We start from the raw sequence: 72089 nt of genomic DNA on the forward strand, positions 1-72089 counted from the left end.
CTCCAGCACTCTGATTTTTTTTAATTTAAAATTGAGCCTTTTCCCTCATGATTAATCCCATTCAAGGTGTGGTTACCTACAGTGCTCGGGCATTGATTTCCCAGTACAGCATGTTGTAATACAACTCAGCATTGCTACACTCTGGTTAATTCCTCATGCCAACCCTCTGTGCATCAAGGAGTCATTAACCAGCACTAGATAATCTGTCACGAAACGAGAGTTTGCTCTGTGACATGCTTGAAAGTCTGGTCAAGTAAACTGTTATTTCATTCAATCATGGTCTGGTGGTAACGTTTCATTTCAGCTCCACGTTATTTCCCCCTCCCCCAGCTCATCCCCAGAGCCAATTCCGCTGTTGTGTTTTTGTTTTCTGCTCTGCAGAGTGGAGTTGTATTTACCAAAAGGCAAACCCTGCAATGCATCCTTCGGAACAGATAGCACACAGTCAGCCCCTCTTCAGGAACACACACACATTGCACGTCGCAAGCATACCAGCCTCAGTACTGCAAGGTGATCGGCAGCTGTGACAGGCTGCCCCTACAATGTGGACTGGATTCCATCCAGCGGAATGGATTCGCTCCCAGGAGCACTGCCTAATTGTCAGAGCAACTTGCTGCTGGACAACAACAACAGCCAATGCTGAAGATCACAGCGGGTCGGGCAGCATCCATGGAGAGAGAGCAAGTTAACGTTTCGAGTCTGGATGACCCTTCAGCAGAGCAACGTCTCCATCAGCTCTGGTACAGAGTCACCTAGACTTGAAACGTTAGATTGGTCTCTTTCCGTGGATACTGCCTGACCCACTGTGATCTCCAGCATTGGGTGTTTTCAGCGCCTACTCCTTCTCAGTTATTGGGAAGGGACAGAAGGAGGTACAGACGGATGCAGGTTCAACTCCTGTATGGGCCCTGCTCATTCATGGAGGCTAAGTCCCATGCTTTATAGAGTGATGTCCCTTTAAATTGATCCATGCTAGTTGAAGATGAGAGAGTTCTTACAGCATGGCGAAAATCCCTTCGGCCCGTCCTGTCCAAACCAGTCAACAAACATCCATCTATTCTAATCCGATTTCCCAGCGCTTGGCCCTTAACCTTGAATATTGTGGCTTTTCAAGTACTCATCTAAAAACTTCTTAAATGTTGTGAAGTTCTCAACTCTGCCACCTTTTCAGGCAATGAGTTCCAGATACACACAAGCCTCTTGGTGAAAATAATTCCTCAAATCGCCTCCAAACCTCTTGTTTTTCTCATTAAACCCAGGCCTCTGATCAGTAACCCCTGTACTAAGGGGAAAGGTTTCTCCCTATCTACTCTAACTGTCCACTTCAGAGCTTTGTACACCTCAATCAGATCCCTCCGCCAGTCCCCACCACTTCCTCTGCTCTAAGGGAATCAAAAACATTCTGTCTTCATAGCTGAATTGCTCCAGCCCCAGCAACGTCCTGTGGAATCTCCTCTGCACCTTCTCCAGTACAATCATATCCTTCCTATAATGTGTCCTTGAGGAGGTAGTGATGAGCTGCTTTCTGAAATTGCCATAGCTCATGTTCACTAGGGTGACCCACAATGCCATTAGGGAGGGAATTCCAGAATTCTAACCCAGCAACAGAGAAGAATTGGCGTTATATTTCCAAGTCAGGATGGTAAGTGACTTGGGGGGGAACTTGCAGGTGGTGGTGTTCCCATGTATCTGCTGCCCTTGTCATTCTAGATGAATGTGATCTCAACTTGGGTATGAATGTCAAAAGAGCCTTGGTGAGTTACTGCAGTGTGTCCTGTAGATAGTACACATTGCAGTGGTAGAAGGAATGAATCTTGAAAGTGGTAGATTTGGTGCCAATCAAATGGGTTGCTTTGTCTTGGATGGTGTTAAATTCCCTTGAGTGTTGTTGGAACTGCACTCATCCAAGTAAACAGGGAGCATTCCATCACACTCCTGATTTGTGCCTTATAGATGATGGACAGACTTTGGAGAAACAGAAGATGCAGAATTTCCAACCCCTGACTTGCTTTTGCAGACACAGTAATTATATGCTTGTCCTAATTTTCCATTAGAGAGAAATATCTAGGGTCCTTTGTGAACTATAACTGATGACCTTACCGCCAACAGACAGGATAGTCTGTGTCAGCAGGATACATTCCACCATGTGACTCCAATGGCACTTAGGATCTCTGTAATTACCTCAAGTATACAGAATTTAGAAAGAACAGGGCTAGTGTGAAAAAGCAGAGTTTTTTGAATTCTTCCATGGCATGTGGTTGTCACCAGAATATCCCTTATAGCTCTTGAACAGAATTGCTTGCCCTCCCAGTTCAGAGGGCAGTTAAATGTTAACATCGCGAATACAGCCCAGTCCATCACGCAAACCAGCCTATTATCCATTGACTCCATCTTCACTTCCCACTGTCTCGGGAAAGTAACCAACAAAATTAAAGACCCCTCCCACCCCGGTTATACTCTCTTCTACCCTCTTTTGTTGGGTAGAAGATATAAACGTTTCTATACACTTACAAAAAGATTCAAGAACAGCGTCTTGCCCCCTGTTATTAGATTTCCGAATGGGCCTCTCAAATTTCCAATTTAATGTTGATCTCACCCTCTGTGTACTTTCTCTGCAGCTGTAACATTGTATTCCTCACTCTGCTCCAATACCCAAAAGTATTTTCTCTGGGCATGGTCTGCCCGTACTGAACGCAAAACAAAACTTTTCACTGTACCTAAGCACATGTGAAAATAATTAATTAAATCAAACCACATTGCAGTCCACAGCAGGCAAGGATAGCAGATTCCCTTTCTTGCAGGACATTTGTGAACCGGATGGGTTTATATGACAATCAATGATAGCTTCGTGGTCACTATTATTGAGATTGGATTTCAATTCCCAAATAGTTCATTTTAGCCTCAGCCATGGTGAGATTTGAACCTACATCACCAGGATGTTAGCCTGGGCAGATGGCTTGTTAGGAGAAAGTGAGGACTGCAGAAGCTGGAGATCAGAGTCGAGAGTGTAGAGCTGGAAAATCACAACAAGTCAGGCAGCATCCGAGGAGCAGGAAAATCGACGTTTTGCGTTATTAGCCCAATGAGCTAACCACCACACTACAGTTAGCCAACACTATTAGAGCTAATTGTCTTTCTTTAATGGAGCCAAATGCCACTGTTCCTTTGTAGTAGACTGTGATCAACAGATTGTGGGCAGTGGGAAAAATAGCAACACCTCAGCATGGTTACTCCAACAGCGCCTGTGACTTCTGCTGGTTTAGACACGCTTGGGAGAATTCAGAACAACTAGGTTTACAGAGAAAAGGCACAAAATAACACAGTTGCTTTTTGGAGAAGGTCAGATGAACTCTTCCATGATTCTCCAAGAGGAGGAGAATACCACTGAGCTCAAAAATAAATTCTGGATTGCATGATGCTGAGGAAACCAGAAACATAAAACATAATTGATCTGAAGAGAAAATAAAATTGCAAACCATCAGGGAATATCTAAGTAGATCGTTTCAATATCCGATTACAATATTCTTTTACATTCGAAGCAGTCCTGCTGGAGATCAACCAGTGTATCACAACATTTCACATTATCCACCAGAGAAAGCAACAAAAACGGACAAAGAGTTCCAGCCGCGCAGAGTTCAGTCCTGTTCACCACATAGATAGAGGCTATGACGCCTCAGGAAGAGATGCTGATTTCCAGACCCAATCCTTCATCCAGTGAATGATCAAAGGGACATACAGAGGAAGAGGGAGTTGCAAGGTACGGGGAGAAAGGATGGACGTCAAATGGGAGAGAGTGAGAAAGGAATGAAGGCTGGAGGAAAATAAGACAGGAAGAATGGAAGAGAGAGAAGTGAAGAAAGAGAGAGCGCCACAGTAAGGGAAGGAGACAGAGAGGAGGAGCAAACTGAAAGGAAAGAATGAGAAAGAGAAAGAAAGAAAAGACATAGTAAATCAAAAGTGACTGTAGCTATGACAAGGGAAAAGGCTTACAAATACAGCGAGAGTATTGTGTGCAGTTCTGGAATCCACATTGTAGGAGGGATGGTCAAAGACTATGGATCTGTATTCTAAGGAGCTTAGACGGATGAAGGAAGATCTGATTGAAACTTACAGAAAACTGAGAGGCGTGGATAGAGTGGATGTGGAGAAGATGTTTCCACCAGTAGGAGAGACTCGGACCCAAGGGCACAGCCTCAGAGTGAAGGGACGACTCTTTAGAATGGAGATGGTAAATCTGTGGAACTCATTACCACAGAAGGCTGTGGAGGCCAAGTATTTGGGTGTTTTAAAGACAGGGATAGATAGGTTCTTGATTGATAAAAGGATCAAGAGTTGCAGGGAAAAGGCAGGGGGATGGGGTTGAGAAACAGATCCACCATGATCAAATGGTGGCGCATACTCAATGGGCCAAATGGATTAATTCTGCTCTTTAATCTTCCAGTCTTATGGGATGTAATTGAACTGTAGGAGGTGCAGAGGACATCTACTAGGACTTTTCCTGGGCTGGAGAGTTTCAGTTATGAAGAGAGGTTGGACAGAGTGGGCTATGTTCGTTCGAGGAGAAAATGAGGTCTGCAGATGCTGGAGATCAGAGATGGAAATGTGTTGCTGGAGAAGCGCAGCAGGTCAGGCAGCATCTAGGGAACAGGAGAATCGACGTTTCGGGCATTAGCCCTTCTTCAGCCCTTCTTCGTTAGACCAGAGTGGAGGAGACTGAGAGGTTCACCATGAGATCTGTAAAATCATGAGGGGAATTGATAGTGTTGACAGGAAGTAAACTTTCCCTAAATCAATGACAGCGGTCATAAATTTAAGGCAAGGGGCAGGTGGTTTGGAGGGGATGTGAGAAAAAACTATTTTCACTCAGAGGGTTGTTGGAAATTGGAGCTCACTGTCCCTAAGAGTGATAGAGGTGGAAACATTCATAACACTTAAAAAGTATTTTGAGGTTCACTTGCTATGTGTCAAGTGCAGGAAAACGGGATTAGAATGACAATTTTTAACAGGCACTGAATTGATGGGCTGAAAGGCCTTTTGTTGTGCTGTAGACTCCTATAACTTGATTCTTTCATTCTATTCTTTAATATCCACAACTCTAAAAGAGACTCATGAATAGTTAGGAACAAGATTTTAATCCAACCACCCAGGGAGAGAATAGATTATTATATTCAACCTTGTTACCCAATGTCAGCATTAATCATCCAGATCAGTGTTACTGTTCCCACAGTTCTGCCCCATGTGTAATAATCCTGACCTCAAAAGACCGATTTTATCAGAGTCATGCCTGCAATTATCATGTCCACTCATTGTCTATCTTTTCTGAGTCGCATTGCAGTAGATTAGTGATAGTTTTGAACCATCCACCTCTTGTCTCCAGGAATGTGGTCAGACTGTGATCATTCATCTCACATCAAGTTAACTGAGTCACGCCTTCATTCCATCAGTCCTACTTGGGTTTGAGGCCCCAGAGGTAGGAGGTCAATTTACAAGGAAGATACGTTTATTTAAACCATATCCTTGCCCTGGCCTCTTGAAGATGCTGAGATACTATTTTTTAAAAATTCACTCATAGGACACAAACATCATTGGCTGGGCCAGCATTTGTTGCTCATCCCCAATTGCCCTTGAGAATGTGCTGGTGAGTGGCTCCTTAAACCACTGCAGTCCATGTGCTGCAGGTTGATCCAGAATGTCCTTAGACAGGGAATACCAGGATTTCTATTCAACTATGCCAAAGGAACAGTGATACATTTCTAAGTGACGAAGATGAGTGGCTTGGAGGGGAACCTGCAGGTGGTCGTATCCCCATGTATCTACAACCCGTGTCCTTCCTAGATGGAAGTAGTCATGGGTTTGGAAGGTGCTTTCCAAGGATCTTTGGGAAATTTCTTATAGATAGTACACACTGTTGTTACTGAGTAGTTAGCACTACAGCCTCACAGCTACAGGGGCCTTTGATCAATTCCTGCCTTGGACAACTGACTGTGTGGAGTTTGTACATTCTCCTTGTGTCTGTGTGGGTTTCCTTCCACAATCCAAGGATGTACAGGTTGGGGTGGATTGCCCCCCATAGTGCTCAGGGATGTGTAGGTTAGGTGTATCATTTATGGGTAAATGTAAAGTAATAGGGTATGGGTCTGGGTGAGTTTCTCTTTGAAGGGTTAGTGTGGACTTGGGCAGAATGGCCTCTTTCCACACTGCAGGGATTCTATTCTATAATAAGCATCAGTGGGTTGATTCTGTATTCAGACTCTATCTGGCAACATCCTTGTACATCTTTTCTGAACCCTTTCAGGTTTCACTACATCTTTCTGATAGGAGGGCGATCAGAGTTGCATGCACTATTCTCGGCATTGAATCCCCATTTATTATCTGAAAACATAAACTGCTGGAAATCACAGTGGGTCAGGCAGCATCTGTGGAGAGAGAGTCTAGACTCGAAATGTTAGCTTGCTGTCTCTCCATGGATGCTCCCTGATTCATTGCGATCTTCCGCATTTTTTGTTTTTAGTACAGATTCCAGCATCTGCAGGAATTTCCTTCCATTTTTTACCTCTCCGGCTGCTCCACCAACTTGCCAATTCATTCCTTCATGTGAAGCATCCCTTTTTCTTTGCGCAGTTAATGTTCTGGGGGAGAGGAAACCTTTAATTGTAACTTTCTCTGCCACCTAAATGAACTCACTGTGGAATGTTAATTGGCGTCATTAACCAGCTGTCATTACTCTGACCTGTCGCTTCCATTGCACCGTTTAACCTAAACTCATCAGGAACCAGTTCCTGCATCCGCTGAAATATTTCATCCACTTGAATCATGTGGCCCAACTCCCTGCTTCATCAGCTTAGGCTGATCCCCGTTTCAAAAGCTCCGTCTGTAAAGTGAGCCAAAAAGTCACTCTGCTTTATCACTTTGTCTATATTTGGAGTGTGAAAAACCGAATCACTTTCTATCAATACACTAATCTTGAAACTGTTATTTTTATGAACTGCTTGTAGCTGGGCAAGTATTAACAGTGTGCAATGGTTGAGGAACAGACTTGATTTCGAAGCTGGTCTCAAAAGCCAGCTAGCTGGCCCCAAAGGCGATCTCCTATTTGTTTCCAAGCCCACTTGCCGTCAACATCCACTTTTCCTTTCTCTCCTCTCATCCAGGGTTTCACGGGCACTGTCCGTGCCCCAACAGCCCTGCTTCATCTGCCAAATGCCACAGAACCTGCCTCCGTTGTGGTCTGTGTGGTGTTTGCACATTCTCCCCGTGTCTGCGTGAGTTTCCTCCAGGTGCTCCGGTTTCCTCCCACAGTCCAAAGATGTGCAGGTCAGGTGAATTGGCCATGCTAAATTGCCCATAGTGTTTGATGCATTAGTCAGAGGGAAGTGGGTGTGGGTGGGTTACTCTTCGGAGGGTCAGTGTGGACCTATTGGGCTGAAGGGCCTGTTTCCACATTTTAGAGAATCTAACCTAACCTGAAGGTCATTCTCCTGTGTGATGAACTAGACTCCAATCACAATACCGGCAGACGCATCTAAATAAAAGAGGAACCCTGTGGATGCTGACAGGCTTCATGGGACTTGAGTGTCGCTGGCTGGGCCAGTATTTATTGCTCGTCCCGAGTAGCCCTTGTGAAGGTGGGGGGGTGAGCTGCCTTCTTGAATCGCTGCAGTCCATGTGCTGTAGGTAGACCCACAATGCCCATAGTGGGGGATTTCCAGGATTTTGTCCGAGTGACACTGATAGTTTTCCCAGTCAGGATGGTGGGTGGCTTGGAGACAAAGTTGGTGGTGTTCCCATGTATCTTCTGCCCTTGCCCTTTTAAATGGAAGTGGACCCCAGTTTAGAAGGTGCTGTCTGATGATCTTTGGTGAATGTCTGCAGAGCATCTTGTAGGTGGTACACACTGCTGCTACTGAGCATCTGTGGTGAAGGAATTGGATTCTTGTGGATATGTGCCAATCCAGTGGGCTGCTTTATCCTGGATGTTGTTGAGTATTTTTAGGTCTGCACCCACCCAGGCATTCGTAGGATGGCCAGGTCAGCATTTTTGCCTATCCCTGATTGACTTGGGAATGATATTGTCATTTCTCCAAATCCTGGCATAACGTACCCAACAGCACTGTGAGTGACTCTGCATTGTAAGGACTTGTGCACAACAAGAAGGCAGTCCACCATCTCCTTTGCAAGGGGGGGGTTAAGAATGGACAATAAACATTGGTATTGCCACCAACTCTGGCATTTCAGAGATGAATGAAAACATGGCATGGTGGCTCAGTGGTTAGCACTGTTGCCTCACAGCACCAGGGACCTGAGTTCGATTCCAGCCTCGGGCAACTGTCTGTGTGGAGTTTGCACATTCTCCCTGTGTCTGTGTGGTTTCCTCCCACAGTCCAAAGATGTGCAGGTTAGGTGAATTGCTTGCAATACAAAGCTCTTCACTCTGACTTGGTACATGTGACAATAAGTTCAATTCAATTGGCCACGCTAAATTCCCATAGTGTTCTGGGATGTGCAGGTTAAGTGCATTAGTCAGGGGTAAACGTAGGGTAACAGCGTAGGGAAATGGTGTTTGGGTGGGATAGTCTCCAGAGGGTGGATGTGGACTTGTTGGGCCGAAGGGCCTGTTTCCAGACTGTAGGGATTTTATGATAATAAGGGATTCTATGACTATTCCTGGCCTGGTCATGATTTTTTAAAAGTTAAACAATCGCACAACATTCCAAAGTGCTCTAAAACCAATAAAGTACTTTTCCTGGAGTAGGTTTTGCTGCATTGGAAGTAGTGGAATCTTAAAATCATACAGCACAGAAAAGGCCATTCGGCCCATTGAGTCTGTACAGCCAAAATTACATTACTACCTCCACTAGCCCCACCTTCCCACCCTAAATAGTGCAGTGGCTCAGTGATTAGCACTGCTGCCTTACAGCGGCAGTGACCCAGGTTTGATTCCCTTCTTGGGTGACTGTCTGTGTGGTCATAGAGTCATAGAAATGTACAGCACGGAAACAGACCCTTCGGTCCAACTTGTCCATGCTGACCAGATATTCCAACCCAATCTAGTCCCACCTGCCAGCACTGGCACATATCCCTCCAAGCTGAAAATGTGTTGTGTTCATATGTTCTCCCCGTGTCTGTGTGGGTTTCCTCTGGGTGCTCTGGTTTCCTCCCACAATCCAAAGATGTGCAGCGCCAGGTAAATTGGCCATGCTAAGTTGCCTGTAGTGTTAGGGGCATTAATCAGAGGTAAATATATGGTCTGGGTGTTTTACTCTTCGGAGGGTTGGTGTGGACTTGTTGGGCCGAAGGGCCTGTTTCCGTACTGTAGGGACTCTAATCCAGACCCATAGCTTTGAATGCTATGACACTTCAAGTGTGATAGCCAATTTACACACAGCAAGCTCCCACAAAATAGCATTGAAATGAATGACCAGATAAAATGAGTGGGGGGTGGCAGTATATGTTAACCAAGATACCAGGGGAGATCTTTTTTTCTTCTATGAAATAATATCACAGGAGTTTTTACATCCGCCTGAGAGAATGGGTAAGCACTTGGTTTAATGTCTCATCCAAAAGATACCACTTTGGCAGTTCAGCACTCCCTCAGTACTGGAGCTGAATGTCAGTCTCAATTACACACGAAGTGTCTGGAACGGGATTTGAACATATAACCAATTTGTTACCGAAGGCCAACGGGAACTCAATTCCCATTGTGAATAACGAGGGATCCGGGTCCAGGTTTTCACTTTTAAACAGAGAGCTGGCTGCGGGTGACAGGGCGTTGAAAAGAATGGGTGTCATCTGCTGTTAGAACAATGAAGCTCAAGTCATTTATATTTACAAATGCAGCCAGACTGAAGGGGTATAAGCAGATGTTTGAAATCCATCTGCCTCCCTCCTAATAAGAGTTGGTCATTGTGTACTTAGTCATCTCTCAACTTCTTTATACTCAGAGAGCTTATTATGGAGTCCAGGAGGCCACCTACAAACAGCAAAAAATATTTAGATGGCATGTTTATCAGAATAAAATATCCAAGGGCATGTCACAGAAGCACATAATAGACAAGATTTAACAGCAAGCTCCATAAGGAAATACTGGGAAAGGTGGCATGAAGCTTATTCATAGAGGATGGTTTTAGTAGACATATTAAAGGTGGAGGGATGTGGGAAGCTATTCTAGAGCTGAAGGAACAGCCACCAAGAGATGGGGAGAGCAATGGAAATTTGGCATCCACCAGAGGCCAGGATGGGTGGAGCGCAGAAGACATGGAGCATTGTAGGGTTGGAGGAGGGCAAAGAGGGACTTACCACAAGATGCAGATGTTAAATCGAGGTTTATATCCGACTTGCAAGTCATCCTACATTGCTGATGTTAAAGTGTCTTGACCTTCCGATTCAGGATTAATCGCTGAAAGAGAAAAAAGACTTGCATTTTGATAGTAACACACAAGATACTGCACACCTCAAAGTCGCTATTATAATGTGGGAAACACAGCATTCAATTTACACACAGCAAGTTCCCACAAACAGTAACGACAGATAACCTATGTTTTTTAATCGTATCAGTTGAATAAATATTGGCTGGCTCAGTCACCAGGGATAATTCCTGCTACTGTTCTTCAGGCCTTTCTTTACTTCTACCAGTTGGGGTCTCCGGTTAATGTTCCATCCGGAAGATGGTACCTTTGGCAGTGCCACGTGCCCTCAGTACTCAGTAAGGGAAATCAGGGCAGGATTTATACACTTTTAATGGTAGGGTCCTGAGGACTGTTGCTGAACAAAGAGTCCTTGGAGTGCAGGTTCATAATTCCTTGAAAGTGGAGTGACAGGTAGACAGGATAGTGAAGTAGGCGTTGGTACGCGTGCCTTCATTGGTCAGTGCGTTGAGTGTAGGAGTTGGGAGGTCATGTTGTGGCTGTACAGGACGTTGGTTAGGCCACTTTTGGAATACAAGCCATTCTGGTATAACGTGCGTTTCGTCAACACAGATTGGCTATAAAGCAATTGATGAATTGTGGACACTGTTTGGATATTGCAAACTTTGTACTGAATGGGTTTAGCAAATTTCTGTAGTGATCTTCTACAGCATGACCTTCTATAGCGTGAGACTGAAGAGGAACATAACTGTCACATTATAGCAGAACACGCTGTATTGCATTCAATTCTAGTCTCCCTGCTATAGGAAGGATGTTGTTAAATTTGAAAGGGTTCAGAAATGACTTACAAGGATGTTGCCAGGGTTGGAGGGTTGGAGCTATAGGAAGAGGCTGAATAGACTGGGGCTGTTTGCCCTGGAATGTTGGAGACCGATCTTAAAGAAGTTTACAAGATCATGAGGAGCATGGATAGGGTAAAAGCCAAGGGCTTTTTCCTTGGATAGGGTGTTCAAAACTAGAGGGCATAGATTTAAGGTGAGAGGGGAAAGAGTTAAAAGGGATCTAAGGGGCAACTTTTTTACACAGAGGGTGGTGAGTGTATGAAATGAGCTGTCAGAGGAAGTGGTGGAGACTGGTACAATTACAACACATGAATAGGAAGGTTTTAGAGGGATAATGGTTAAATGCTGGCAAAAAGGACTAGATTAATTTAGGGTATCTGGTTGGCATGGACAAGTTGGACTGAAGGGACTGTTTCCGTGCTGTACAGTTCTATGACTCTGTGAGTGAAACAGCAAAGATGGTAACCACCATTTGCAAAGCTCCTGAGTCCACAAGACACAATCAGGACAGTCTGAACTGAGAGGCCAGAAAGAGCTTCAAAGGGACGTTTCCCAAGGATGAGGAGCGGCTGCACTGTGCCCAGGAATGTTCCTTAGATATTCTCGTTACCTGAGATGAATTCAGACAAGTCCATATGAATGTGCTCCCATCAATCAGCCATCATCTGCTGCCTCAAATATTCCTCTATAACGATCCCTGAACGGCCCATTGATATAATTGTCCGTTCTGCAGATCCTCCTATCGATTGCCATCAATGAGATGTTAATTACCTCAGTCAGAACAGACTCTCCATTGTCACATTGTAACTGACTGTTTAACTAAGGGAATCCCAGGACAGTTCAATTACATTCGGAGGACACTACACAGTTCTGATTTTTCTCACAGAAGATTGCACGCCCAAAAAAAATATTCCCAGCACAGGATAGTTGTCTCTTTCAGCTGGGTGTCAATGAGAAGAACTGCACAGCACTGATGAGGGTAGCATTAATGCAGTAATTGAGGAATTATAGAGAATCTGGCAGAGTAAATGAAGCATTGAAACATAGAAAATAGGTGCAGCAGAAGGCCATTCAGCCCTTCGAGCCTGCACCACCATTCAATATGATCATGGCTGATCAGGCAATCACAGTAGTAGACAGTCATAGAGTCATCGAGATGTACAGCACAGAAACAGACCCTTAGGTCCAACCCATCCATGCCGACCAGATATCCCAACTCAATCTAGTCCCACCTGCCAGCACCCGGCCCATATCCCTCCAAACCCTTCCTATTCATATACTCAACTTTTCAAAGTTGCAATTATACTAGTCTCCACCACTTCCTCTGGCAAGTGCTGGTAAAGCACAGCAGGTAAGGCAGCAACCGAGGAGCAGGAAAATCGACGAGTCGGGCAAAAGCCCTTCATCAGGAATGAGGTTTGTGGGCCGAGGGGCTTATACCCGAAACGTCAACTCTCCTGCTCCTCGGATGCTGCCTGACCGGCTGTGCTTTTCCAGCACCACACTCTCGACTTTGAACTCCAGCATCTACAGTCCTCACTATCTCCTAGGCAATCTCAGTATCCCATTCCCTCCCCATACCCCTTGATCCCTTTAGCTACAAGGGCCATTTCCAATCTATCTAATGAACTGGCCCCAACAGCTTCCTGTGGGAGAAAATTCCACAGGTTCCCAATTCCCTCAGTGACAAAATTCTCCCTCATCTCAGTCCTGAATGGCTTCCCCCTTATTCTTAGACTATGACCCCTAGTTCTGGACTTACCCAACATCAGGAACATTCTTCCCACATCTAGCCTGTCCTGTCCCATCAGGATTTTATATGTTTCTGTGAGATTCTCCCCTCATTCTTCCAAATTCAAGTGAGTACAAGCTCAGTCGATCCAGTCTTTCTTCATAGGTCAGTCCATCCAATCTGCATGCCCAGAGCATCCAGTGGAAAACTATACAGACACAGGGAGAACATGCAAACTCGATTCAGACAGTCCCCAAGGCTGGAATCGAACACAGGTACCTGGAGCTGTGAGGTACCGATGCTAACCACTGAGCCACCTTGCAGCCCCCTACTGCTGCACTCAAATCTTCTCACTATGAAGGCTAGCAGATAACTTTATTTTTTTCTCAATTTATAATTTTTAAATTTTCTGCCATTCTCCAACTTTTGCACAACAACAGGTCATTAACTTCCCATCAAAACCCTCTCAAAAACGACCATTGCATCTCACCAGTAGTTGGCAACTTATAAAACAACACTCTGATATCTCTACATATAATGTGATAATCGCTTAACAGGAAAAAAATTGAGTAAGTTCTTTTTCATTTGGAAAGGACAGGATTGCATGTCAAGCCAGGCTTTCCAGTTTTGTGGGGCTAAAATCCCGGAGAACAGAAATTAAAATGTCTACTTGGGAGTTTGACATTTAAAGCTAAAAGCTGCCTCCTTCAACAGTGCAGCACTCCCTCAGTACTGCAGTGAGGCATCAGCCTAGATTATTATGGTCAAGTCAGCTCAGAATTACTGAATTACACAACATTTGAAAAATTACTTTGATAAAATGTTTCAGATTAAGGGGTGAAACATAGAGCTATCTAAAATCATAAAATAAAGGGACAGGTTCGATCGAAACCAATTGCTCCTAGTTATCGGATGAGGAGAATTGGAGAGGGCATAGACACAAGATTAGACAGAACAGCTTGTCTTCGGAGAGTGGAAAAAATCATTTTCACATAGAGAGAGAGAGAGGGTTACGGGCTTGCAGAATACACTTTCAGAGTTAATGATTGAAACACAAACTATGTCAACATCCAAGATTTGATTGGAGGGAGGGCGAGTGGGAAGGGAAGGTTGAAGGCTTCTGAAAATAGGGTGAGTAAACGTGATTAGAGTGATTTGCAGAAAGGGAGCATGGGTGCTGACAGAAACTGGATGGGCAGAATGGCCGACCTCAGTGTTAAAACTCCATGTGTTTTTTTATATGCCTCTGAGCAATGTATGAGCTTTTAAGGATCCATCTAAAAATAACCAAACTAATACTTGGTCTGCAATGAAATGGAAGGTAATTGTGGTAAGTTTAATCATCTTTTGCCTAATGGAACACAGTGGTGCCTCAGGCATTGTCATGGTACCAGTGTCTATGCAGTAATTTTATTACAATGCAAAGCCACAACAGGATTAGCTCCTCATAAGATACCGCAGATGCTGGAAATCTGAACCAGCACAGAGAATGCTGGAGAAACTCAACAAGTCTGGCAGCAGCAGTGGAGAGAGAAGCAGAGTTTTGAGTCCAGTGTGACTCTCCTCCAGAACACAAGCCATCACTTCTTCACACAATGGTTCTTGTTTTGTAAGAAAACTGCTTGTCATAAACAGCCACCAGACACATGGGACTCAACACAGAACAGTACGGCGCAGGGACGGGCCAGTCGGCTCACGATGTTGTGCCAAACATGACACCAAATTAAACACATTGTGTTCGCCTACTCCATATCTCTCCAGTCCTTGCATCAAGGAATCTGTTATGAAATGGGATTGGATGTGGTGGGGTTGCAGACCTGATTAGATTCCTCTGTACTGGAATCAGTGACCATGACATCTTACCATCCTACCGGAATGGGTGGGAGACTCGGTTCAGAATAGGTGGGGCTGTTGGTTCAGAGTTCCAGCGGAAAAATGGCACTTTTGACCAAACGGCACTCCCTTGTTACTGAGTCACAGAGCAGCTTGATTTATAAGTTGAAGCATCGGTGTGGACCTCAAGCCCATTGACCCCGAAGTAAGTGGGATTACCACAGTGAAACTGACTTGTTTTGGAAAGCAGGATTGAAAGAAACAGGAAGAAAAATCTCTAAGCATTTGCAGGCAGCATGGTGTTTTAAATAGTACACTCACTGCAGTAAAGTGCAAAGTACAACAGCCAATTTAGACACAGCAAGCTCCCACAACATAATAATGAACAGATCATCTGTATTTGCACTATTACTCTATCGATAAATATTGGCCAAGGCATGAGGGAGAGCTGCCTGGCCCTACCTAGGATTAGTACTGTCTGATCTTCTCTGAAAGCACTGATAGTCACCTCTAACAGTCTAACACTGAGAATATGGTCAGCGTAGATTCTACCCTCAACTCTCTGTGGAACTTGAAGCCACGATCTTCCGGTAAGACACAATAGCAATCCACACTGAGCATTTACTGTTACCAATCAAGCTCTTGGGAAACATTTCCCCTGTTTATCTTTGGAAGTCAGGCAGTGAAGCCTGGTTCCTTCATCAATCTTTTGGTCACCCAGTCTCATATCACAGTGCTACTGACCTGGGACAGTGCAGTGAGCAGAGAACTCAATGGAACTTGATGCATGAAAGGACAGTTCAGCATAGTTTCCAATTACTTCAAGTTTATGAACAAGTGTAGGTCATTCGGCCCATTGACCCTGCTATGCCATTCAATTTGTGATTGATAATCATTAATTAACACCATTTAACCCCCTCTCACAAACACCACCTCCCTTCCTCCTCATTCATATCCAGAAATTTGTTGATTTCTGTTTTGGAACCTTTTTCTCTCTATTCGTTCATGGGATGTGAGGGTTGCTGGTAGGGCCAGTATTTGTTGTCCATCCTTAATTTTGCCAAGTCCATTTCAGAAACAACCACATTGCTGTGGGTCTGGAGTCACATGTAGGTCAGATCAAGTAAGGACAGTAGATTTCTTTCCCTAAAAGGCATTAGTGAACAATGTGGGTGTATGAACAAACAACTTTAGTTCCAAGCCTTATTTTGTTTTTAAGAAAATGCAAATTTCACCACCTGCTATGTTGGGATTTGAACTCAAACCCCCACAGATCAATAACCTGGGAATAAGGATTACTTGTCCAGTCACATTAGGATTGTGCCTATTTATAGCTAAGGATTAAGCTTCCTCAGAAATCTAGGATGGAACATTCCAATAATTTAGTACTCCTTAAGTGAAACATTTGAACATTATCTCAGTCATAGAGATGTACAGCACGGAATCAGACCCTTCGATCCAACTCATCCATGCAGACCAGATATCCTAAATGAATCTAATCCCATTTGCCAATATGTGGCTCATATCCCTCCAAACCTTTCCTATTCACATACCCATCCAGATGACTTTTGAATGTTATAAATGTACCAGCCTCCACCACTTTCTCTGGCAGTTCATTCCATACACCACCACCCTCTACATGAAAACGTTGCCCCTTAGATCCCTTTTAAATCTTTCTCTTCTGACCTTAAACCTATGCTGTCTGGTTTTGGACTCCCCTACCCTGGGAAAATGACCTTGGCTGTTCACCCTTTCCATGCCCCTCATGATTATGTAAACCTCTGTAAGGTCATTCCTCAATCACCAACACTCCAGGGAAAATAGCCTCAGCCTATTCAGCTTCTCCCTATAGGTCAAACTCCCTAACCCTGGCAACTTCCTTACAAACTTTTCCTGCACCCTTTCAAGTTTAACAACATCTTTCCTATAACAGGGAGACCTAAAATTGAATGCAATATTCCAAAAGTGGTCAAACCAATGTCCTGTACAGTCGCAAGCTGACCTTCCAACTCCTATTCTCTGAGAGCTTGTGTTTTCAAATAAACCTGTTGGACTGTAACCTGGTGATTTTTGACCCTGATCAATAAAGGCAAGCGTACCAAATGCCTTCATCACCGCCCTGTCCACCTGCAACTCCCCCGTCAAGGAAATGTGAACCTGCATTCCAAGGTCTCATTGTTTGGCAACACCCCCCCCTAGATGGCCTTCCCATTATTCTGAGCCCTGGTGTTAGACTCTCCACCCTGGGAAAACAGCCTCCTTGCAGCCAACCTGTTGAGTTCTGTGAGAATTTTGTAAGTTTCTGTAAGATCTCCTCTCATTTTTCGACACTCTCATGAACACAGGCTGAGTTCCTTGAATCTTCAATGCTTGCAGAGGATGAAAGATGAGAGGTCAGTCAGGAGAGAATTGGAATAGTTGAAACTGGACATAGCAGGGTCATAAGCAGAAGTTCGCTGCTCACAGGATTTCGGGACTGTCGAGTCTCATTTATTTTCACTGAAGTCACTCCTTTGAAGGGGTGAGGAATGTAATCTATTTCTGTGACTTGCTGGCAAGTAACATGCTCTATTCATTCCGATATATTTACATCCTTCAGCACTGTGAAACAATAACTCCAGATCCATTCACTGCAATGGATTCATGGTCCAGTATAAAAGGTAAACTCTGGCTCTATTCTGTGTTTGCAGTCTACGTCATGAATCAAAAACAAATAATCTTCAGTTCTATTCAGACGATGGAGTTTGCAATCTACGTCATTGTAGAACAAAGTGTCTGCGGCACTATTTATACCAAAACGGGCTTCCTATCTTAGTTGTTGTATTTTTGTACATAATGAACGTTCTCGATAACAAGCTCTTTTTACTGCTTGTCACTTTTCTCTTGCTGTCCTCCTCCTCTGCTGACTCTCTGCTGGGATGCAGTTCCACTAGCAGTGGGAGCCATCTGGCATTGCCATTATACTTGTCTGCAGTGCACATACACACACGCACAAATGCACCTACGCACTCTGTGTCAGCTGCAGTCCAGTGGCAATAATCTTGTTTCTGAGTCAGGAAACTTGTCGATACTGGTCCAACTCCAAATGTCTTCACCACAAAAGATTTGTCTCCTCTGTTATACTTCCAGATAGGCACCCCAAATATCAAACCCCTCAGTGTAGAGGGATGAACTGACTCCCCTTGTTTATCACTGTCCCCCCAACCCGTTGATCACAACAAGGTTAATTTACAAAGGATCCCTAGTTGTGGACCCCACCTTCTCCCAAACCCAATTAATTTATGCAATTATTATATAGAGTCATAGAGTCATTCAGCACAGAAACAGACCCTTTGCTCCAAAACATCCCTGCCAACGAGACATCCCAATCTGACCTTGTTCTATTTAGAGGCATACAGTCACATTCTAAAAGAAGATATCTGAACAACTGAACCAGGTTTCCTTGAATTAACAAAACAAATGAGTAGATTAGCTATTAAATGTGAGAAGAACATACAGCACACATCCACACAGATTTGGAATTAGAAGTACAAAACAAAGATATACACATCAGCTTCTCTGGGTGCTGTGTGAAGCGTTGATAGTAGAACATCGATAGTTGGAACAAAGTTAAAAATCACACAACACCAGGTTAGAATCCAACAGGTAGACTACAGCCTGGTGCTGTGTGATTTTTAACTTTGTCCACCCCAGTCCAACGCTGGCACATCCACATCATGGTTGGAACAGTCATTTTCAGCTTCCTTAGCTTTGGCAGGTTAGTTGTGATCTTTAGCATTGTTTCCTTTTGTCAGTAATTTACAGGCAGTGCTCATTGTGAACAAGTCCTTTGACTGGTTTGTTAGTTAGCTGGCTTCTAGCATTCAGAATGAGAGAGCTACTTTACCTGCAACACAGGGGGGACTAGTGGGTGGTTCTTTGGCTGTGATCTAGCACACTAGCATTCGAATCCAGACTAGTTAACATAGCCTCAGTAGACTGGTACACCTTCATCTACTAACGCACATAGACCAGGGTTGAAGTTGATTCTTTCTCTGACATTTTTTTAACCCCTTTTGATGTACTCTTGAAATAAATAAAACCACAAAATAATTCTGCAAGAGGTAGTTTCTGCTGAGAAATGAGGAGATAGTTCACCCCATCATTATATCTTCCTGTTACCTCTCTGTCTCTCTGTTTGAAGTATCCCTGATACTCTTCAAGTGAACCATTACATATTCTCTCACAGGGCTTTGCCAGTCAGCACTGAATTTACCCTTTAGGCTATTTTTGTATATAGCAACCCTATTGTTTTTTAAAAATTACAATTAAAAGTTAAAAATATCCATGATATTTGGGTTCTGATCCATCATCCACTCAGTTGGGTGAGAAAGATACCATGCATTTTTCAAAGTGGAGCAAGATAATGTGATAAAAGAACAAGACCTGAAATTTTAATTCTGTTTCTCACTCCACAGTGATCTCTGACCCTGTTTTTATTTCATAATCCCAGCACACCCAGTATTTTGCACTTCCGTTGTGAACAACATTTATTTTCTAGCCCAAAATAGATTATCCAGTCATTGTTGTGGTGTTATTATTAATGGGATCTTGCTGTGTCCAAATTGGCAGGTGTTTTATACTGCAACGGGACAGTGGCTTCATTTCTGATGGAATGTATTGGCTGCATCACACTTTGGAGTGCCTCCCAGTTGGGCATGGCACTATATAAACGATGAACATCTCAATGGAAAGAAGGCATCTCCAACAGTGAAGTACTCCTCCAGCACCATACCACTGGAGTATCAGCCAGGATTTCTCTAGGAAGTCCTTTATTGTAACTATTCTCTGGGTTAAGAAGTTTCGCCTGAGTTCCTTATCAATGACTATTTTATATTCATGGTACCAGTCTTTGGCTCTCCCACATGTGGAAATATTTTCTCAATTTTCAAGAAACAGGAAACAGCCAATTCAATTTCACCATTGTGTTAGGTCAGTACAAATTTTAGTGACCTGTATTTACTTTTACAGGGCCCTGTTACACTCTACGTAAAGTGTCTGCTTACCTGACTTTGTATAAGATGCATCCTAACTTGATTTAGTCCTCTGGCCCTGCTTGAAATGAGAAAAGGCAAGATAATGAGTCAGGTTCTCTCACTGAAAAAATGCTATCAAACGTCTCAAAGTCTATTAGCAAAATTGAACTTCCACAAAATTGCTGGCAGCCTTCAAACAATTTTAGCACTAATGTTCCTGATTTACTGGAAGCGATAGATTCAATGATCGTAAAGGCTTGTCAGTGGCCATTGTCATAGGCCTCGATTGTCATTGATCCACCATTACTTCCCTTCTTCAGTAGATGCGTAATATTAGCTACCCTTCAATGTGTAGGAACTGTACAGAATCTTGGAAGATGGCACCCATGTATCCATTGTTTCTAGGGCCATGTCCCTTAAACACTCTGGGATATGGATTATCAGGGTTTGCGGATTTATTGGCCTTCAATCCCATTAATAACCCCAACACCATTACCCTAGGCATACTGATTCCCTTCAGTTCCTCCCTCTCACTAAACCCTGCTGTACCCCTACATTTGTGGCATGTTTTTTATGTCCTTCTTTGTGAATCAAAGCATGTATTTAGCTGGTCAGCCATCACTGTGTTCCCCATTACAAATTCCCCTGTTTCTGACTGTAAGGGCTGGCTTCACCAATGATTTTCCCTTCACATGCCTGCAGAAGAGTTTGCAGTCAATTTTAATGTTCTGCGTAAGCTTACACTTGGACTCTACTTTTCCTTTCTTATAAATCCTTTTATCTTCCTTTGCTGAATTCCATCTGCTCCCACTACTCAGGTCTGTGCTCTTTTCTCTGGCCAATTTGGTCTCTTTCTTGTGTCTAACGCCATCTCTAAATTCCCTTGTATGAGATAGTTTGGCCACCTTTCCGATTTTATTTTTGTACTGGACAGGAACAGACAATTGTTGCAGTTCACCCATATACCATTTAAATGTTTGCTATTGCCTTTCCACTATCATGCCTTTAAGTAATATTTCCCAATCTATCATAGCCAACTAATGCCTCTTACCATTGCATGGATGTGTAGGTTAGGTGGATTGTCCATGCTAAATTACCCATTGTGTGCATGGATGTGTAGATTAGGTGAATTAGCCATGGGAAATGCAGGGTTACAAGGATAGAATTGGGGGGTGGCCGTGCTAAATTACCCATAGTATGCAGGGATGTGTAGGTTAGGTGGATTGGCCGTGCTAAATTACCTGTAGTGTGCAGGGCTATGTAAATTAGGTGGATTAGCTCGTGGTTAGGGAAATACAAGGTTACAGGGATAGAATCGGAAGATGGCCATGCTAAATTACCTATAATATGCAGGGATGTGTAGGTTAGGCGGATTAGCCATGGGAAATGTGGGGTTCCAGGGATAGAATAGGGGGCTGTGTCTAGGTGAAATGTTCTTCAGAAGTAGATGTGGACTTGCTGGGCCGATTAGTCTACTTCCACATTGTGGACATTCAATTCTATTAAAGTCAGCCGTAATTATAGATTTTCCTTTATTTCAGTCTCTAATGTTTTGGTAAACGATCTTCTCAACATCACCCCTACAGTTTGGGGACCGACGAACTACTCAGACTAATGTTTATTGCCCCTTGATATTTCTCGGCTATACCCTGATGTGTTCCATATCATTGGGTCTGATATCTTCCCTCACTATGGGTGTTTGATTTTCCTCTTTAACCCAGCAATACAACGCCACCACCTTTTCCTTTTTGTCTGCCCTTCCTAATTGAATACCCCTAAACATTCAGTTCTCATCCCTGGTCACCTTGCAGCCATGTCTCTCTAATCCTGACTGGGTGATACCTGCTTTCAACTGTTTTCACAACTAATTCATCCACTTTATTGCAAATGCTTGTCACATTAAGGCACAAAAACCTTAAGGCTTGTCTTTTTAACATTACTTATCGATTCCCATTCTTTTTCACTGTGTTCCGGTTTGATCTTGGCCCTTGATTTCTTTGCCTATCACTTTCCTTATTCCCCTTTCTGTCTTTTCTTCTTGTCCTTGCTTCCTCTTCCTGACTCCTTGCATACATTCCCACCCCCCCCCCCTGCCATTCTAAAAGCCTTCCCAACTATTTGAGCAATTATTTACCCCTAGGACATTAGTCCCTGACCTGTCTAGATATAACTCATCCAGTTTGTACTGGACCTATCTCTCCTAGAACTCGTCCCAATATCCCAGGAATCTGAAACCTTTTCCCTTGCACTATCTCTTCAGCCACGTATTCATCTGATATATCCTGCTACTTCTACTCTGACTGGCACTTAACACTGATAGTAATCCAGAGATCACTACCTTTGAGGTCCTACTTTTCAACTTACTTCCTAACTCCATATACCCTACTTTTAGGACCTCATCCCTATTGTCATCTGTACTATCTGTATCAACATGTGTCACAACCATTGGCTGTTCACCCTCGCTCTCCAGAATATCGCTTGGAGACATCCTTGACCCGAACACCAAGGAGGCAACATACCATATGTGAACACAGAAACTCCTACTTGTGCCCCTTCCAATTGAATCCCCAATAACATTTTGCACTCCTACACCTTTTCTTCCTTCTCAATGCAAGAACGCCAATCGTAATGCAACAAATTTGACCGTTGCTGCTTTCCCCAGAGAAGCCATTCTCCCGAAAACAGTATCTTCAGTGATCAATCTGTTTTGCAAGGGAATTGCCGCAGGAGACTCCTGCACTGCCTGCCTGATCCTCTAACTCTGCCCGGTGGTTAGCCATTCCCTTCCTACCTGTGGTGTTTTAGCCTGCACTCCCTACATCTGCTATCCACCATATTCCCTGCCTTGCGGATGCTCCACAGTGTCCACGCCTGCTGCTTCAGCTCGAAGATCCAGACTTCTAGGTGTTGGAAATGAATACACTTAACACACAAATTCCAGTTCTGAGCTTTGGAAACAATCCTGGCTTCCCATATAGACCAGGAAGAGCATAGGATGGCTTTGAGCTCACCTGCCATGAATTATGTCTTTTAAATTAAACATTTTGGCAGATGCTTAATTTTAAATAATACCAATTATTCCTTTTCTTTGTTCCTTGTTACTACAGTATCATAGAATCCCTACAGTGTGGAAGCAGGCCCTTCAGCCCATCGAGGAGAAAGTGAGGACTGCAGATGCTGGGGATCAGAGTCAAGAGGGTATTGCTGAGAAAGCACAGCAGGTCAGGCAGCATCGAGGAGCAGGAGAATCGACATTTCAGGCATGAGCCCTTCATCAGGAATGTATTTCTGATAAGATGTCAATCAAGGCTCTACCCACTCAAAAGTAGGCTACGCATTATTTCGGAGACAAGCAGGTACTTTCTCCAAAGTAAAAGCAAATTGCTGCCGACACCGGAAATCTGAAACAATCCTGGAGAAACTCAACAGGTCTGGCAGTATCTGTGGAGAGAGAAAAACAAGTGAACGTTTTGAATCGGATATGACTTCTTCAAAACTGAATTGATTCATTCCTCTTTCAGCATTCTGAAGAAGAGTCGTACTCGACTTAGAATGTTCACTCTGTTTCTCTCTCCACAGATGCTGCCATAGCTGTTGAGTTTCTGCAGCATTTCCTGCATTTGTTTCAAGTTCTTCCCAATGCATTGGTCAATATTTGTCTTGGGTCACAAATGATCTGGTCATTTTTACGTTGCTGTTTGTGGGAGCTTGCTGTGCACAAATGGTCGTTGTACTTCCAACATTACTACACTTCAAAATGTACTTCACAGGACGTAAAGCACCTGGAGACCTCCTGTGGTCATAGATGATGCTATCAAAATGCAACTACAATCTATTAGATTTAACATTTTCTCGGTTGCAAAGATCCATGAGGGTAGACTTTTCCTTTAAGATTCAATGTAACTGTGTTCAATAAGAACAATTAATTTATTTGCAACAGTCAGTGATAATTCAAAAAATAATTATTTTCTTCAAATTGCCACAGGAGCAGTAAGGTACAGTGTATGATCCGTCTGTAATGAGGTTTGACTGGGACCATTATTTCCCACTCAAACTGATTATCTTAACAGAGAGATGGGTTTTTGTTCAAATTATCTGTAATGAGTTAAAAAGAGAACATTTCAAATGTTAAAAAAACCTGGAATAAAAATGGAAATTGCTCAAAATAGCCAGTAGGGCCACTTACTGATTATAAATAGAAATGACAGGCCAGTATTGAGTATAAACCTGCGTCGCTATGCTGCATACTTTTAAGAATCAAACACAATCATTCCTACATATTACACTGTATTGTGCCGTCCCACTAACAAAATAAAATTGAGAGCAGATTCTTGCTCAAGACTGTAATTCAATTCACAAAAATCAGAATAAAAGTCTCAAGGGTGAAACCTCATAACCATGATGATCATTTAAAGATATGAGTTTCTGTCAGTGCCCAACTGTGTTATTCTGACCAAGGTAATGACCAGTTCAGGACCACTGAGTCAGCTGGGTCTACACAACTGGTCTCAGTATCAATGTAGGTGTTAGTTGGGGGAGTGCAGCAATCCAGTGACTCTCCTGCTGGGCAGTGACTCTCCAGCTGGGCAGTGACTCTCCTGCTGGGCAGTGACTGTCCTGCTGGGCAGTGACCCTCCTGCTTGGCAATGCAGGTCTGTATGCGTTGAGTGAGAAAGACAGGAAGTAGATTTTGTATGTATCTGTGAGTGTGTGAGTGTCTCTGTGTGTGTCTGTGTGTGCATGTGTACGTGTGTGAGCGAGAGTTTGCATGTGTGTGTGAGTGTCTGTGTGTGCGTGTGTATGTGTGTGAGTGGGAGTGTGTGTGTGTCTGTGTGTGTTTGTGTGTAAGAGCGAGTATGTGTGAGAGAGCGAGTGTGTGCATGAGAGAGTGTGTGTGTGTGTACGTGCGTGCGTGTGCATGTGTGTGTTCATCCCACAAAACAAGGATGGTAACCACTAACAGTAGGTAGCTGTACACAGAGAGTTCTAGCATGGGGAGGCTCCTGCACTGCAGCTGCCACATTGTTCTGGTTGAGCAGGAAGTTTGTCCCCCACCTTACTGACTACCATACGATTTCCAAGTTGGCAATCAGCCTGCGTTGGTCACATTATAAGCCATGTTGTTTAACCAAAAGCTCCTAACATAGGCTAGAACTCTGAGCTTCCAACCCACCACAAGAGCTCCAATTGGGGCTTGACTGCTAAACTGAAAACCATTCTGTTAGAATTAGCATTAGAATTATTGTCACACGTAATCAAATGAGAACAGTGAAAGATTTACAAGTTGCTACTTACCTTAGGTACAAAGGTACCTAGGTCGAGATTCTTAAGCACAAGTTGTTAGGGATAAAAAGTTACTCACACACTGAGAGCTGGTCAGCTGATGAGAGATGTGGGGCGGCACTCACTCAGAGTGTCAGCAGGGACTCAGTTAAATTGGCTGCTGAGTCAGGAACATTGTGGGTTCAAGTCCTGGTTCCTAGACTTTGAGTACAATATCTTGGCTGACAATCCCAGCGAGGTCAAGGTGGAGTGCTTCACTGTTGCAGGTACAGTTTCAGACAAGGCATTAAACTGGTCCACTGTCAGGGAGGATGTTAAACATCCCATAGTGCTATTTTGAGGGAAAGCATGTTCTCCTTTGTGTCCTGGGCCTTAATCACCCTTCAATAAATGTCACTGAGATTAACTATATGTTCATTATCTGTCTGTGGGAGCTTGTTGTGCAGAAATTAACTCCCACATTCTCGACATTACAACAGCGACTACACTCAAAAAAGGTTTCCCGTTGGCTTTAAAGTGCTTGCTGATCTGTGGTGATTGTCAAGGTTGCTACATAAATGCAATTCTTTCTTTTTGTAGCACAGGAAACCTGCAAGACACTGAAGGAAATGAAAAGGAGTGAAGGACTGGAGGGAGAGTTTCAAGCTTTCCAGATGGTTGAAATGCAAATTGATAGCTTTTTTTCCTCTTAATCAGGCAAACATCTTTTTAAAAAAAACATTTTAAATATGCTATAAAATGAAAGCAAAATACTGTGGATGCTGGAAATCTAAAATGGGGTCTGAAAAGGACCACTGGATTCGAAATGTTAACTTTGCTTTCTCTCCACAAATGCTGTCAGACTTGTTGAGTTTCTCCAGCAAATTCTGTTTCTATTTGAGGCTGAGATAGATAGATTCTTGACCCATAAGGAAATTAAGGATTTCAGGCAAAGGCCAGGAAAATGACGCGAGGAATGTCAGATCTAATGAATGACACAAAAAAACTGTAGATGTTGGAATCCAAATTAGACAAGCAGGAGGCTCGAAGGATACAGCAAGCCAGGCAGCTTCAGAAGTTGGAGACTTCTCCACCTCCTGATGCTGCCTGGCTTGCTGTGTTCTTCAAACCTCCTGCTTGTCTACTTACGATCCCAGTGAATGGTGGAGTAGGCTTGAGGGGCTGAATGGCCTACAATTGTTCCCATTTCTTATGATCCAATGGCTCTTCTTCAAAACTCCACAACTTCAGTTCTGAAGAAGGGTCAGACGAGACTTGAGATGTCAACTCCGCTTTCCCCTTCCACAGGTGTTGCCAGACCTGCTGAGTTTCTCCAACAACGATATCTTTTTTCGTGTGAGTTTCTCCTGCACCCTCTCCTGTTAAATACCTGATAGCGTCGCAGATAAATGCTACAAATAATGCATTCTGTCCGACTAATGTGTTCCGAATCAGAATTGCTGGACTTGAAACATTAACTCTGCCTCTCTCTCCACAGATGCTGAGATTTTCCAGCAATTTCTGTTGTTTTGTTTCTGATTTCCAGCATCCCCAGTTCCTAATGCTGGAGGTCACAGCGGGTCAGCCAGCATCCATGGAGAGAGAGCAAGCTAAGGTTTTGAGTCTGGATGATCCTTCATCAGAGCTGAGGTGCCAACGATGCTGCCTGACCCACTGTGATCTCCAGCATTTGTTGTTTTCATGACAGATTCCAGCATCTGCAGTAATTTGTTTTATCTGAACGAATCTGTTGCTGTTCGCGTTTCCCTGTTCAGTTGATTGGCGGAGGTTCTGTCGCCTGGTATTCGGTTTGACTCCCTGATCCTGATCCACATTCCAGAGAAAGTCTGTGCCGGGTGTTGAGGCTGGCCTCAGGAGCCCTATATTAAGAGTGGCCGAGGCAGCCGAGTGAACATCTTTTGTTGCTTAATCGTTCTGAGTTTGTGGCGCCTGATCCTTTAGCTTAGCAGCACGAATATATATATATATATATATATATAGGGAGAGAGACATAAGGAAGAGTGCAGCTGAGAATAGTCTGCATACTGACAGATATAAAGAGGAGTTGGTGAATGTGCAAAGGCAGGAAAGCAGAATAATCAATATTATTCTTTCTTTGCCCAGAGATCAGTGAAAGAAACACAGGAGCAAAGAAAGTGCATTTATTGCAAAAGAGGTAAGTTACAAATTGTACAAATTTTCAGTCTTGGCAAAAAGAAAGGGTTGGATAAAGTTGCTCTAGGGAGAACGCATGGAGTTGCGAACTGTCCAGTTTGTACGTTTTGCAGTTGTTGAGATCGTTTGGGTTTTTTTTTCATTGCTTTCTTTCATTCACAAGTGCATTTATTTATTTCCTAACCCCTTCCCTATCTGCATTGAAGTTGGAGGGGCGATGGCCGAGCGTATGATGAGCCACGGACGTTTCCCGGAGGGGCATAGCGGGCTTCACGTCCGGCGGATGAGTCTGAACCCTTACCCCCAGCACCAGCACGCCTACAGCGGCATGATGAGTGAGCACCCGGCCGCTACCTCCTTGCTGCATTACCCTGGACCCAGCAACGTGAACACCTCCAGTGGGAGCATGAGGCATGCACTGGTCCCTGGCAGCAGACAAGGGGGTCCAGTTGGTCATCTGAATAGCATGCCCCCCAGCATCAGGTACACATCTAGACAGCAACAACAGCAGCAGCATCACTCGCATCCTCCCCATCCCCAGTATATGGGACAAGCAGTGGCTGGGAGCAGCCCTGCAGCACAGCTTGCAGCGAGCATGCATTTACAAAAGCTGACCAACCAATACTACGGCCACCAGCAACAACACTACAGCATGACGGACCTGCATCCTGCTAGCGCCTTGGGTCACCACCAGCAGCAGCAGCAGCAGCAACAGTACAGGGAAGTAAAACATCACAGCTCTTCAATGACACCGAGTCACCACATGTCTGCAGCAATACTGCCCCCCAATGCCATAGACACTGACTTCATCGATGAAGAGGTCCTCATGTCCTTGGTGATCGAACTGGGTTTGGATCGCATCAAGGAACTGCCTGAACTGTGGCTGGGACAGAATGAGTTTGATTTCATGACTGACTTTGTTTGTAAACAGCAAACCAGTCGGGTGAGCTGCTAAAAGTGTGAACTGAAAAATGATTCTTGAAAGAGAAATGCAAAAAAAAGGACTTCCATCTACTGAACTCAAAAGATTTATTCTTTGCAACGAGTGAGAGAGAGAGAGTGAATCTGTTGTTTTAGATTTTAAATATCTGTTCATCAACTGAGTGACTTTTTTTTGTTTAAATCATGTTGTTTGATAACCCATTCACTGCACATGTAACCACTCTCTAATTTTCCTTTTGATGTCTTTAATGGCCTGTTAAATGTTCCTTAAAGAAAACTGAAACCAACCACTTAGAAAACAGTGGAGCACCCCCAGTCAGAAACTTTGATCGCACAAACTTGGTTGTTTTTTGCAAAGCAGATTTTATTTTGAAAGAGAAATGTGTGGGTATGTTTCAAATGTACTGAAGCAAAATTGTTGTGGGGGGAGAGAGAGGGAGAGAGAACAATCTGTATAGTTTCCTCAAAAGCTTTGTGAAGACAGCTAATGGAATTATAATCACCATTTTTTTCTGTTCTAACCCTACCAAGATGTGCACAACAACAGCCTTTTAATTTTCATTGATATGTGGTATGATAATGTATGTATCAGTTTGATTCAGTTAGTTTTAAAACAATTGCAGTGAAGACGCCCCCAGGCCCTTTGGGTACTGTAACTTAAAACCAGTGACAATAGTCTTGACACAAAAGATCTAACATTCCTTCAGCCTTCACTAGACTTTCTTGACTGTGTCCCCTCCCCCCCACACCTTCTGACTCTCAAATGTTAGGACATTGCAGAGTGGAATGTGTACACGTGCGTTTGTGTGCATGTTTGTGTCTGTGTGCGATTAAAACATTTCTCAAAAGGTGGTTAAATTTTCCTTTTAAAAAAAAACACCTTGTTTGCTGTTTACTTACCACTTCAATGTCGATTTATCGTTTACATGATATTCTGTGTTGAAGCCATTTTTTTTGAGGGGGAGGGAAGAGAAAAAAAATGGACAGTATTTTTTTACGAACTTAAATATTGCTGCAGAAATGTGTGTTTTCTTAATTTATTATTCAATGCTTCACTTATTTTGAGAAGGTTATAATAAAGACCCTGGAGATTACAGTAACTGTCAATGGTTAATCTTTTTGTCAAGAAATTTGTTTTCAGTGCTGTTGACAACATAGCCTTAAGTAGACTGGTGTTTTGCATCGAGTTACTATGTAACTTCTAGGAGTGGGGGAGGGGATATAGTGGCTCTGGGAGGGGCACAAAAAAGCAAGAGAAGCAAATGGGATTCGTCCAATCAAATCAGGATCACAAAAAGGCATTTCAACTGAACCATTTTCTAGCTTTTTTTTCAAGCAGCCTTTATTTTGTTTGCTTAGCTTTAACAATTGGGAGGTGAAGTGCGGGTTAAGAATATATCATGCCCCTCCAGCCCTCCCAACTCACTAGCTTCTGTTGGAGAGAGGTGTCTGTGTTGTAAAGGCACCGTTCACTGCCACCTCTTCATCTCTTGAGATGGCATTCTTCCTCTGAATGGCTTCAGGGTGAAATCTCTCCACGTGGCCTTATTAACATGTTCGGGGGTGGGGGAGACCGCTAACTGGTAACAGGACAATCTGCCAAACAGGAAGAGCCTTGTAATCCCTTTTGTCTGTTCATGCGATCGTTTGAACCTCTGTTCTGTGTATGTTCTTGTCTTTTGCTTTTTATCTATTTATGGAGGGAGGAGAGATGTGTGAATGAAGGGATACATCTATGTCTCCTTCGGTACCTCTATCCAAATATCTGTGTGTTCTCCGTCATGGTGCCTGTATCTTTGTATGCTAATTATTTCTGGGGTTTTTTTTGTAATTTCTGTCTAACCATCTGTGTGTCTCTTTGTAGTTGAGGGCTGTGTGTGTTTTGCTGCTTTTCACAATCTGTCTTTGTGTTTGTGTGACTTGTTCTTCGTGTCTGTCTCTCTCTCGTCTCCTATTCAGTGTGTTTGTGTGTGTGTGTGTCTCTCGCTCTCTATCTACACTTCTGTCTGTCCTGTTCTCAATCTGTGTGCCTCTGCTTATGTTAAAGGAGTGTGAAACAGTTTTACATGCACAATGGCTGGTTGAAAAAGTTGCAGAAACTGCAGCCAGTCGCTGTTTGGATTGAGCTCTGGAGAGGAAGGGTGGTGGGACAGCGAGTTCTGGATTTGATGTCTTAGTGCAGCTTCTCTCACTGTCCTGTGATTACTGAAGTACAAAGATGGTGTCTGTAGGTTGGGTTGGGCTGCTGACATGGTGGAGTGGTAAGGGGCATCTGATTTACACAGACTGTTAAATCTGAAACTTGTGACACAAACTAGGAGGTTTAAATGGAAAGTTATAGAGCCATACAGCACAGAAATAAACATTTGTCAACGCCATCCAGCCATCCCAACCTGACCTACTCCCATTTGCCAGTATTTGACCCATATCCCTCTAAACCCTTTCTACTCATATACCCATCCAGATGTCTTTTAAATGTTATTGTACCCACTTCCACCACCTCCTCTGGCAGCTTGTTCCATACACACACCACCCTCTGTGAAAAAGTTGCCCCTTTTCAAATTTTTCCATTCTGAAACCTATGCTGTCTAGTTTTGAACTTCCCCACCCCAGAGAAAATGGGAAAAAACCCCAGAAATAATTAGCATACAAAGATACAGGCACCATGACGGAGAACACACAGATATTTGGATAGAGGTACCGAAGGAGACATAGATGTATCCCTTCATTCACACATCTCTCCTTGTCTATTTACCCTATCCATGCCCCTCATGATTTTATAAACCTCTACAAGGTCACCCCTCAGCCTCCGACGCTCCAGGGAAAATGTGACCAGACTATTCAACCTCTCCCTATAGCTGAAATCTCCAATCCTGGCAACATGCTTGTAAATCATTCCTAAGTTTAACAATGGCCTTCCAAAATAATGTCAATCAGAATTGTATGCAGTATTGTAGAAGTGTCTTTAAATTCTGATCTTAAATTTTTTTATTCTCCTATTGGGTAAACCAATGATTCCTGTCAGAAGTCTTGGTATTGTCTCTCTCAGGAGCTGAAGCAGTCTGCTTAAGGCATTGAGGTACTTGCCAGCTGTTTTAGATTTCTCAAGAACAACCAGTGGGTGCTGCATTTAAACCAGCAACTGCATTAAACATAGAAGAGAATGTGACAGTTTGGGCAGAACACTTAAAAAATTACCTGTTAGGAATATTATCCAATGCTGAGGAGAATGCTGTCTTATTTCACCTTCTCCACATTTCCCAAAAACAAGTTAAAGGAAGAATTCACAGACTGCAACAGAAAATCCCTTCTGTAATCCTTAACCATCTCTTTTATACCGCCTGGTCCTAGATGCTAGACAACAAGGTGTGATGAACGTGCAAACCAATGTCATGAAGCTTGGACAGAGCTCCAGACACCCCCAACCCTCCCAGCTCCGATATCCCATTGGGTATTATCCCAAAATTCCAATCCAGTTTGCCATTTGCTGAGATTGTGGGAGTGAAAGTCCTCACCTCCTGACCTGTTAGTGAGATACATTGATGCTTAAGAGCATGGCTTCTGTCCTCAAATACTCCACCCTCTATCCATGTGTATGATTTGGGTACTGCATGATGCCAGTCCACTTTTGGTGCACTTCCTGGTTAGCTAGTGCACAATGGACAGAGACTCAGCTATGTCTGCCTAGGAATTATTCCTGATGTCACACATCCATCTGCCCTTATTGCAGAATTGTTATGGTGCAAAGTAGGCTATTCTGGCCATCATGCCTGCACCGATTCTGTCATCGGCTGTCAATCTCCTGCTTTCCCCCAAATCCCTGCACACCATTTCTGCCTGTTCGATTAGATTCCCTACAGTGTGGAAACAGGCCCTTCAGGCCCAACAAGTCCACACTGACCCTCCCGAAGAGCAACCCACCCAGAACCATTCCCCCCTGATTAATGCACCTAACTCTATGGGACAATTTAGTATGGCCAATTCACCTCATGTGCACATCTTTGGACTGTGGGAGGAAACCAGAGCACCCGGAGGAAACCCACGCAGACATGGGGGAGAATGTGAAAACTCCACACAGACAGTTGCCTGAGGTGGGAATCGAACCCTTAACCCTGGTGCTGTGAGGCAGCAGTGCTAACCACTGAGCCACTATGCCGCCTTAAATACATATCCAATTCCCTCTTGAATACCTCAGTTGAACCTGCTTTCATCACATTTCCAGGCAGTGCATTTCAGACCCTAACCACTTGCTGTGTGAAAAAGATGCTTTTCTCACAAAACCCATGCTTCATTTGCATATCACTTTAAAGCTATGCCCTCTCACTCTTATTTTTTACCAATGGGAAGAATTTCTACTTATCTATCCAGCCTTCTCATGATTTTGAAAATCTCTATCAAATCTCTCCAGCTTCTCTCCCAAGGAGAATAGTCCCAACTCCTTCAATAGCCTTAGAATTGAAGTTTCTCATTCCTGCAACCATTCTTGTAAATTGCTTCTATATGGCCTCTAATGCTTTTCCTACAATCTGGCATCCACAACTGAACACAATACTCCAGCTGAGATCTAACAAGTGTCTCATACAAGTTCAACATCATCTCCCTGCTCTGTGCTTCTTTTCATTAGGCTGAGAATGCTGTATACTCTACCAGCTGCACCCAAACACCTTTCCGCTTGGTCTCCCTGAGAATTGTACACCCTATTTTGTATTGTCTTTCAATGTTCTTCCAACCAAACTGCACCACCTCCCACTTCATTGCATTGAACCACAGTTGTCCATTCCGCTAATTTGTTAATGCTATCTGCAGTGTTAGAGAGAGGGCTAGATTAAAGTGGTGGATATCCAGTCCCTCTACACCTCCAACCACCATGACCAGGGCCTCCAAGCCCTCCGTTTCTTCCTCTCCTGACGTCCCCAACAGTATCCTTCCGCCGACACTCTCATTCGTTTGGCTGAACTGGTCCTCACCCTTAATAATTTCTCCTTCGAATCCTCCCACTTCCTCCAGACCAAAGGGGTAGCCATAGTCACCCGTAAGGACCCAGCTATGCCTGTCTCTTTGTTGGCTATGTAGAACAGTTGATCTTCCGTAATCACACCGGCACCACTCCCCACCTCTTCCTCCGCTACATTGATGACTGCATTGGCGCCACCTCGTGCTCCCGTGAGGAGGTTGAGCAATTCATCAACTTCACCAACACATTCCACCCTGACCTTAAATTTACCTGGACCATCTCTGACACCTCCCTCCCCTTCCTGGAACTCTCCATCTCCATTAATGATGACCGATTTGACACTGACATTTTTTACAAACCCACCGACTCCCACAGATACCTGGATTACAACTCTTCCCACCCTACCTCCTGCAAAAATGCCATCCTGTATTCCCAATTCCTCCGCCTCTGCCGTATCTGCTCCCAAGAGGACCAGTTCCACCACAGAACACACCAGATGGCCTCCTTCTTTAGAGACCGCAATTTCCCTGCCCACGTGGTTAAAGATGCCCTCAACGCATCTCGTCCACATCCTGTACCTCCGCCCTCAGACCCAACCCCTCCAACCGTAACAAGGACAGAACGCCCCTGGTGCTAACCTTCCACACTACCAATCTTCGCATAAACCGAATCATCCACTGACATTTCCGCCACCTCCAAACGGACCCCACCACCAGGGATATATTTCCCTCCCCACCCCTTTCTGCCTTCCGCAAAGACTGTTCCCTCCGTGACTACCTGATCAGATCCACACCCCCCAACAACCCACCCTCCCAACCTGGTACCTTCCTCTGCCACCGCAGGAATTGCAAAACCTGTGCCCACACCTCCTCCCTCACCTCCATCCAAGGCCCTAAAGGAGCCTTCCACATCCATCAAAGTTTTACCTGCACATCCACCAATACCATTTATTGTATCCGTTGCTCCCGTTGCGGTCTCCTCTACATTAGGGAGACTGGACGCCTCCTAGCAGAGCGCTTTAGGGAACATCTCTGGGGCACCCGCACCAATCAACCCCACCGCCCTGTGGCCCAAAATTTCAACTCCCCCTCCCACTCTGCCGAGGACATGGAGGTCCTGGGCCTCCTTCACCGCCGCTCCCTCACCACCAGACTCCTGGAGGAAGAACGCCTCATCTTCCGCCTCGGAACACTTCAATCCCAGGACGTCAATGTGGACTTCCACAGTTTCCTCATTTCCCCTTCCCCCACCTCACCCTAGTTCCAAACTTCCAGCTCAGCACTGTCCCCATGACTTGTCCTACCTCCTATCTCCTTTTCCACCTATCCACTCCACCCTCCTCCCTGACCTATCACCTTCATCCCCTCCCCCACTCACCTATTGTACTCTATGCTACTTTCTCCTCACCCCCACCCTCCTCTCATTTATCTCTGAACGCTGCAGGCACCCTGCCTCTATTCCTGTTGAAGGGCTTTTGCTCGAAATGTTGATTTTCCTGTTCCTTGGATGCTGCCTGAACTACTGTGCTTTTCCAGCACCACTCTGATCTAGACTCTGGTTTCCAGCATCTGCAGTCATTGTTTTTAGAGGGCTAACTGGTGTGTGTGTGTGTGTGTGTGTGTGTGTGTGTGTGTGTGTGTGTGTGTGTGTGTGTGTGTGTGTGTGTGTGTGTGTGTGTGTGTGTGTGTGTGTGTGTGTGTTGCAAGGGTGCGATTCTGCCTGGAACCCCGTAAACTACGCCTGCGGTCCTGGAGTCTTCACGTCATTTGATGCCTGCATAGGTGTTACAGCAATGTTACAGGCAGCTTTTTTACATCAAACTGTTGAGGTGTTGCCCTCTTCATTGAAGGGAATGGGAATTCTGAATACATCAATAGGATGTCAATTGATCAGGTGGGATTCCATTAATTTTAAACCAGGAATTCAAACAATGAGAAATAGGCACATGCATTTTATACCCAACAGCCAAAGCATGAATTGCCTATTCACCTCACCTAATCTTGAATTTTTGATGTGCTTTACCAATTGCTGGACCATTGGGACAAAGGTTTGAATCCTGACCACATTCACTTACCATCCATCTTGCATTCATAGAGTCATACAGCATGGAAACAGACCCTTCGTTCTAACTCGTCCATGCTGACCAGATTTCCTAAACTGAGCTATTCCCGTTTGCTTCGGAGAAAGTGAGGATTGCAGATGCTGGAGATCAGAGTCCAGAGTGAGGCGCTGGAAAAGCACAGCAGGTCAGGCAGCATCTGAGGAGCAGGAGGATCGACGTTTCGGGCATAAGCCCTTCATCAGGAATGGTGAAGCTGTGTTTTTCCAGCACCACACTATTCCCATTTGCCTGTTTGGTCCATATCCTTCTAAACCCTTCCTATTCATGTATCGTCCAAACGTGTTTTAAATGTTGCAATTGTACTCACCTCTACCAACTCTTCTGGCAGCTCATTCCATGCACGTACCATCTTCTGTGTGAAAAAGCTGCCCTTGTGGACCCTTTTCAATCTTTTCCCTCTCACCTTAAACCTATGCCCTCTGGTTTTGGACTCTCCTTTCCTGGGAAAAAGACCTTGACTATCCACCTTCTCTATGAGATATGGGGGTAGCCGCTGACTCTTAAAAAAAGAAGAAAGGCAACTTAAGGCTGGGGTAGCCAAACAAATGGCACAAATGTTCAAGAGATGAAAGTCAGATGGGCACGTGGCCAGAAATGGAAGGGGACCAATCCAAAGATCTGCAGGTTAGGTGAATTGGTCATATTAAATTGCCCATGTGTTCAGGGATGTGTTGGTTAGGTGCATTAGTCAGGAATAAATATAGAGTAATAGAGTAGGGGAATGGGTCTGGGTGGGTTAGTCTTCGGAAGGTCGGTGTGGATTTGTTGGGCCGAATGGTCTGTTTCTACACTGTAGGGACTCTAAACAAAAAGGGCAGGGATTTTGATATGTTGGAGAAGTGTTCCCGAGGAGTGGGGGAGATGCTATTGAGAGGTTTGAGTCTATCTCCTGAAGCAAATACCATGGGAGCCATGCCATTGGGTATGGGGAGATGGTGGGAGGTTGGAAATGCCTCATCTGTGTCTTCAGGCAAATCTTGAGGCCAACTTTTGTTAAGCTTGGGTAAAGCACTCTAACCAATCAGAGCCTAATTTTTAGAATATTGAAATTGAGTCATGAGCAAATTTACCTCAGCTTTGCAACTGTCTACCATCAGTAAAAGGAAGCGTTGCGTGTCGCGCTGCATATTTACAGACTCCCACCTCTCCTCAGAGACCCAACTGGTTAGACGTTAAGCTGGCAGTAGCAGTCACATCTCTTTATTTGATTAGATTTTAAATCTGACCTTTTACGTGACTTTTTTTGGTAACTATGCAGATCCAATAAGCAAATTTCACAAATACAGTCACCACCAAGGTTAATTTGTCATTCTGCCTGGCAGCTCAGTTTGTGTTAAATAAAACTGTATATGATGGCACTTTCTCTACTTTTGCAAGCAACACGATGTCCTGGTAGAACTGAATGTCACCAACGTGACTGAGATTTGACCCATTTCTTGTTACTGGGGCAGGTCACTGACAATAGAGAGTTGGCTGTGTGTCTGATTTTAAATTGGCAATCGTGATTCTTGTCAAATTTCTCTGTGGTTGCCTACTCTATAAACACATGCTTCATGGCTTCGGAGAATGAAATATCCTCTCCCAGTTCCTTGCACTTCCAAGGATTTTGATTACATCTGGGTTATGACTACCCAGGAGCTGTCTTCTTTTCCCTTTCCCACTCCTTTTTCCACTCTGTCACCCAAGTGAGCTTCATTGACCAGGCTGTTTGGCAATGGGAGGCATCACAACAGAGCCCCCAACCTATCTGCATAGGTATGCTTCCCATCAAATGTTTACTGGAGAGCAATAAGGGCCAAGTGAAGGGAATGTGGCCAAAGTTTTCACCTCAAATTGACTTCCACTTCTAATCTGATCCTGATGTGCATTTCCATTGACCTATCCATGCTATCACTAACTTGCCTATTTCTACCTGATTGACATTGTTTGCCCTTGCTACCTCTATCCCATAGAATCACATAGAATGTAGCAATACTGGGAAAGATCTTAGCGAGTTTTGAGAAGATTTGTAGCTCAGGTTGAGGTTCTGGATGTAGGTTTGCTCGCTGAGCTGGAAAGTTCATTTCCAGACGTTTCGTCACCCTACTAGGTAATGTCCTCAGTGGGCCTCCGGGTGAAGCACTGCTGATAATTCCTGCTTTATATGTTTGGTGAATATAAGATTTAATGTATGGCACTGGAAATGCAGGGGATATGCTTACCATAGTGTCATATAGATATGCAGCACAGAAACACACTCTTCAGTCTAACTGGCCCATGCCGACCAGATATCCTAAATTAATCTAGTCCCATTTGCCAGCATGTAGCCCATATCCCTCCAAACCCTTCCTATTCATATACCCATCCAAATGCCTTTTAAATGTTGCAATTGTACCAGCCTCCACCATTTCCTCTGGCAGCTCATTCCATACATACCACCCTCTGCGTGAAAAAGTTGCCCCTTAGGTCTCTTTTAAATCTTTCCCCTCTCATCCTATATCTATCCCCTATAGTTTTAGACTCCCCCTCCCCAGGAAACAGACCTTGTCTACTTATCCTATCCATGCCACTCAGGATTTTATAAACCTCTATGAGGTCACCCCTCAGCCTCCAACGCTCCAAGGAAACAGCCCCAGCCTGTTCAGCCTCTCCCTATAGCTCAAGTCCTCCAACCCTGGCAAACATTCTTGTAAGTCTTTTCCTAAACCTTTCAAGTTTAACAAGAGGAGTCTGAGGGTTGACCTAATAAAGGATTTTTTTTGGATTTTGGAAGGTTTTGTTAGAGTGGATACTGAGAAAATTCTTCCTCTTGTCAAGAAGAGAAGGACTAGAGACCATTAATATAAGACAGTCACCAAGAAATCCTTTAGGAACAAACCTTCTTTACCCAGAGAGTGGTGAGATTTTGGAACTCACTACCACCAGGAGTGTTTGAAGGATGTCATTAAGGGATCAGAGGATTTATGTTGAGAAATCTAGATAAGAAAAAATGGGCGGAGGCTCAAGAGGAGCATAAACACGAGCATGGACAGGTTGAGCTAAATGGCCTGTTTCTGTGTTGTGTGATTCTGTGAGAAGCATAAGGAGGATACCGGAAAAATGATTCAGATTGTGGGGTAGCTATCCTATAAGGATCCAATTTGGTCAGCTCCTTTCTTGAATAGAGGTTTATCAGTGATGTAACTGGATTTTCTGCAGATTGTGAAGAGGTTTGACAATGTTACTGTATGTTGAACAGTCTATTGTGATGAAGGGGACGTGAGGTGAAAAGATTATGAGAGTGAGAAAACAGACCAGATTTTCTGGAGAAATACACTGTACAGTGTGATTTGGCATTGTCATGGATGTAGTTGCTTGGGGTTGAGGTGGCAGAAGCCATTAAAACCTGCACAACTGAAATCTTTGCAACTCTACATGGGCGGCACGGTGGCACAGTGGTTAGCACTGCTGCCTCGCAGCGCCAGAGACCCGGGTTCAATTCCCGCCTCAGGCGACTGACTGTGTGGAGTTTGCACGTTCTCCCTGTGTCTGCGTGGGTTTCCTCCGGGTGCTCCGGTTTCCTCCCACAGTCACAAAGATGCGCAGGTCAGGTGAATTGGCCATGCTAAATTGCCCATAGTGTTAGGTGAAGGGGTAAATGTAGGGGTATGGGTGGGTTGCGCTTCGGCGGGTCGGTGTGGACTTGTTGGGCCGAAGGGCCTGTTTCCATACTGTAATGTAATGTAATCTAATCTAATCATGTTGTAGAATAATCATTGTGATATAAAAGCAGTGATAATGTGGTCGAGAAGTGACTACTTGGATTCACAGAGAGGGAAAGGTCGAAGGATATGATTGTTAGGGGTGGACCTTTTGAGTATTATGCTAAAAATCCCAAAGTTCTTTGTGTGTGAAGCCAAATGCTGAACACAGAGTGTGCTTTTGTGTTACTCCTCAGGGAGCCATGTTTAAATAACTCAGCTCCCCAAGCTTGGGATCTGTGTAGTCAGCTGGAAGTAAAATGTAAAAACAGCTGGGACTCTTTCAGGGGGCACTGGTGCAATGGTAAAGTCACTGGATTAATAATCCAGAACCACATGGGCACATGAGTTCAAATTCTACCGGGGTAGATGGTGAAATTTGAATTTGATTAAAAGCCAGCTGTTTATGGTCATAAGAACCCACCTAGTTCACTCCTGCCCTTGAGGGAAGGAAATCTGTCATTCTTGACTGTTCTCGTCTACTTTCAGATCCAGAGCAATGTGGTTGACACTCAACTGTCTGAAATTGCCTAGCAAGCCACTAGATAAATATAGCTGAAAATGTGTTGCTGGAAAAGCGCAGCAGGTCAGGCAGCATCCAGGGAACAGGAGAATCGATGTTTCGGGCATAAGCCCTTCTTCAGGAATGAGGAAAGTTTGTCCAGCAGGCTAAGATAAAAGGTAGGGAGGAGGGACTTGGGGGAGGGGCGTCGGAAATGCAATAGGTGGAAAGAGGTCAAGGTGAGGGTGATAGGTCTAGATAAATATATGCTAATAAAAACTGGGTAGTGACACGCACATTATATGAATGACTAAAAGATAATCAAATTCTGCTTTTAGTGTGACCGGATCACATGAAACACCTTTACTCTCATCAGCTTAACTCGCTCAGGAGCCCAGGATCATCTTGCAATGCAGAGATAACCCCTGGTTTCTTTTCTGTACGCCAGACCATAGTCCATCTCCCTAGCCCCACCACCCTCACCACCAGCGGAAAGCACAAGGAGCTTATAGGTTTCTCTGTCACTCAGATTGAGATGCTCCAATCTGCTCCATCTTCCTTCTGCAGCCCATTGGAGCCAAACTCCCTCAAATGCAGCCCTTGCCCACCCTGACCCTGAACTTGTATCTTTCTGGCATTTGTCTCCCACCTCTCATTTTTGGGCCCACCTTATCCATCAACTCCCGCTCCCTTGACCCACCCTCCAGGCCCTCTCCCCAGGTACTGCAGCTCACTCCTGCTGCCAGGAGAGGTCAGGATCTGATCTGGAGTCAAGTTTATGGATGGTCAATATACAAAGAGGAAGAACATGCCTTAACAACACCAGCCCAGGCCATTCATTTCTCTCTCATGTTTCTTCAATTATCTTTCAAATGAATCCACACATCTTCGTTACTTCTCTGGCATTCACCTCAACCGTTCCTAATGATAGTGGGTTCTACAGTCTTAGCAATCTCTCAGTAAACATGTTTCTCCCTAACTCCTTAATGATTTATAGGGGAGTATATATTCATGGTGCCTATTGAACATATGATACTAAACATTAAAGGTGCCTATTGAACATACAGTGACATAAATATGTACAGTAACATGCATTCTATTATGAACAGAAGGTCAGTGAAATGATGTCACCTGCACCAACACCCAGAGTCACAGAGTCATAGAGCTATACAGCACGGAACCAGACCTTTCGGTCCAACTTCTCCATGCCAACCAGATATCCAAAATTCACGTGATCCCTTTTGCCAGCAATCGGCCCATATCCCGCTAAACCCTTCTTATTCATATACCCATCCAGACCCGTTTTAAATGTTGTAATTGTACCAGCCTCCACCACTTCCTCTGGCAGCTCATTCCATACACGCACCACAGAGAAGCAACTGGCAGAGGTCTTCTCGGACATCTCAAAACTCTCCCTGCAGCAGGCCACTGTCCCTGCCTGTTTCAGGAGGGCCAACATCATCCCTGTGCCTGAGAAGGCTCATTTAGCATGTCTCAATGGCTACCATCCAGTGGCTCTAACTTCAGTGATCATGAAGTGCTTTGAAAGGCTGGTCATGGCATTAATCAACTCCAGTCTCCCCACTACTCTTGACCCACTCTATTTTGCCTATCAGGCCAACTGATGCCATATCACTTGCCCTTCACTCCTCCCTAGAACATCTTGACACCAAGAACAGCTACGTAAGAATCCTACTCATTGACTATAGTTCGGCCTTCAACACTATTATCACCTCGAGACTGATTACTAAACTTCGTGATCTCAGACTAAGCCCCACTCTCTGCAATTGGATCCTCAGGTTCCCGACCCACAGGCCACAATCAGTGAAGGTTGGGCTCAATATTTCATCCCTACTAACACTCAACACTGGAGCCCCTCAGGGGTGCATACTCAGTGCACCATTTTTCAAGGCCTTCCACCTCCCATCTGTAGTCTGTTTCATCGCTATCTGAGATTCAACCAACTATGATGGCGAACTTGTAAATGGCATTACTCTAGGATTTGGCAACGCAGTCATGGGTATACAGTGAGTACAGTAGGGGGCTGAGTACAGTTTAATACTCAGTCTCGAGGGGATAATAGTATTGAAGGCTGAACTATAGTCAATGAGTAGGATTCATACCTAGCTGTTCTTGGTGTCAAGATGTTCTAGGGAGGAGTGAATGAATGGCAAGTGATATGGCATCTGACGTGGATCTATTGGTCCGATAGGCAAATTGGTATGGGCCAAGAGTTGTGGGGAGACTGGAGTTGATTAATGCCGTGACCAGCCTTTCAAAGCACCTCATGACCACCGACGTTAGGCCCACTGGGCGGTAGTCATTGAGACATGCTGCATGAGCCTTCTTAGGCACAGGGATGATGTTGGCCCTCTTGGAACAGGCAGGGACAGTGGCCTGCTACAGGGAGAGGTTGAAGATGTCTGAGAAGATCCCTGCCAGTTGATCTGCGCATGCTCTGAGTGCACGGCCTGGTCCTCTTGTCTGGTCCCATTGCTTTCCTTGGATGCACACGAAGGAAAACTGATCTGACCTTGGATGCAGTGACTGTTGGGATCTGTATCTTTGCCAATGGTGCCTGAAATTGAGCACAATGATCCAGTTCAGGCCAGTGTTTTGCAAAGGTTCAATGTAATTTTTTTGCCTTTGTACTCAATGCTTCTATTTATAAATCCAAAGTTTTTGTACACCCTGTTAACCATTGATTAGCCAGTAGTAACTTGCTGAACTTTCATTCTTATGCAATAGTAATAGGGTCGGCCATCTTTCCCCCATAACCCTTTTATTTCTTCCTCTTCATTTGATATCATTTAGTCATTTTTTCTAATCTTTCCTTAAACAGTAGCATTCTGTAGCCCTTTCACCTACAATCTCCTGATCTTTGAACACTGCCCACTTACATAGATGACCAGTTAAGAGGATTGGCATGGAGGTGCCAGCGTTGGACTGGGGTGAACAAAGTCAAAAGTTACATGACACCAGGTTATAGTCCAACAGGTTCATTTGAAATCACAAGTTTTCGGAGCACTTGACTTCACCTGACGAAGGAACAGCACTCTGAAAGCTTGTGATTTCAAATAAACCTGTTGGACTATAACTTGACCTTGTGAGACTCCTGACTTTGGAGTGTAGTGTTCAATGCCCATTGGGTTGTCTATTGCAGCTTCAGATTGCTGGCTACGATTGGGCTATGCTATTTGGTGAAATAACATCTTATTTTATGACCCAAGCATTAGTTTAAGAAGTCTTATACTTAAAAGTGTTAGAACATTATTGCCGTAACTGAACGTTGAAATATTACTCTTGAGCTAACAGCCAGCCAGAGATTGTGAAAGGAATTTCAGTTTAATGCTCAGGTGCAACAGGTCTAACCTTCTGTGAAAGAAATTGCTTGGTTTACACGTCTCTTTTAATTTTTAAAATGAAATTAAAAATATGCCCCTTAATCTTCACAGAAGAGGACTTAGATCTTGTGTAGGTTGGGGTCAGAATTAGAATGGTGCTGGAAAAGCACAGCAGGCCAGGCAGCATCTGAGGAGCAGGAAAAAAATCAAAGCTTTGGGCAAAAGCCTTTCATCAGGAATGGGCCTGTGCTCATTGGAATTTAGAAGAATAAGAGGCAGCCATACTGAAACAGATTCTTCGAGGACTTCTCAGGAGAGATGAGGAGAGATTGTTTCCCCTAGCTGGAGAGTCCAGGACCAAAGGGCATAATTTCAGAGTAAAGGGTTGACACTTTTAAAACAGAGATGGGGAGGATTTTATTCTCTCAGAGGGCTGTTGAGGCCCAGTCATTAAGTACATTGAAGGCTGAGATAGAGGAGATTTTTAATCAATACAGAAATCAAGGGTTGGAGAGAAAATGCAGGCGAGTGGAGTTGAGCATTTTCAGGGTGGGCAGAATCTCATTGAATAGTGGAGCAGACCTGATGGGCTGAATGGCCTACATCCGCTCCTTTGTCTTAATGTCCTCTAATTCTGGCCTCTGGAGCACATCATGATTTACTTCTTTTTTCCAAAAGGGTACGTTTTATCATAAAATTCATAATAAAAAAATTAACCACAAAACATTTCGAAACTTGAATATAACAGAACTTGCAATAACACACAACAGCATGTTCCACTCATTGGTCTGACAATAGTCTTAATATTTACAATGCACATGCCATATCAGGTCTACAGGCTGAGGGGAAAACATTTCAAATTGGAAATCAGATATAAACGTTTCTCTATGCACCACATTCAACTCTGAGGTGCCTTAGTGCATGTTCGATATACCCTTGATCTCCACAATGTACATTCTATGCAAGATACATAACCACTCAATTGGTGGCTATGTCTTTGAGGAGAAAGTGAGGACTGCAGATGCTGGAGATCAGAGCTGAAAATGTTTTGCTGGAAAAGCGCAGCAGGTCAGGCAGCATCCAAGGAGCAGGAGAATCGACGTTTCGGGCCTTCTTCAGGAGGGCTAATGCCCGAAACATCGATTCTCCTGCTCCTTGGATGCTGCCTGACCTGCTGCGCGTTTCCAGCAACACATTTTTGGCTATGTCTTTGAGCCCCAGCTCTCTACCCCTGTTTCCTTCTTTAAGAAGTTCCATAAATCCACCTCTGACTGGTTTTTTTGTGACTCCGTGGTTCAATGTTTACTTTATAACACTCCTGCTAACTGCTACAGCAGGTCTGTAACATTGAATGTGCCACATAAATAGGATGAGCTTTGAACCCAGAGAAGAAATGACTAACTCATTCGAACAGATTGCGCAGCACCTTGTCCAAGTGGGATAGGAAATTCTTAATCTAAATTAAACTCTGGAAGGTGGCGTAATGTAATGGGATTGGTTGAGTTGGGGAGATGGTGGGGGGTGGGAGAGTGGAACACCTTCTGTTATGGACATAATGCTTAGTCACAACATTCTGCCTCAAGTAGTTCAAAGTTGCAAGGTTTCTTTCAACCCTAATTCAAAATCAAAATATTCCCTGTTTGGTAGAGGCTCAATTTTATTTGCCACTTTCCTTTCTGCAAGAAAAGCAATTTGACCCTCCCCCCCCCCCCCCCCCCACTATTGGAATTTTGCTACATTTTCTGTGTCACTTTAACATCCAGCAGCGTCAGCAAAGGCCAGTCAGTGTTTTCTGTGGAGTGTCAAATTACATGTTGATGACCTGCTGGGGGCTTGAAGTTGGCTTACCCTCCCCCCACTTGAGCCTCTTGGCAACACCAGCTCTGTGAAACTTCACAAGCCACTGCTCCTGTACAATGCAGCTGCACATTCAGTGCAGAGTCCAACACCAATAAATCCCTAGCCTCATGCTCAAAGGCAGACCTGCAGTCCCGGACGCCTTGTAGTTAACATTCTCTCTGATTGCGCCATCTCTCTCCCTTCCGTGCACTTTATCTCTTTCTCATTTTTACTTTCTTCTTCACATGCCTCTATTCTCTCTTTCCTCTTTTCCCCTTACCCTATCCTATCTCTCCTGCTCCTCCCCACTCCCTCAGTCACAGTGTTTTCCCTCTTATCTCCCTACTTTTTACCTTGTGCTTTATCACTTTCCTTATTTCTCTTTCTCTTAACGACCTCTCGTCTGCTTCTCTCACACTCTTTCGTTCGCTCGCCCACACGGTTGCCTTTTCTCTCCTGGTCCATTGCTTAAACGCGAGGCTGCAGGGCAAGAGCATCGTTAGTCCACCTTCAGATCAGACCGGTTATAGCCCCGAGTTCCTTTATGAGGTTTGATGGTTAAGTCCAAACCAACCCAACCTGCAGGATCATCCCATGCCAGGGCAGACTGTGGGGCTCTTCACTTAGCTCCATGGTCTCATGTGAGCGGGAGAGAGAATTCATCCACAGGTCCTGCTCCCCTTGCAATTCTGATACTCCTGCCCAAATAGAAGTAACATGGAAATGAAGAAAGTGATTGCATTCATCTTAGACGTTAACACTCTGACCAGGTCCATCATTTTTATTCTGGTGAATCATGTTGAGGTTATACAAGACATCAGTAAGGCTTCCTCTGGAGTACTCTGTCCAGTTCTGGTCACCCTGCTACAGGAAGGATATTGTTAAACTGGAGAGGGTTCAGAAGAGATTTACCAGGAGGTTGCTGGGAATGGACAGTTTGCATTATAGGGAGAGGCTGGATAGGCTGGGACCTTTTTCACTGGAGTATAAGAGGTTGAGAGGTAACCTTATAGAGGTTAATAAAATCATGAGGGGGTAAAGATAAGGTGAATGGCAGGTGTGGGGAAGATGAGGGGTATATCTTTAAGGTGTGAGGAGAAAGATTGTTAAAAAGACATGAGGGGCAACATTTTACGCAGAGAGTGGTATATGTGTGGAATGAACTTCCTAAGGAAGTGGGGACAGTTACAACATTTAAAAAAAACATTTGGATAAGTACATGTATAAGAAAGGTTTGGAGGGATATGGACCAGGAACAGGCAGGTGGGACTGGTTTAGTTTGGAATTAAGGTTGGCTTGGTGAAGGCAATGGCCTAGTGGTATTATCACTAGGCTGTTAATCAGAAATGCAGATGTGATGCTTTGTGGGTTATAGTCATAGAGTCATAGAGATGTACAGCATGGAAACAGACCCTTCAGTCCAACCCGTCCATGCCGACCAGATATCCCAACCTTGTAAATCTTTTCTGAACCCTTTCAAGTTTCACAACATCTTTCCAATAGGAAGAGACCAGAATTGCACGCAATATTCCAACAGTGGCCTAACCAATGTACTGTACAGCCGCAACATGACTGCCCAACTCCTGTACTCAATACTCTGACCAATAAAAGAAAGCATACCAAATGCTGTCTTCACTATCCTATCTACCAGCGACTCCACTTTCAAGGAGCTATGAACCTGCACTCCAAGGTCTCTTTGTTCAGTAACGGTCCCGAGGACCTTACCATTAAGTGTATAAGTCCTGCTAAGATTTGCTTTCCCAAAATGCAGCACCTCGCATTTATCTGAATTAAACTCCATCTGCCACTTCTCAGCCCATTGGCCCATCTGGTCAAGATCTTGTTGTAATCTGAGGTAACCTTCTTCCTAGGTTCAAATCCCACCATGGGAGGTGGCAAAATTTGAATTCAATAAAAAAAAGCTGGAAGCAATTGTCAGGAACCACCTATCTGGATCACTGATGTCCTTTAGGGAAGCTACCTGGTGTGACCTACATGTGGCTACAGACCACAACAATGTGGTTGGCTCTTAACTACCGTCTAGGATCGGCAACAAATGCTGGCCTAGCCAGTGACACTCTAATCTCTTGAATTAATGTGGAAAAAAAGCCTGATCACACTGAAGGATATGTTTCGGTGCTGTATGACTCTATAAACATATCTTCTCCTGTCCTCCTACATAAGTTGACCTTGGGCTACAATCCCTGGAAAACCAATAGCCCACTAATGTTGGAGACAGCTCTGTAGAGGTTCACGAGATTGATTCCAGAGGTGAGGGTGGAAAAGCGCAGCAGGTCAGGCAGCATCCAAGGAATAGGAGAATCGACATTTCGGGCATAAGCCCTTCTTCAGGAATGAGGAAAGTGTGTCCAGCAGGTTGAGATAAAAGGTAGGGAGGAGGGACTTGGAGGAGGGGCTTTGGAAATGCAATAGGTGGAGGGAGGTCAAGGTGAGGGTGATAGGCCGGAGTGGGGTGGGGGCAGAGAGGTCAGGAAGATGATAGCAGGTTAGGAAGGTGGTGCTGAGTTCGAGGGATTTGACTGAGACAAGGTGGGGGGAGGGGAAATGAGGAAACTGGAGAAATCTGAGTTCATCCCTTGTGGTTGGAGGGTTCCCAGGCAGAAGATGAGGCGCTCTTCCTCCAACCGTCGTGTTGCCATGGTCTGGCGATGGAGGAGTCCAAGGACCTGCATGTCCTTGCTGGAGTGGGAGGGGGAGTTAAAGTGTTGGGCTACGGGGTGGTTGGGTTGGTTGGTCCGGGTGTCCCAGAGGTGTCCTCTGAAACGTTCTGCAAGTAGCACAACCACCCCAAATCCCAAACTAAACCAGTCAGATTTCTCCAGTTTCCTCATTTCCCCTCCCCCCACCTTGTCTCAGTCAAATCCCTCGAACTCAGCAACGCCTTCCTAACCTGCAATCTTCTTCCTGACCTCTCCGCCCCCACCCCACTCCGGCCTATCACCCTCACCTTGACCTCCCTCCACCTATCGCATTTCCAACGCCCCTCCCCCAAGTCCCTCCTCCCTACCTTTTATCTTAGCCTGCTGGGCACACTTTCCTCATTCCTGAAGAAGGGCTTATGCCCAGAACGTCGATTCTCCTGTTCCCTGGATGCTGCCTGACCTGCTGCGCTTTTCCAGCAACACATTTTCAGCTCTGATCTCCAGCATCTGCAGACCTCACTTTCTCCCCAGAGGTGAGGGGTTTGCCTTATAAATAGAGTCTGAGCAGTTTAGGTCTGTATTTGTTCGAGGTTAGAGAGTGAAAGGAGATCTGATTGAGGCATATGAAATGCTAAAAGGGATTGACAAAGTAGACGTAGAGAGGATGCTTTCTTATGTGGGACGATCTAGAACGAGAGGTCATAGTTTTAGAATAAGGTAGCAGAGTTAAAACTGAGATGAGGAGAAACTATTTTCCTCCAAGGGTCATGAATCTGTGGAGTTCATTCCCCCAGAGTGTGGGGGATGCTGTGATATTGAGTAAACTTAAAGAGCAGATAAACAGATTTTTAATTAGCAATGTGTTAAAGGGATAAGGAGAGCGGGCGGGATAGGCCAGATGAGATCAGTTGTGATCATATTAAATGACAGAGCAGGCTCAAGGGGCTGAATGATGTCCTCCTGCACCTTGTGTTTATGTTTTTAGGTTCTTTTTAACCAGTGAGGATAGCCAATCGAAACCCATTTAGATAAAAAAACAACTGGAGGCCATTCAGCCCCTCAATCCAGCTCCTCAATTCAATATGATCATGTCTGTTCCCTGCTTCAACTCTACTTCCCACCAAAACTGAATACCACAAACTCAACATTTCAGTATCCACTAATATCTGGGGTGAGGAATTCCACAGATTCACAATCCTCTGAGTGAAGAAATTTCTCCTTATCTCAGTGCAGTGTTATAGAAGTGGGTCAGAAGCAGAGTCCAGTTGTTTCTTAAACAATAGAGTGTAAGGAAAGCTACTACATTAATCAGCCAATAGTAAAGCATGAAACTAGACAATGATACTGGTAATTGACTGGTAATTTATTAACATAATGCAATGTAACAAACTCTATATTTTATACTTACATGATGTCCCAGCAGTTTCTAGGTACTCAACTAAACAATGCCCCTTGCTTGTGTACCATAACAACATCATTAACAAAGCACAAACGCTGGCTGAACCCAACCTCAGCTTCAGTTACCTCCCTTTGCTTCATAGTTCTTCAAATACAGAACCCAAAATGCAACAAAGAATGAGGTGAGCGACCTTCGTCTCTGGGTATGATGGTGGTGGGCTCAAGCCCCATTCTGTAGGGGAGTCTGATAAACAACTAGTAAGGCTCTTCAGCCCTTCAAGCCTGCTCCACCGGAGAAAGATTTTAAAAGGCCACCAGGGGGCAACGTTTTTACGCAGAGAGTGGTTCGTACTTGGAATGAACTGCCCAAGAAAGTGGTGGATGCGGGTAAAGTTACAACGTTTTAAAGACACTTAGATAAGTCCATGAGTAGGAAATGTTTGGAGGGATATGATGATAGTGAGGACTCAGATGTAGAGTCGATAAAGTGTCCTGATGAAAGATCCTGCCCAAAAGGTCGATTGTCCTGCTCTTCTGATGCTGCTTGACCTGCTGTGCTCGTTGTAGCTCCATATTTTATTGACTTGGAGGGATATAGGCTCAGGGCAGGCAAGTGAGACTAGTTTAGTTTGGGGACATGTCCAGTGAATGTTGGTTGGACTGAAGGTATGACTCTATGAACATATTTCTACTTTCTCTCCATATCATTGATGCCTTTAATATCTAAAAAAAACTTACCAGTCTCTTTTTTGAATATATTCGATGACCTGGCCACCACAGCCTTCTGTGGTAGATAGTTCCTCAGGTCCTCTCCCTTTTGAGTGAAGCGATCTTGCCTCATCTCCGTCTTAGATGGTCTCCTCCTTATGACCCTTGGTTCAAAGCTCCCCAATCCGCGGAAATATCCTCACTGCATCTACACTGCCTGACACTGTTAGAATTTTATGCATTTTAATCTGATCCCTACTGATTCTTCTAAAAGTGAATATAGGCCCATTCAAACCAATATCCCCTCACAGGACAATATCAGCCTAGCCTCCACTGCAATCTCTCTACGGCAAGGAAATCCTGTTTCTGATAGAAAAACCAAAACTTCATGTAATACTCCATTGTCAATTATGCCCCTATCCCATGATAAAATAGAATTTTAAAAATAAATGGCATTCCTGTGAGGGACAGTCATGGCAATTTAATTGCATTTTTGTAGTGTTGTATTTGCACTTTCTGCCATTCTTAATATCTCTACGTGATGGTGTAATTAAATTATTAATCCAGAGACGCTGGTAATGACTGAGGTTCAAGTCTCACTATGGCAAAGCCTGAAATCAGCAAAAATATCTGAAATTAGATTTAAGAGCCTAATGGTGACCATGAAGCGGTTGCCAATTGTAAGGAATGACCATCTGGTTGACTAATCTCATAGTCATAGAGTCATGCAGCACTGAAACAGACCCTTCAATCCAACTAGTCCATACCAAACATAATCCCAAACTAAACTAGTCCCACCTGCCTGCTCCTGGCCCATATCCCCCAAAATGTTCCTATTCATGTACTTATGCAAATGTCTTTTAAACATAGTAACTTACCCACATCACTACTTCCTCAGGAAGCTCATTCCACATGCAAACCACCTTCTGTATACAAACTTTTCCCCTCATGTCTTTTTAAAATCTTTCTCCTCTCACCTTAAAAATGTGCCCCCGGTCTTGAAATCCCCCACGCTATGGAAAAGACAACCACCATTAACTCTACCTATACCTCTCATGATTTTATACACTTCTACAAGGTCTCCCCTCTCAACCTCCAGTGAAAGATTAGATTCCCTCCATTATGGAAACAGGCTATTTGGTCCAACAAGTCCACACCAATCCTCTGAAGAGTAACCTACCCAGACCCATTCCCCCACCCTATATTTACCCTGACTAATGCATCTAACACTATGGGCAATTTAGCCTGGCCAGTTCACCTAACCTGCACATCTTTGGATTGTGGAAGGAAACTGGAGCACCCGGAGGAAACCCACCCAGACACCCGGTGCCCGAGGAAGAAATCAAACCTGGGTCCCTGGTGCTGTGAGGCAGCAGTGCTAACCACTGAGCCACCATGCCGCCCCGAAAGATGTTCCAGCCTCTCCAGCCTTTCTTTATAACTCAAATCTTCCATTACTGGTAACATCCTGGTAAATCTCTTCTGAAACCTCTCCAGATTAATAATGTCCTTCCTATAACAGGGCGACCAGAACTGCACACAATATTCCAGGGTCCTTCAGGGAAGGAAATCTGACATCCTTACTTGGTGTGTATGTGACTCCAGACCCACAGCAATGTGGCTGACTACTAAATGCCCTCTAAACAATAAATACTAGTCTAGCCAGTCGTGCCCACAGCCTGTGAACTAATATATTAAAAGAAAACTTTATAAGACCTCAAATATGCAAACAGACGGTCATCATATTTGGTTCCTGGCATTGTACGTTGCTGTTGATGCCAGTAACAATACTGGTTATAATAGAGCTATGTTTATTGCATCCCTTATTCACGTATGTGCTGTGCAAATAACATGGCTAAAGCTAACCACACACTCCAGAGGCTCTGCTAAGGGTTGACAGCCCTCCAACATTGTGCTGGAAGATTCAGAAATTGAGAATTAATTGTCGAGCAGAGACTTTGAGGCAGCATTTTGTTTCTGTCTTCACAATGCAAGTCACAAAAACATCCGAAGAACATTTAAAAATCAAGAGACAGAAAGGAGGAAGGAACATAAATCCTTTGCAGCCCCGAGAGAAAAAATACCAGGAAAGTTAATGAGTCGAAAGGCTGACTTGATTGGATGGTCTGCACGCTCGGGTCTTAAAGGAAGTGGCTGCAGTGATACTGGATGCATTGAACATGAGGAGCAGGAGTAGGCATTCAGCCTCTCATGGCTGCTTCACCATTCAAACACATTTATGGCTGACCTCATTTAGTTCTCAACTCCACTCTCCTGCTCACTTTCCATAACCTTTCGAGCCATTCCTAATTAAAAATCTGTCTCCTTCTTATTCTGCGTCCCAGCATCCACCTTGCTCTGTGGGGAGTGAACTTCACAACCCTTCGAGTGAAGTTATTTCTCCTCATCTCTGTTTTACATGACCTGTCATTTCGGATTGCACACACAAGGAAACATCTTCTCTGCATCTACTTTGTCAGTCCCCTTTGGCATCAGTTACAAGGATGTTGCCAGGGTTGGAGGGTTTGAGCTACAGGGAGAGGCTGAATTGGCTGGGGCTGTTTTCTCTGGAATATCGGAGCTGAGGGGTGACCTTATAGAGATTTATAAAATCATGAGGGGCGTGAATAAGGTGAACAGCGAAGGTTTTTCTCCCAGGCAGAGAGGTTAAAGGTTTGAGGGGAAAGATATAAAAAGGGCCGAAGAGTTAACTTTTTCACGCAGAGGGAGGTGCATGCATGGAATGAGCTGCCAGAGGAAGTGGTGGAGGCTGGTACAATTACAGCATTTAGAGTCATAGAGTCATAGAGATGTACAGCACAGAAGCAGATCCTTCGGTCCAATCCGTCCATGCCGACCAGATATCCCAACCCAATCTACTCCCACCTGCCAGCACCCGGCCCATATCCCTCCAAACCCTTCCTATTCACATACCCATCCAGATGCCTTTTAAATGTTGCAATTGTACCAGCCTCCACCACTTTCTCTGGCAGCTCATTCCATACACGTACCACCCTCTGAGTGAAAAAAGTTGCCCCTTAGGTCCCTTTTATATCTTTCCCCTCTCACCCTAAATCTATACCCTCTAGTTCTGGACTTCCCCACCCCAGGGAAGAGACTTTGTCTATTTATCCTATCCATGCCCCTCATGATTTTATAAACCTCTATAAGGTCACCCCTCACCCTCTGACACTCCAGGGAAAACAGCCCCAGCTTGTTGAGCCTCTCCCAATAGCTCAAATCCTCCAACGCTGGCAACATCCTTGTAAATCTTTTCTGAACCCTTTCAAGTTTCACAACATCTTTCCGACAGGAAGGAGACCAGACTTGCACACAATATTCCAACAGTGGCCTAACCAATGTCCTGTACAGCCGCAACATGACCTCCCAACTCCTGTACTCAATACTCTGACCAATAAAGGAAAGCATACCAAACGCCTTCTTCACGATCCTATCTACCTGCGACTCTATTTTCAAGGAGCTATGAACCTGCACACCAAGGTCTCTTTGTTCAGTAACACTCCCTAGGACCTTACCATTAAGTGTATAAGTCCTGCTAAGATTTGCTTTCCCAAAATGGAGCACCTCACATTTATCTAAATTAAACTCCGTCTGCCACTTCTCAGCCCATTGGCCCATCTGGTCAAGATCTTGTTGTAATCTGAGGTAATCTTCTTTTCTGTCCACTACACCTCCAATGTTGGTGTCATCTGCAAACTTACTAACTATACCTCTTATGCTCACATCCAAATCATTGATATGAATAACCAAACGTAGTGCACCCAGCACCAATTCTGGTGCCACTCCACTGGTCACAGGTCTCCAGTCTGAAAAACAACCCTCCACCACCACCCTTTGTCTTCTACCTTTGAACCAGGTCTATGTCCAAATGGCTAGTTCTCCCTATATTTCATGAGATCTAACCTTGCTAACCGGTCTCCCATGGGAAACCTTGTCAAATGCCTTACATGATCATATAGATCATGTCCACCAGTCTGCCCTCATCAATCCTATTTGTTATTTCCTCAAAAAGCTCAATCAAGTTTGTGAAACATGATTTCCCATGCACAAAGCCATGTTGACTATCCCTAATCAGTCTTTGCCTTTCCAAATACATGTACATCCTGTCCCTCAGGACTCCCTCCAACAACTTGCCCACTATCGACATCAGGCTCACTGGTCTATAGTTCCCTGGCTTGTTCTTACCACCACGTTAGCCAACCTCCAGACTTCCAGCACCTCACTTGTGATTTTGATGACACAAGTATCTCAGCAAGGAGCCTATCAATCACTTCCCTAGCTTCCCACAGAGTTCTAGGGTACACCTGATCAGTTCCTCGGGATTTATCCATCTTTATTTGTTTCAAGACATCCAGCACTTCCTCCTCTGTAATATGGAGATTTTTCAAGATGTCACCATCTATTTCCCAGCATTCTATATCTTCTACGTCCTTTTCCACAATAAATACTGATGCAAAATACTTGTTTATTATCTCCCCCATTTTCTGCGGCTCCGCACAAAGGCCTCCATGCTGATCTTTGAGGGGCCCTATTCTGTCCCTAGTTACTTTTTTGTCCTTAATGTATTTGTAAAAACCCTTTGGATTCTCCTTATGTTTATTTGCCAAAGCTATCTCAAGTCCCCTTTTTGTCCTCCTGATTTCCCTTTTAAGTATACTCCTACTGCCTTTATACTCTTCTAAGAATTCATACGATCTATCCTGTCTACACCTGACATATGCTTCCTTCTTTTTCTTAACCAAACCCTCAATTCCTTTAGTCATCCAGCATTCCCTATACCTACCAGCCTTTCCTTTCACCCTGACAGGAATATACTGTCTCTGGACTCTCGTTATCTCATTTCTGAAGTAGGTCACGTTTTGCACCTTCTCTAGTAGGTACATCCACATACTGAATCAGAAAATTTTCTTGTACACATTTAACAAATTCCTCTCCATCTAAGCCCTTAACACTATGGCAGTCCCAGTCCCAGTCTATGTTTGTAAAGTTAAAATCCCGTAACTCCATTCTGCTTAAAGAAAACTGAGATCTTCTTACAAATTTGCTTCTCAATTTACTTCTGACTATAAGGGGCACTATAATACAATCACAATAATGCGATTATCCCTTTCTTATTTCTCAGTTCCACCCAAATAACTTCCCTGGATGTATTTCCAGGAACATCCTCCCTCAGGACAGCTATAATGCTATCCCTTATCAAAAATGCCACTTCCCCCTCCGCTCTTGCCTCCCTTTCTGTCCTTCCTGTAGCATTTGTATCCTGGAACATTAAGCTGCCAGTCCTGTCCATCCCTGAGTCAGATTGTTGTAATTGGTATGATATCCCAGTCCCATGTTCCTAACCGTGCTCTGAGTTCATCTGCCTTCCCTGTTAGGCCTCTTGCATTGAAATAAATAGCCATGGGCACACATATGGGCCCCAGCTATGCCTGTCTCTTTGTTGGCTACGTAGAGCAGTTGATCTTCCGTAATTACACCGGCACCACTCCCCACCTCTTCCTCCGCTACATTGATGACTGCATTGGCGCCACCTCGTGCTCCCGCGAGGAGGTTGAGCAATTCATCAACTTCACCAACACATTCCACCCTGACCTTAAATTTACCTGGACCATCTCTGACACCTCCCTCCCCTTCCTGGACCTCTCCATCTCCATCAGTGACGACCGACTTGACACTGACATTTTCTACAAACCCACCGACTCCCACAGCTACCTGGATTACACCTCTTCCCACCCTACCTCTTGCAAAAATGCCATCCCGTATTCCCAATTCCTCCGCCTCCGCCGTATCTGCTCCCAGGAGGAGCGGTTCCACCATAGAACACACCAGATGGCCTCCTTCTTTAGAGACCGCAATTTCCCTTCCCACGTGGTTAAAGATGCCCTCCAACGCATCTCGTCCACATCCCGTACCTCCGCCCTCATACCCAATCCCTCCAACCGCAACAAGGACAGAACGCCCCTGGTGCTCACCTTCCACCCTACCAACCTTCGCATAAACCAAATCATCCGCCGACATTTCCGCCACCTCCAAACAGACCCCACCACCAGGGATATATTTCCCTCCCCACCCCTCTCCGCCTTCCGCAAAGACCGTTCCCTCCGTGACTACCTGGTCAGGTCCACACCCCCCTACGACCTACCCTCCCATCCTGGCACTTTCCCCTGCCACCGCAGGAACTGTAAAACCTGTGCCCACACACCTCCTCCCTCACCTCTATCCAAGGCCCCAAAGGAGCTTTCCACATCCATCAAAGTTTTACCTGCACATCCACTAATATCATCTATTGTATCCGTTATTCCCGATGCGGTCTCCTCTACATTGGGGAGACTGGGCGCCTCCTAGCAGAGCGCTTTAGGGAACATCTCCGAGACACCTGCACCAATCAACCAAACCGCCCCGTGGCCCAACATTTCAACTCCCCCTCCCACTCTGCCGAGGATATGGAGGTGCTGAGCCTCCTTCACCGCCGCTCCCTCACCACCAGACGCCTGGAGGAAGAACGCCTCATCTTCCGCCTCGGAACACTTCAACCCCAGGGCATCAATGTGGACTTCAACAGTTTCCTCATTTCCCCTTCCCCCACCTCATCCTAGCTTCTAACCTCCAGCAACTCGATCCCCTGACCTGTCCGGACTTGTCCGACCTGCCTATCTCCTTTTCCACCTATCCACTCCACCCTGTCCTCCCTGACCTATCACCTTCATCTCCTTCCCCACTGACCTATTGTACTCTATGCCACTCTCTCGCCACCCCCACCCTCCTCTAGCTTATCTCTCCACGCTTCAGGCTCTCTGCCTTTATTCCTGATGAAGGGCTTTTGCCCGAAACGTCGATTTTGCCTGTCCTCGGATGCTGCCTGAATTGCTGTGCTCTTCCAGCACCACTGATCCAGAAGAAGGTTTCCAGCATCTGCAGTCATTGTTTTTACCTCGTTGAAATAAATGCAGTTTAATTTATCAGTCCTACCTCGTTCTCTGCTTTGTCCCTGCCTGCCCTGTACCAGTCTCAGATTAATCTCTTTCTTCACTATCTCCCTGGGTCTCAACCCCCCCCAACACCTTAATAGTTTACATCCTCCCATGTAGCTCTAGCAAATCTCCCTGCCAGTATATTAGTCCCCTTCCAATTCAGGTGCAATCTGTCCTTCTTGTACAGGTCACTTCTACCGCAGAAGAGATCCCAATCATCCAAAATGTGAATCCTTCTCCCATACACCAGCTCCTTAGCCATGCATTCATCTGCTCTATCCTACTATTCCGACCCTTATTAGCTCGCAGCACCAGGAGTAATCAGATATTGCTACTCTCGAAGATCTCATTTTTAAATTCCTGCCTAGCTCTCTATAGTCTCCCTTCAGAATCTTATCCTTTTTCCTTCCTATGTTATTGGTTTCAAAGCCTCCTGCTGGCCCCTCTCCCAGTTGAGAACATTCTTCACCTTCTCTGAGACATCCTTGATCCTGACACCAGGAAAGCAACACACCATTCTGATTTTTCGCTGCTGTCCACAGAAACATCTGTCTGTGCCTCGAACTAGAGAATTCCCTAGCACAATTGATCTCTTGGAACCCGACGTACCCCTAATTGCATTACAGAAAGTCTCGATACCAGAAACTTAGCTGTTCTTGCAATGTTCCCCTGAGAATCCATCACCCTCTACATTTTCCAAAACAGCATTCTTGTTTGAAATGGGGATAGCCACCAAAGGCTCCTGCGCTACCTCTCTTACCTTTCCTGAAGTTAACCCATCTATGTGACTGCATCTGCAACCTTTTTCCCTTGCTATAACTACTATCCATCACAACCCCTTGCTCTTGTAAATTCTTCATTGCCTCTGTCTCTCCAACTGATCCATTCAATATGATAGGATTCACAACCAATGACATTTATTTCTGATATAATCCTCAGTAACATATAACTCTCCATAAACTCCTAAATCCGACAAGAAGAGCATATCACTCTACTCAAAGCCATTTTTCCTTCTTCCAATCTACAGACCCAGAAAGTAGAACTGTCTTATTTCTCTACGAAACACTGCTCCAGGCTAACATAATATTTATGGCTTATATTTTTAAGTTTAATCAAGAGACATATCTCAATAAAACACATAATCAGGAAAGAACCCGCTCTACTCACTACTGCAGACTTACTGTAAGTCCACACTTAAAAACATTCACTTGTCTGTTTCCATGCTGTGACCTCTCCTGAACAGATTCCTCTAAGATTAGTTGTGAATTTCATTGTTGGTTAATTTTTCCAGATGCACTCCAATGTCCAGCGATACATGAATTCAAACAGCAAAGGCAGTAATTGCACAGGTTCACTGCTGTATCAGGAGCAGTGTGGTGTTCTTTCTCTCTCTCTCTCTCTCTCCTCTGCACTGACCTCACCATGTGCTGCCTTTGTCTGTTCCTCTCCCTTTTAAAAGTGCTGTTGTTTAGACTTCCTTTTTCCCAAGTTCCAAAACAATGCAACAGCATATAAATCAGTAATTGCTGCTCCGGAATTCGAGGAAATCACCTCCAACACCTAAAATACCTCAAAAAAGGAGTAGCCTGTTACAGCCAGAATTTTTTCCCGTCCTCCATCTTGGATTACCCAGAATCCTGTTCCTAAAAGGCATCTGGATGGGTACATGAATAGGAAGGTTTAGAGGGATACAGAACAAATGCTGGCACATGGGACTAGATTAGGTTAGGATATCTGGTCGGCATGGACAATTTGGATCGAAGTGTCTGTTTCCACACTGTACATCTCCATGACTCTATGACTTAAAATGTCACGGTGCTTGTGTTGGACTGGGGTGGACAAAGTCAAAAGTCACACAACAGCAGGTTGTAGTCCAACAGGTTTATTTGAAATCACAAGCTTTCAGAGTGTTGCCCCTTCATCACCTGACTATCACCTGGGGTCATGTGAATTTTGACCTTGTCTATGACTTATACACCTTAATTAGATTACTCAGTATTCTAAATTTCAGAGAGTATGGGCCTAAACTGTTCAATCGCTCTTCATGAAACAATCCCCTCATCTCTGCAATCAATCCAGACAACCTCCTTTGAACTGCCTCCAGTGCAACTATATCCCTCCTCAAGTAATGAGACCAAACTTTTACACAATACACCACATTTGAGATCACTAAAGTCAATTGTAACTTTTCAAAATCCCTGAGATCTCAGAAGGATTTCTGCAAATTGGAAAATTTATAATCTAACACCACTATTAAGAAAAGGTAGGATACAGAAAGCAGGAAACTACAGGAGACTTTGTCTAACATCCAATGTTGCAAAACATCCATAATTCGCTATTAAGGAAGAAGGAGCAGGACTTTTAGAAAATCATAATATTATCAGGTAGAATTAACATGGTTTTGTGAAAGAGAACATTTGTTTGACAAATTTGTCAAGTTTCTTTGATGATGTAACACAAATGGTAGATAATGGCCAACCTGTAGATGTAAAGTATTTAGATTTCAAAAAGTCATTCTATAAGGTGTCTCAAAAACTGTTACTGCACAATTTAAGAGTTCATGCTGTTGGGGGTAATAGAAGTTTGGCTAATGAATGGGCAACAGAGTTGGGATAAAGGGGTCATTTTCAATTTATGGCAAACTGCGTCCAGTACAATCCCAAAGTGATCAGTGCATCACACCTGACCTACTGAGGGTCTGTAATTCATGAGATGAAAGAAGGGACTGACTGGATTTAAATTCTGATGATACAAAGATAGACAGGAAAGCAAGATGCAAGGAGACACAAGTATCTACAAAAAGATAAAGACAGATTAAGTGAGTGTGTACAAACTTGGCACAGGGAATATAATATTCGAAAAATGTGAGATTGTGCACTTTGGCAGGAAATGTGGAAAAGCACTAAACTATTTAAGTTCAGTGGGACTACAAAATGTTGCACTGTAGAAGATGTCCTTGCATAAGAATCACTGAAGTGGACTTGCAGATGCATCAAGTAATTAGGAAGGCAAGTGGAATGTTTGCCTTTATTACAAGGGAGATGGAGTATAAAAAAGGGCTGTCCTGTTGCAGGGTATTGTTATGTCTGCCTCCCATGCCCCATTTTGTTCTCCATATCTAAGGAGGGGTATTGTGTATTGTGAGCAGTTCAGAGAAGGGATGAAGGGATTGGTTTATGCAGAATGTTGAAGAAGGTTGGGCCTTACACTCACCAGATTTTAGAACGAAGAGCTTCTTCTCACCGAGGATTTTAATTATTTGGAATTCTTTAGAGTAGAGTAACTTTATTTGTCATTTCTACCATATACAGCTGGTACAATAAAAGTGAGACAGCGTTCCTCCAGGACTGAGGTGCGATATGAACACACAGAGTACATGAGAGTACAGTCATGCACAGGGCACCATAACGTGCAATAGAAAAGTGCAAAACATGCAAGACAGCACAATCATTCCTGACAAGACAAGACAATAGGCACATGGTGGTGGGTAAATTACAATGTAACAATGAATGATCATTAATAAAACATTATTTTAGCAGCAATTCAAGAAGTCATCTGAAAATTGCAAATGGAGTAGAGTGTTACTCATACAGCAGAAAACAGTGGAAGCTGGGTCATTAATACAATGAAGGCTGGGTTAGGCAGAGCTACCAAGGTTATGGGGTGGGAAAGTGGAGCTGAGGTCATGGTCTGAAAAGCCATGACCTTAGTGAATGGATGGAGTCGTCGTCAATCACTCACTAATGAGGACAATTGTCCACCTCGAACATTCCGTGTCACTGGTCATGGGTTCTGTGTGTCCTTTCGTAAGTGGTGATCCCAACCGGAGCCAGGTCTCCAACCACACATTTGTGTTTCTAGGAGGTAGGTTTGGACCTTGGACTCGAGATCCCTTGCAATATTTTCTCCAGTTCCTTTCTCATGCTTCCTGTTGCCAACAGGAATAGTGTCACTCCTTCCAGAGCTTCCTCCAAATCGGTTACTTCTGAATGAGGGTCTCCAACACGTTGACATTTATGTTGTATTTCTGAAGGAATGCCTTCAGGGAGTCGTTGAAACCTGATGGAGGAGTAGGCTTCAAAGAGCTGAATGTCTTTATGATCTTTACTTGGAGAGTAAAGACAAAAAGAAACTTGATTTGATTTATTATTGCCACATGTACCTAGTTACAGTGAAAAGTGTAGTTTTGAGTGCAGTACAGGCAGATGATATCATACAAAGTGCATTAGGGTAATAGGACAGAGCAAGGAATACATTGTTACGATTGTAGAGAAAGTGCACAAAGAGTGAGATTGATATTAAATTTAAAATTTTAGAGGTCCATTCAGAAGTCTGATAACAGCGAGGAAGAAGCTGTCCTTGAATCTGTCAGTACGTGTGTTTAAACTTTTGTATCTTCTGTCCAATGGGAGAGGTTGGAAGAGAGTATAACCGGGGTGGGAGGAGTCTTTGATTATGATGGTTGCTTTCCAGAGACAGTGGGAAGTGTTGATGGCTGGAAGGTTGGCTTGCGTGATGGATTGGGCTGTGTTCACAACTCTCTGTAGTTACTTGCGTTGATTGCTTGTAAGAGTATTGGAGATATGGTGGGGAGGTGGGTGTGTGCAGAGGTGAGGAACGGCCAGCGAGAAGATTGAAAACCCAGTGATCAAACTAACAGGAATGCACCCATCTAAAGCAATTGAAGCACATCAGCCTGCCGTGTGGAGTTGGAGATTAGCAGTGATGCATTAAGTGCTGTTTCGATTTTGCAACTGAACAATTGGTTAGTTCCAGAATAAAGTATATCATTTTGTAGGATGGAGTGTGCAGATTAACAACTTGCAGCTGCTGTGCATAAAGGCAGCCAAATCCTTTATCAATCCAGATATTTTCCTCAACTCCTCGGAGACCGTAGATCATTGTTGACCCTCAATTCCAGGAAGATGGCTACTCAGAGGTAAAACAAAAGTGAAGGAAAGTCCCATGCTGTCAAGGTATCCCTAACCAGTCTCATTGGCATCCGTTAACCAGCATTTCATCTCCCATATTTGTGTCACTGTGCCTCAGTAAGTAATCCTCAGTTATTTTTAAACCCCAAACCTGCCTGACGAGTACAGGAGCCAATCTCCTTTTGTGAGCCTGTGTATAAAGGTGAAGAGGGCACAGGTGGAAATGGTACAGTCCAAGTAGTATATCTTGGTGCTTTCTCTGGGAGCAGTTTCAGAGTTACCCCCAACAGATTCACCTGGACCTCAATTCAATTTGTTTGGTTACAACAGACAATAGTGCGCAGCCTTAACTCAGATGAATTCCCGCTGGCGTGCGGTCAGAAAATCACAGAATTATTATGGTGCAGAAAGACCGTTCAGTCTATCGGGCCTACACTAGCCTAGTTATCCAGTGCCAACCTCCCGCCTTCTCACATATTCCTACACACCATTACTGTCCAAAAATCCAGTGCCTCCTTGAATGAAACACAGGTGCAGAGTGCTCCTACCTTGTCTGTAGTGCAGTGGTGGTGTCCCAAACTCTGAGCCAGGCAATCCCTCAGAGGAGACGATCGCGTAGTGATATTATCGCCACATTATTAATCTAGAGACCCATGTAACAGCCTGGTGACCTGGGTTTAAATCCTGTCATGGCAGATGGGAGAATTTGAAATCAATAAAAATCTGGAATAATGATAATGAGGAATCTACTATTGGTTCACTAATGCCCTTTAGGGAAGGCAATCTGCCATCCTACACAGTCTGGCCTACATGTGACTCCTGACCCACAGCAATATAGTTGACTCTCTACTGCCCTCTGGGTAATCAGGGTTGGGCAAAAAATGCTGGCCAAGTCAACGACGCCCTCATCCTGTGAATGAATAACAAAAAGAAGTCCTACCTATACACAGATACAATGAAAGAAACTCTGAAACAAGTCTCTGATTTGGACACACCTAGTTAAACTATCATTTCATCAATGGCAACCCATTATTTGGTTAGTGATTTGTCTGCCTATCTTTGATTCAAATTTATCTGGGCCTCATCTATTCTTATCTCATTAAAATTCACTTCTCTACCTCCTATTGAGTGGTTGCTTCTCCTTTTCGAAAGCTAAGCCTAACCTCATGATACAATGGTTACATCCTCTCTATGTTCCCTTACAGTTTCTTTTCATTCAGACTTCAAAGTGATTGTTCTCAATATCTGAAAAGTGTGTCTTTATTTCATTCAAGGGCTGATGGTGTCGCTGGCTAGGCAACATTTATTGCCCATCCCTAATTTCCCAGAGGGTAGTTAAGAGTCAACCAGATTGCTGTGGTTCTGGAGTCACATGGAGGCCAGACCAGGTAAGGATGGCAGATGTCCCTTCTGAAAAGTACATTTGTGACTCAGGTTGACTTTTATGACAAATACATGGCTATCACTGCGGAGATTAGCTTTCAGTTCTTGATATTTTCTTTGCCCCCCACTTTAACCAATTATTTGGATTCAAAGTCCACCCACTGCCAAGGCAGGATTTGAACTAATGAGCCTTGGAGACTCTGGATTCTTAGTCCAACACCATTACCACCACACCAACATCTCACAGTGAGATGGGAGATGGGAGATGGGACCATGGGAAATTCAAAAACATCCATCATGATCGATAGGTGGTCACAAGTTCTAAACAATAAACATGTTGCTCACCATATTTCTATAGGTGGACAAACCACAGGGAGAAGATGATCGTTCAATCCATGACGCTGGCCACCATGTTGCTATAGGTGGGCAGACCACAGGGAGAAGATGATCATTCATGCCATTATGCTGGCTGCCATGTTACTATAGGCGGGCAAACCACAGGGAGAAGATGATCGTTCACGCCATTACGCTGGCCACCATGTTACTATAGATGGACAAACCACAGGGAGAAGATGATCATTCATGCCATTACGCTGGCCACCATGTTACTATAGATGGACAAACCACAGGGAGAAGATGATCATTCATGCCATTATGCTGGCTGCCATGTTACTATAGGCGGGCAAACAACAGGGAGAAGATGATCGTTCACGCCATTACGCTGGCCACCATGTTACTATAGATGGACAAACAACAGGGAGAAGATGATCGTTCACACCATTACGCTGGCCACCATGTTACTATAGATGGACAAACAACAGAGAGAAGATGATCATTCACACCATTACGCTGGCCACCATGTTGCTATAGGTGGGCAAGCCACAGGGAGAAGATGATCGTTCACGCCATTACGCTGGCCACCATGTTGCTATAGGTGGGCAAGCCACAGGGAGAAGATCATTCAGCCCATTCGAAAGAGAAGCTGTGTTTGCTCCCACATGCCTGGTCTTTTTGTCTGTAATCATGGACAACTTCTCACCTTCAAGTGTCTGTCTAACACCTTCTTTGGAATTATTTACCGATTTGACTCTTCTCAGCTTTTCAGCTGTAGCATTCCAGATCCTAACAAGTCTCTGAATTAAAGGTAGGGCCTGGGGTCCACACCTGAAGCAGTTGCTATATTCCTTACAAATCCCATGGCCTCAGGCCTAACAAAGCCTGTGTTGAGTCTTAGAGATGTATAGCATAGAAACAGACCCTTCAGTCCAACTTATCCATGCTGACCAGATATTCTAAATAAATCTAGTCCCATTTGCCAGCATTTGCCCCATATCCCTCTAAACCCTTCCTATTCATAAAACCATATACCCATGCAGATGCCTTTTAAATGTTGCAACTGTACCAGAATCCACCCTTTCCTCTGGCAGCTCATTCCATACACACACCACCCTCTGTTTGAAGTGGCACCCTTAGGTCACTTTTATATCTTTCCTCTCTCACCCTAAACCTATGGCCTCTAGTTCTGGACTCACCCACTCCAAGGAAAAGACCTTGTCTATTTACCCTATCCATGCCCCTCATGATTTTATAAACCTTTATAAGGTCATCCCTCAGCCTCTGACACTCCAGGGAAAACAGACCCAGCCTATTCAGCCTCTCCCTGTAGCTCAAACCCTCCAACCCTGGCAACATCCTAGTAAATCTATTCTCAATTCTTTCAAGCTTGAACCGTGCTCAGGAAAGCCTTGCCATGTCCAGGGATTTCAAAACATGGAAATTGCTGTCTGATGGGTAAGATTATTGAAGAATGTCTCTTGCAGCAAGGCACTGAGAAAAGCAGGGACCATTACTAGCCCAACATCTGCCCAGGTGGGATTTGAACCCCAGTCCCCACAACCTGAATTTTTGGGTTACGAATCCAGCAACAATGCCACCAAACCATTGACCCCACTCTGAGCTCACACCATTTAACTTTACCAAATCACAGAATTGTTATGGCATAGAAGGAGGCCATTCAGCCCATCATGCCTGAATGGGTTCTGTTCCCTCGGGCCAAACTCCTGCCTTTTCCCCATGTCCCAGCCCACCATTTCTATCCAAATAACCATCCAATGCCTCCCTTGAATGACTTGTTTGAAACTCCTCCCACCGCATTTCCAGACTGTGCATTCCACACGCTAACTGCTCACTCAGCGAGAAAGACTTTTTTTCACCCTTGTTTTAGATCCATTTGCTCTCGTTTTTGTTCCGAACATGAGTGGGAGCAGTTCCTCACTCTGCATTCCATCCTGCACCGGTCTCATGATTTCGAAAACTGCAATCAAATCTCCCCTCAGCCCTCTTCTCTCCAACGAGAACAGACCCAGCCCGTTCAATCCATCCTCATCCCCGAAGAACTTATGTAGCTAAGAGGAAGGGACCCCGCACAGTGACTGTGAGTGATGGGGAGGGGACCCAAATTCCCTCAACAACAGAACTGAAACTCGCTTATGGCTACAAGGAGTCTGTCGCTGTGTCGATCACAGTACGGGGCTATCTTACCAGGAAGGGAGGGAGACGCAGAGTGAAACAGCCCTGCGGAAAGTGAAAAAGAGCCGGCAAGGTGGACACGCTTTTGGGTGTTCAACGGCTGAATGAAGTTAAAATCGAAATGGTGTGGATGTGGCCTCCGTGGGATGAGGAGGAGACCGTTGATTGGACGAATCCTGTGTTCAACACAGCCAAGCCAAACCCCTGCCAGAGCCAAATGCTGGGTCGTTGGTTCCAGCTGAAAATGTGTTGCTGGAAAAGCGCAGCAGGTCAAGCAGCATCCAAGGAACAGGAGAATCGACGTTTCGGGCATGAGCCCTTGGATGCTGCCTGACCTGCTGCGCTTTTCCAGCAACACATTTTCAGCTCTGATCTCCAGCATCTGCAGTCCTCACTTTCTCCTCTTTGGTTCCAGCACTCAGTGCAAGATTGACTATAGCCTGCCTCGTAAACCAGCACTATTTATTACACTGGTATCACAGATCCTGGGCAGCGATGAAGAAGACATACACAATACTTGACAGATGGCATGGTTCACCCTTCCCAACCCCCACTATCAACGCACCTCCAACCCTACCCCCTGCCCCAGTCCCAGATGGCCTCATTCTCTAACGTGGTCACTCCCAGACTATAAGCTTCTTCCTGCGACACTGTCTCTTTAATAACAAAAGCTGTGTGTGAGACTGCTCCCACTTTTTATGCAACTGTCTCCAGTTTGATGGACTCCTTGACACATTGCCATGCATACATTCTCCTGTAGACAGATCCAGGAATATGTAATAAATCCCACAGGAGGCTTGTTTCTGCACTAAATCGAGTCGCTCAAGGACACAGAGCGTCCTCCACTCATAAATTCTCCTTTGTTTTCCCTCTCGGCTCTGAATCAGCGACACTCCGAGCGGGCAAAGTGGGGTGAGTGGAGGCTTCTCTGGGGTCTGCGTGATGCCAACGTGCCATCTGTCTCCCACCTGGCATGACGGGGACTCGGGGCCAGCACGTTTTTAGGAATCTTCTGTGCCTTTTCCTTGTCTGACCTCAGTTGGTGACACCCTCAGGTGTTAGGTGAGGAAACAGTGGGATCAAGGAACTTGAGCATCCTGCAACGATAACGCCAGGTCAGAATTATCGGGAGTAACCAAGAAAGTAGAATCATAAAATTGCTACAGTGTGGAAACAGGCCATTCAGCCCAACAAGTCCACACCAACCCTCCGAAGAGTGCCCCACCCAGACCCATTCACCTACCTTATTACTCTACATTTACCCCTGACTAATGCACTTAATCTACACATCCCTGAACGCTGTGGGTAATTTAGCATGGCCAATTCACCTTAATTGCACATCTTTGGATTGTGGGAGGAAACCCACACAGACACGGGGAGAATGTGCAAACTCCACACAGACAGAGGTCACAATCTGATGAGCTATAGACTTATGAATTGGCCGACCAGGGTGTGAATGGTCTGACACGGGGGTGGTGGGAGGGGTGGGGAAACACTGTCCGGTGTGCTAGCTTTCAAATGAGAGTTTGAATTAAGCTGCTGTCCACTACCCCTCTCAATAGGTGAAAGATCGCGTGGCACTGAGTCTCGGGAGATTCACGCCCTGTGACCTGTCACTACCTCCTCTCAGGGTAAAGGTCACGGAAGAGCCTACCTACACCCGGCTGATATCTTCCCCCACGTTTCGGGCAAAAGCCCTTCTTGAGGAAGAGCTTTTGCCTGAAACGTCGATTTTCCTGCTGCTTGGATGCTGCCTGACCTGCTGTGCTTTTCCAGCACCACCCTAATCTAGAATCTCTTCTTCCCCCCCTCCCCCTGTCCCTCCTCCCCCAGCCATTCAATGTTCCTTGGCCTGATCATATGGGACAGAAAGCCCTCAGTTCACCTCCAGTCACCTCCAGTTCTCTTGCCCTGGCAGCTCCACCAGGGGAGGGATGGACATTTGTGGGATTGCAAGCGATCCTGAAGAGGAGAAGCCGAAGGCCTGTCGGAGAATCTGGGGCTTTGTTGGAGGACCATTCAAAGAGGAAGCACGTCTTCCTGACATCCTGTAATCCCCTCTCCTTTCCTCCACCACCTTCCACCTCCAAGCCCTGCACACAGCCTGGCCACTGGCTTTTACTGGGTGACTAGCACTGGGACATAATCCAGGGAAGATCCCGGTGTTGGTCAGAGGATGCACTTATGGGCCCATTAACCAGGATTCTACTGATCTGGGTTCAAATGGGTCTGTCGATGCTGCCTTACAGAGACTAAGTTAAGGTTGGAGGAGTTGTAATGAGCACAGGGTAATGCCAAGGCATCCAATTGGAAACACATCTCCCCGCTTTCCCCCAGCGGTCCATGACATTCCATCAGCCATCTCTAGATTTTGGCAGTCTTCATATCAGGAACGCCCCAGTGGATTCTGGTTTGTCCTCACTCCTGCCCCTGGCTGCATGAATCAGACATAGCACCATATCAACTCGATCCAGATTGTGTCACAATCCTGCACCCGACAGCTTGGATTTATATAGCGCCGTTAGCAGAATCACATCCTAAGATGAAGGGGGACAGAATTAAGCAGTGCGAAGGAAATCATAGAATCATAGAATTACAGAATCCCTACAGTGCGGAAGCAGGCCATTCAGCCCAACATGTCCACACTGACCCACTGAAGAGTATCTCACCCAGACCCATTCCCCTCCCTTATTACTCTACATTTCCCCCTGACTAATGCACTTAACCTACACACCCCTGAACACCACGGGCAATTTCCCATGGCCAATTCACTAACCTGTTCATCTTTGTGGACTGTGGGAGGAAACCGGAGCACCCGGAGGAAACCCACACAGACACAGGGAGGACATGCAAACTCCACACAGACAATGTAGAAAGAAAGGGCTGCATTTACATGGCACCGACCACAGCCTCAGGACGACTCAAACCATTTTGAAGACACAGAGTTCTTTTTCTTGTTGTGCTGCTGGAAATGTTTTTTAAAAAGCCACAAAAATGCAGGACAAATGCAACTGGGTCCAAGTGCCACTCCTGGTTATTAGCCACCGCAGAGGCAGTTCAGAGGTGGCTCACTTGATTGATTCCAGAGGTCAGGGATTTATCTTCTGGAGAAAGATTGAGCAGTTTCTGGCTATATTCACTAGAGTTCAGAATATCGCGAGGAGATCTAATTGAGGTTTATAAGATACAAAAGTGGATTGTCAAAGTAGACATAGAGTCATAGAGCTTTACAGTTCAGAAGGAGGCCATTTACCCATCATGTCTGTACTGGCTCCTGTAAAAGATACTCAGCTCGTCCCATTCTCCAGCTCCAACTCCATAACCATAGAGTAATAGAGTCATACAGCACAGGAACAGACCCTTCGGTCCAACCAGTCCATGCCAACCATAATCCCAAACTAAACAAGGCCCACGTGACTGCTCCTGGCCCATCTCCCTCCAAACATTTCTTATTCATGTATTTATCTAAGTACCTTTTAAAATATCTGTATTCTCACCCGCCACTTGCTCTGGAAGTTTGTTCCAAACACGAACCACTCTCTGTGTAAAAAAAGTGTCCCTCATGTCTTTTTTAAATCTTTCTCCTCTCACCTTAAAGATTGCCCCCATCATCTTGAAATCCCCCATCCTAGGGATAAAGCATTCACCTTATCTACACCCCTCATGATGTTATAAACCTCTATAGGGTCCCATTACCTCCTACCCTCCAGTGAAAAGAGTCCCAGCCTCTCCTTCTAACTCAAATGCTCCATTCCCAGCAACATTCCCAGCATTTTCCTGATGAAGGATTGACATGGATTGACATGTCTTACATGGATGAGAGTATACAAATGGGGAAGTCGTGCTACAACTATGCAAGGATGTAGAGATGCCGGTGTTGGACTTGGGTGGACAAATCAGAAGTCACATGACACCAGGTTATAGTCCAACAGGTTTATTTGAAATCACAAGCTTTCGGAGTGCTGCCCCTTCCTGGATTTCATCTGATGAAAGATCAGCGTTCCAAAACCTTTTGATTTCAAATAAACCTGTTGGACTATAACCTGGTGTCATGTGACTTAAAACTATACAAGACACTGGTCAAAGCACAGCTGGAATATCTGTGTACAGTCTGTTCCCCTTATCTAAGGAAAGATATACTGGCATTGAAGGCATTCCAGTGAAAGTTCACTAGGTTGATCCGGGACCTGGAGAGATGTTGAGTAGATTGGGCCTACAGCTGAAAATGTGTTGCTGGAAAAGCACAGCAGGTCAGGCAGCATCCAACGAACAGGAGAATCGACGTTTCGGGCATAAGCCCTTCTTCAGGAATGAGGAATGTGTGTCCAGCAGGCTAAGATAAAAGATAGGCAGGAGGGACTTGGGGGAGGGCTTTGGAAATGCGATAGGTGGAGGGAGGTCAAGGTGAGGGTTATAGGCCGGAGTGGGGTGGGGGGCGGAGAGGTCAGGAAGATTTGAGGTTTTATCAACACCTTCCACCCCGACCTCAAATTCACCTGGACCGTCTCAGACTCCTCCCTCCCCTTCCTGGACGTTTCCATTTCTATCTTGGGTGACCGAATCGACACGGACATCTACTATAAACCGACCGACTCCCACAGCTACCTAGACTACAGCTCCTCCCACCCTGCCCCCTGTAAAAACGCCATCCCATATTCCCAATTCCTTCATCTCTGCCGCATCTGCTCCCAGGAGGACCAGTTCCAAAACCGTACAACCCAGATGGCCTCCTTCTTCAAGGACGGCAATTTCCCGCCAGACGTAGTCGACGATGCCCTCCACCGCATCTCTTCCACTTCCCGCTCCTCCGCCCTTGAGCCCCGCCCAGCCAACCGCCACTAGGACAGAACCCCACTGGTCCTCACCTACCACCCCACCAACCTCCATGTACAACGTATCATCCGTCGTCATTTCCGCCACCTCCAAACGGACCCCACCACCAAGGATATATTTCCCTCCCCTCCCCTATCAGCGTTCCAAAAAGACCACTCCCTCCGTGACTCCCTCGTCAGGTCCACACCCCCCACCAACCCAACCTCCACCACCGGCACCTTCCCCTGCAACCGCAAGAAATGCAAAACTTGCGCCCACACCTCCCCCTTACTTCCCTCCAAGGCCCCAAGGGACACTTCCTTATCCGCCACAAATTCACTTGCACCTCCACACACATCATCTATTGCATCCGCTGCACCTGATGTGGCCTCCTCTATATTGGGGAGACAGGCCACCTACTTGCGGAACGTTTCAGAGAACACCTCTGGGACACCCGGACCAACCAACCCAACCACCCCGTAGCCCAACACTTTAACTCCCCCTCCCACTCCAGCAAGGACATGCAGATCCCTGGACTCCTCCATCGCCAGACCATGGCAACACGACAGTTAGAGGAAGAGCGCCTCATCTTCTGCCTGGGAACCCTCCAACCACAAGGGATGAACTCAGACTTCTCCAGTTTCCTCATTTCCCCTCCCCCCACCTTGTCTCAGTCAAATCCCTCGAACTCAGCACCGCCTTCCTAACCTGCAATCATTTTCCTGACCTCTCCGCCCCCACCCCACTCCGGCCTATCACCCTCACCTTGACTTCCCTCCACCTATCGCATTTCCAAAGCCCCTACCCCAAGTCCCTCCTGCCTACCTTTTATCTTAGCCTGCTGGACACACTTTCCTCATTCCTGAAGAAGGGCTTATGCCCGAAACGTCGATTCTCCTGTTCCTTGGATGCTGCCTGACCTGCTGCGCTTTTCCAGCAACACATTTTCAGCTCTGATCTCCAGCATCTGTAGCCCTCACTTTCTCTCATAGATTGGGCCTACATTCAATTGGTCTTTAGTTGAACAACAGGCATTCTTATTGAAGCATGTAAAATTCTTAGGGGTCTGAATAGGGAAGATGCAGGAAGGTTAATTCCACAAATGGGAGAGTCTAAGACCAGAAGGCATAATCTCAGAGTAAAGACTAATTCATTTTTAGACAGAGATGAGGAGGAATTTCTTATGTCAGAGGGTAGTGAATCTGTAGAATTCTTGACCACAGACAGCTTTTGAGGCTGGATTATTAAATATATTCAAGGCTGAGATAGATAGATTTTTAATCAGGAAGAGAATCGAGGATTATGGGGGAAAGGCGGGAAAGCGGAGTTGAGGATTATTAGATCAGCCATGGACTCATTGAATCACAGAGCAGACTCAATGGGCTGAATGGCCATCTTCTGCTCCTGTGCCTTTTGATCTTATGGTCTGAAATGATCAGTAGAAGAAAATCAATTGGAACAGAAAAAGAGTTTAGATCAGAGAAGAGAGAGAGAGAGAAAGAAATCTGAAGTTGTGCCAGAGGTTAAGGTGGAAAAACATTGCCTGATGTGGCCACCAGAAAGGGTCATGAAAACATGTCGCCCTGGACATAGTGAACAAGATGTTTGCTCGTGGTGAGGGAATGGTGAAGAATTAAATGAATCCGACAAATGGGATAGTTGAGTTGTAAAGGGAGTACCAATGTTCAAAGTTTGTGCGAAGATTTGTAGCTCGGGTGCTCGTTGTTGTGGTTCTGTTCGCCGAGCTGGAAGTTTTTGTTGCAAACGTTTCGTCCCCTGTCTAGGTGACATCATCAGTGCTTGGGAGCCTCCTGCGAAGCACTTCTTTGATATTTCCTCCGGTGTTTATAGTGGTCTGTCCCTGACGCTTCCGGTTGTCAGTTTCAGCTGTCCGCTGTAGTGGTTGGTATATTGGGTCCAGGTCGATGTGTTTGTTGATGGAGTTTGTGGATGAATGCCATGCTTCTAGGAATTCCCTGGCTGTTCTCTGTCTGGCTTGCCTGATGATAGTAGTGTTGTCCCAGTCGA

The 72089-nt window shown here is 44.8% G+C and overlaps 1 protein-coding gene and 1 long non-coding RNA gene across 3 annotated transcripts; one reads left to right on the top strand and one right to left on the bottom strand.

The window, feature by feature from the left end:
• Nucleotides 1–9507: 9507 nt before the first annotated feature.
• Nucleotides 9508–25868, bottom strand: LOC122552595 (uncharacterized). Of its 2 annotated transcripts, none has more exons than XR_006312427.2 (4): nucleotides 25149–25868; nucleotides 19817–19862; nucleotides 10297–10396; nucleotides 9508–9970 (listed from the first exon to the last, which is right to left on the bottom strand). It is a non-coding gene; the product is annotated as an uncharacterized LOC122552595 (long non-coding RNA). The 2 variants fall into 2 exon arrangements; XR_006312426.2 differs by having other exon boundaries at nucleotides 25082–25868.
• Nucleotides 25869–26971: 1103 nt separating this feature from the next.
• Nucleotides 26972–29259, top strand: cited2 (Cbp/p300 interacting transactivator with ED-rich tail 2). Its single transcript, XM_043695334.2, has 2 exons — nucleotides 26972–27224; nucleotides 27430–29259. Exon 2 carries the CDS (start codon nucleotides 27441–27443, stop codon nucleotides 28176–28178), a length of 738 nt encoding a protein of 245 aa, XP_043551269.2. The 5' UTR covers nucleotides 26972–27224; nucleotides 27430–27440; the 3' UTR covers nucleotides 28179–29259.
• Nucleotides 29260–72089: the final 42830 nt, after the last annotated feature.

This window comes from Chiloscyllium plagiosum, unplaced genomic scaffold, assembly GCF_037043375.1.
Source record: "Chiloscyllium plagiosum isolate Xiang-an unplaced genomic scaffold, Cpla_swu_hap1 HiC_scaffold_10, whole genome shotgun sequence".
Lineage (NCBI taxonomy): Eukaryota > Metazoa > Chordata > Chondrichthyes > Orectolobiformes > Hemiscylliidae > Chiloscyllium > Chiloscyllium plagiosum.

Bases quoted from the DNA above. Each gene is read 5' to 3' on its own strand.
- cited2 (XM_043695334.2), top strand. From the start codon at position 27,441: ATGGCCGAGCGTATGATGAGCCACGGACGTTTCCCGGAGGGGCATAGC.